The sequence below is a fragment of the Hibiscus syriacus genome, unplaced genomic scaffold (assembly GCF_006381635.1).
Source record: "Hibiscus syriacus cultivar Baekdansim isolate YM2019G1 unplaced genomic scaffold, ASM638163v2 tig00111769_pilon, whole genome shotgun sequence".
In the NCBI taxonomy this organism is placed as follows: domain Eukaryota; kingdom Viridiplantae; phylum Streptophyta; class Magnoliopsida; order Malvales; family Malvaceae; genus Hibiscus; species Hibiscus syriacus.
The window spans coordinates 5203594-5275682 of record NW_024063172.1 but is presented as its reverse complement, the minus strand read 5'-3'; the positions used below and the strand labels follow the sequence as shown (position 1 = coordinate 5275682).

The 72089-nt window shown below is 34.0% G+C and overlaps 3 protein-coding genes, 1 long non-coding RNA gene and 2 pseudogenes across 4 annotated transcripts; 3 read left to right on the top strand and 3 right to left on the bottom strand.

The window, feature by feature from the left end:
• Nucleotides 1-1175: 1175 nt before the first annotated feature.
• On the top strand, nt 1176-3584 carry LOC120169461 (annotated as a pseudogene).
• Nucleotides 3585-16748: 13164 nt separating this feature from the next.
• Nucleotides 16749-41586, bottom strand: LOC120169628. Its single transcript, XR_005520683.1, has 4 exons — nt 41577-41586; nt 38884-39047; nt 32988-32993; nt 16749-16760 (listed from the first exon to the last, which is right to left on the bottom strand). It is a non-coding gene; the product is annotated as an uncharacterized LOC120169628 (long non-coding RNA).
• LOC120169627 lies at nt 22413-26079 on the bottom strand (annotated as a pseudogene).
• LOC120169625 (DEAD-box ATP-dependent RNA helicase 37-like) lies at nt 34082-38825 on the top strand. The gene is made up of 7 exons (XM_039177737.1): nt 34082-34189; nt 34339-35196; nt 35284-35367; nt 36130-36372; nt 36795-36962; nt 37642-37755; nt 38265-38825. Exons 2-7 carry the CDS (start codon nt 34444-34446, stop codon nt 38754-38756), a joined length of 1854 nt encoding a protein of 617 aa, XP_039033668.1. The 5' UTR covers nt 34082-34189; nt 34339-34443; the 3' UTR covers nt 38757-38825.
• A 16743-nt stretch (nt 41587-58329) lies between the features above and the next one.
• Nucleotides 58330-62694, top strand: LOC120169570 (F-box protein At3g58530). The gene is made up of 12 exons (XM_039177687.1): nt 58330-58532; nt 58618-58677; nt 58844-58927; nt 59253-59383; nt 59492-59567; nt 60161-60231; nt 60418-60504; nt 60602-60674; nt 60756-60823; nt 60905-60973; nt 61749-61854; nt 62437-62694. Exons 1-12 carry the CDS (start codon nt 58374-58376, stop codon nt 62500-62502), a joined length of 1050 nt encoding a protein of 349 aa, XP_039033618.1. The 5' UTR covers nt 58330-58373; the 3' UTR covers nt 62503-62694.
• A 1774-nt stretch (nt 62695-64468) lies between these two features.
• On the bottom strand, nt 64469-70583 carry LOC120169569 (carbon catabolite repressor protein 4 homolog 1-like). Its single transcript, XM_039177686.1, has 12 exons — nt 70025-70583; nt 67587-68340; nt 67068-67154; nt 66901-66984; nt 66737-66823; nt 66551-66637; nt 65751-65804; nt 65569-65660; nt 65351-65465; nt 65030-65174; nt 64740-64895; nt 64469-64645 (listed from the first exon to the last, which is right to left on the bottom strand). The coding sequence occupies exons 1-11, from the start codon at nt 70180-70182 to the stop codon at nt 64750-64752; spliced, it is 1809 nt and encodes a 602-aa protein (XP_039033617.1). The 5' UTR covers nt 70183-70583; the 3' UTR covers nt 64469-64645; nt 64740-64749.
• Nucleotides 70584-72089: the final 1506 nt, after the last annotated feature.

Here is a 72089-nt window from a genome sequence, read left to right as displayed (position 1 = left end):
TTCGATCTAAAAAATCAAGTCAAATTTCAGGTCGAATGAGATCCTTTAAACTCAAATTAAGCTAGACTAAATTTAATCATCAAATAGAATTTACGTGAGTCAGAAATTTATTCTAATCCAATCCGATCCATGAACATCACTACACTTAGGGATGGGCATGGATCGGGTTGGATCAGGTTTTTGGTCCACATTAAGGGTGTTCAGATCTAATCCGATTCAAAAAAAATAACCGGAAACCGATCCAAAAAATCGATAACCGAAAAAATCGAAACCGATTTAGTATGTTTGATTTTAAAAAAAAACAGATCGATTCGGTTTCGATTTGAAAAACCGAAATCGAACCGAACCGATATCTATTACAATGAAGTGTAGTCTGTTACACTATTTGAAATGTTCAACATAGTATCTATTACACTATAACTGAATTACTAAGAGAAAATTATTTAAGTGAATCTATATGCAAATTAGGGCATTATAAGAATTAAATTTACTTGCATTAATCATTCCTATGTTCTAAAATATTGCTGCAAGAGCCTAGAAAACAGTTTTCCATGAACAATTGCAATTAATTTTGTTAGTTGACTTACCATTTCTAGTATTTACCTTGTTTGATATGGACAGATTGTTTACAAATTTGTGCTAAACTTGATGTGTGTTTGTTCTTTTTTTTTTATTTCTTTTCTACTGTTTGTTTTGCTGATCTATGTAGATTAGTTGAGAATTGAATTTAAATTTGATGGATTTAGCAATTTTGATGAGTTGCTTGAGATTATGGTTGGGAGATGATATTATTCCTTTTAGGCCCCGTTTAGTTCAGGGTATAATTTATTCCCGGGAGGAATATTTTTTTCCCAGAGAAATATCCCCACATTTGGATCAGTTACATTACCAAGCGCCGAGAAAATATTAAGACCAACAGTGATTTTTTACTCTGCTTTCCCGGGAATATCTATCCCCCATCTTACTTAGGTATTTCATTATTCCCATCCCGTTGTCTAAAATATCCTCTCCCTACTTCGCTATGGCTAAAATCTTCTTATTCTTCGACTTGGTTATGGGTTTGTGTTCTCAAAATTGGAATTCCCAAAATTGAAACCCCTTTGCAAAGCCACTCATTCCTTCCTCACGCTCCACCGCTCTAGCCTCCAGCTGTGCGCTCTTGGTTCGCAGTCCTTTGTTTGATCTTTAATCTTTCCTTTTGAGGAAACAAATTACTAAAATGAGAGGGTTACTAAACAAACTCGTCTCCCGCTCTCTCTCCGTCGCCGGCCAGTGGCAGCAACAGCAGCTTCGTCGTCTCAACATCCACGAATATCAGGTTTATTTACTTATTTTTTCTTCTTTTATGTATTTTATTCCTTGCGTTTATAGTTTTTATTATTTCTGAGAAAATTTAAATAGAAAACTGTGGTTTAGTTATGATCTAAAGTTTACATTTTCATGCTTATGAAATGAATTTTATGTAGTTGATGATTTTTTTATGGAAATTGATCTTCGAGTTGACTGCCATAATAGTTTTTTTGGATCTATGTGTCTTTCTGGAAATATAAATGTCATATAAGATTCTTGGTGACAAACGTGATTTTTGTAATCTGAAAACCAGGGGGTTGAGTTGATGAGCAAATACGGTATTAACGTGCCAAAAGGAGTTTTCGTTTCTTCTCTTGACGAAGTTAAAGAAGCTGCCAAGACAACATTCCCCAATCAAAATGAGGTAACTTATTCAATTTATGCGCAGAAGTTGTTTGTTGTTTAATAGCACACTTGTTGATTTTGTTAAGAGCAGAAGAATTAATGGCGTGTGTTTTTCACTGAGAAATTTAGTTTTGAGAAACTATTTTATGACATTTTTATATAAAATGACTGTATAATACAAGTATTGTGAACTTGGATTATAATGCAGGTGGTTGTTAAAAGTCAAATTCTGGCAAGTGGAAGAGGCTTGGGAACGTTCCTAAACGGTTTTAAGGGTGGAGTTCACATCGTCAAGACTGATTATTAAGGTTAAAATAATCGTTTTAGAAGTTTTGGCATAACCAATAAGGTAGTCTCTCCATCCACAGTGATCATGGTTATGCAACTGACTCATGAGTTATTTCTGATAGGTACCTATTGATGTTTTAAAAGGAATTACGAATGAAGATGCTGCCAAGGTCGTTGATGGTTTGGCTCCAAAGGTTGCTGATAGAAACGATTCTATTGAACAAGTGAAGAAGTTATATAAGCTTTTCTGTGAATCTGATTGCACATTGTTGGAAGTGAGTATGGTTTTCTTTCTTTGTTTGGCTACATTTTACTCTGGCTACCTCGTGTTACCAGTCATCTTATATGGATTTCTGTTTATCTTGTGTTCATCTTTGTCTAAATCGTTTATTGTTGTCAACAGATCAATCCTCTTGCTGAGACTTCTAGCAACCAATTAGTAGCTGCTGATGCGAAGTTAAACTTTGATGATAATGCTGCATTTCGTCAAAAGCATATATTTTATCTTCGTGATCCGTCACAAAAAGATCCTTGAGAAGTATGTAACAGTATTCTCTTTTATCATGTTTATCAAATGGTTATTCTTGGTTGTCTTCCAGAAACAGTATCAACAATTGCATGATTATCTAATGTTTGTACACATGGCCCTGATTCTGCATTTTTTCCTATTACAGGTTGCAACTGCCAAAGCTGATCTGAATTACATTGGCTTAGATGGAGAAATCGGTTGCATGGTAAATGGTGTAGGGTTAGCAATGACTACAATGGATATAATTAAGTTGCATGGGGGAACTCCTAATTTTCTTGATTTAGGTGGAAATGCTTCTGAAGGCCAGGTAGTGATGTTCTTTACTTTTAATTAAATACTTTCACAGTTAATTTATGTAGTATTTGTTAACGTAGTTTCTTGTGGATACTTTAGTTTCATTTGCATTCTCATTAGCTGCTTGGATTGCCATTGTGGATTCAAGAAGAAGCGGGACATAAATTATTAAAGAAAGTTGTTATTTGATGTCAACACATCTGAACCAAGGGATACATATAAAGTGTTATGAAGCTATTTTAAGTAGATCGTTAGCAAGATTGGTATTGACTCGTATGGGTGGAGAGGTTTTTTGCCACGGTTATCCAGGCAGCTCTGGAGGTGTATTTCATGGTGGCTTGGTTTATATTTTACTTTGTGGTAAAGTATAGGGAAGCTAATGCAGAGGGTAGGAGGTACGGGAGGAGAGAGTTGGAGGCTTTGGTTTATGGACATCGATGAAACTCAATTGAGAAAAAATTGGTGAAAGTTGCTTTTGCTGCCAGTTTTTTTTGTTGTGATACTGATGATAGCTCAAGATAGTGGCATTTTCAAAGGCTTTGAGACTTCCTAGTTTTGCAGTGCTAGTGATGAAATACGCCAGATTTTTGTCTAAAAACCTGTCAATGCATATCATGTACTTTTTATCATGAGGGAAAACTATATAATACTTGTGTAATTGTTCCACAACAAAGCTTCTATGTGCATATTCTGTTATCTATCGTCTTTTATTGCCTTGCAGTGCTTGTTCCTTGCTGGTATCAATGAGAATAGTAATGATTTCTCATGCTTCATGTAGTGTTGATGCTGTTATACTTGTACTACTATATTTTTGTTGTGTTGTCTTTTTCCTTTACTCTTTGTGGGTGTGTGATGATATAAATTTCTGTATTTGCACTAGTAAGCTTTTCTTGTTTTTACCTGCGGCAAAATTTGTTTGAGATGTTGACTGCTATGTATTACATTGTTGTCCATTAAATTATCAAATGGGAAAAAATGTAAAGGTTTTTAAGTTTTGAATGTTGGATACCGTTCTTAGTGTGCTTACTGATGTCTTAGAGGTTACCTTGACGAGCTTTAGGAATGAAACCATCATTAGACTGACCAAAGGTTATTTATGAGAGATGCAATAAATGTTAAGTTAGTTGATCAAGAGAAGAAAATATGAGTTTAATCATGAAAGAGCGTAAAAGGGTTTGCATAAATTTCGTATAAATTTACTTTAGCTGTGAGTTTTGCCATTTTATTGGAGTGAAGAAAAGTAGTTGGGGAAATTGAATGGCAACTGTAGGGGCATGCGGTGTTTGTATTTTATGCAGTAATGGGAATATTTATTGGGATGTGATACGTTAGCAAATATTAGATGGTAAAGTGAGATTCACAATAAAAATATTATCCAACGAAATCATCGTCATAGTCGATTTAATATCATAATGAAAGTTAAAAATTCTTAAATTGAACATGATATATTTTTATATAAATTATGTTGAATTAAAATTTTAATATATTTTTTAAATAAATTATGTAAAATTTAATATTAATTAAAATTAAAATAATACATGATATATTTAAATAATAAAATAATATATTATCGATGAATTTTTATATAAATAATTTTTATTTAAATATATTATCGATGAATTTTTATTTAAATAATTAGAATTTCACTTGTTAAAAAATATAGAACAATGTCAATTTGGTAAAATATACATTCTAGTAATCTTTTATTCCTTCAACCAAACACTGTAATCTTACATTACTGCCAAACAAACCAAACACAGTAATGTAACATTCCCAGTAATGTGTTAGGTAATATTACATTCCGGTAATCCTATTCCCACTGGTAATCTTATATTCCGTGAACCAAACACACCCTTATATTCATCAACAGTGTTTATTCGATCGATGTTAGATTAGGATGTGAAATGGTGAAACTATTTGACCCCCATAGGCAGTGTTGTTGCTTTGAATTATTTTGAAAAATTAGAATCCAAAAAACGCACAAATCCAAACCGAATCAAATCGTACTTAATTGGATCGGATCAAATCGGATTTTTTAGAAACATCCAAACCGATCCAAACTGCAAACATTTATATTTTCAGAGCGGATGAAGTTTTAGCCAAAAACCAATCCAAACCGACCGCGAACACCCCTAGTCCACATGACCCGACCCGAGAACAAGGAGTCCTCCACCCGAGACCCGACCCGACCCGATATATAACTTAAAAAACCTGACCCGACCTGAAATAATAAAAAAAATTTAAACAGCGACTTAATGGGAAAAAATATAGAGAGGGGTATTATTGTAATTATTCTTAAATATTTAAGGTAAAATTATATATATTTTTCGGGTCGAGTATTTTTCACCCTGAACTCAAACACCAAATAAAAAAAACCGACCCGACTCGAATCTATTTTTTACCCTATCGAATCGGATCAAAACCTGTCGAGTTCGGGATCCCTATACGTGACACTTAGTTTTTTAAAATATAAACAACTTTCATGGGGATACAAGACACAAGTAATGGTCGAAATCTGATCTTTGCCTTACCCCTTTTTCTACTTTTCTACTTTTAGTTCTAATAATTTTCTTTTGAGGTAAAATACATATTTAGTATCTAATTATCATTTTTGTTACTTTTTAATCGTTCAATTATCTTTTTAAAAATTATATTTAACATTACATTTTGATTTTATCTTGACCAACCCACCGTTACAAAATTAATAAAATTGCTGCCGTTATATTTTTTTATATTTTTTCAATGATGATACATCAGCATTACCGTTAATTTTTTAACGACAAGTGATCAAAATGAAACTAAAACTAAACACTAGTTATGATTTTGAAAAAAAAAAATAGTTAAGTGGCCAAAATGAAACAAAAGTGATAGTTAAGATACTAAATGTGTAGTTTACAAAAACGAAACAATAGTGTGTCCTTTACTTCCACATAAGAGATTCCTCTGTATCTGCTCTCTCTTGTTTTCCGGGTCGTTCTGCGGTGCGGCGCCTAAAAAACGGCTAATATACGGCGTGACCGGTTAAACAAGTGACCGGTTAAAATTTAGACCGGTTATGTTATATTATTTAACCGGAAATATTATAAAGTACAATAACATACTAGGTAGCGCTTATATAATGTAATAGGTAGCGCTTATATTTACCTATTTTATAAGTAAACCAGTATATTATACCGATAGCATTGCAAATTTACCTATTACATTATATTATATTATATTGAAAGTGTCCATACTTTTTATAAAAAGGATCGATACTTTAACAGTGTTTCATGTTTTCCACCTACAATATTGATTTAATAATTTCATTTGCACAAAAAATTATTTGATTGTTTTGATATTTTATAAAATATTATTTAGAATTTTAATTTAATAATAATATATACCGTAACGTAAAAAATAAATCATTAGACGCCTATAATTACTAAATTAATATCTTAAAACTCACTCAAAAGATAACCTTAAATTAATGTTTTCCACAGTGAAAAAAGTATGGACACTTTTATAAAAAGGATAGACACTTTACAATATAACCACTACCTATTGCTTGGCATCATATGAGATTTGGATTTTGATTTCCTTTTGCTTGGCACCAAATGAGCTTTGGATTTTGATGAGCATCGGAAGTATTTCAGACTTATGATTTGGGTGGTACTCAACTTATGATTTTAGTTGCTATTTGTTACATTTCTTGTATACCACCCAGATCATACGCTCGAAACGTTTCTGACGCTTTAAAGTTGACCAAAAATAAAATGGTCGGGATTTCCTCGCGTTTATACGTTGGAAAAAAAACAATGGAAATAGGAATAATCAATGATAACATGCATATTGGCTTGGGCTAATATTTATAGTGGAGCCGAAATATATTGAAATTCAAACTCAAATTGAAATTTAAATTCAAACTCCAATTACATATGAAATGAATTTGAAATGCAGTGTTAAATTGAACATGAAAATTGCATAATTGATTCATACTGTTCAAGTAACATGCTTTATGAACCATCAAGCTAAAAGACAATATTGATTGAGTTCAAAGCTGAGTTGTGAGTTGATGGAGTTGTCACACTTGTCACATGGTTGGAATAAAGTACTCACATGCGAGATAGATACCTATTACATTATATAAACGATACCTATTACATTATATAAGGGCTACCTATTACATCATATGTTTACCTATTATATTGAAAGTGTCCATACTTTTTATAAAAAGGATCGATACTTTTTTTAAAACTTATGTAATTTATGTTTCAATTTTTTTAACAGTGTTTCATGTTTTCCACCTACAATATTGATTTAATAATTTCATTTGCACAAAAAATTATTTGATTGTTTTATATTTTATAAATATTATTTAGAATTTTAAATTTAATAATAATATATACCGTAACGTAAAAAATAAATCATTAGACGCCTATAATTACTAAATTAATATCTTAAAACTCACTCAAAAGATAACCTTAAATTAATGTTTTCCACAGTGAAAAAAGTATGGACACTTTTATAAAAAGGATAGACACTTTACAATATAACCATTACCTATTACATTATATAAACGATACCTATTACATTATATAAGGGCTACCTATTACATCATATGTTACCTATTATATTGAAAGTGTCCATACTTTTTATAAAAAGGATCGATACTTTTTTTAAAACTTATGTAATTTATGTTTCAATTTTTTAACAGTGTTTCATGTTTTCCACCTACAATATTGATTTAATAATTTCATTTGCACAAAAAATTATTGATTGTTTTTATATTTATAAAATATATTTAGAATTTTTAATTTAATAATATATACCGTAACGTAAAAAATAAATCATTAGACGCCTATAATTACTAAATTATATCTTAAAACTCACTCAAAGATAACCTTAAATTAATGTTTTCCACAGTGAAAAAAGTATGGACACTTTTATAAAAAGGATAGACACTTTACAATATAACCATTACCTATTACATTATATAAACGATACCTATTACATTATATAAGGGCTACCTATTACATCATATGTTTACCTATTATATTGAAAGTGTCCATACTTTTTATAAAAAGGATCGATACTTTTTTTAAAACTTATGTAATTTATGTTTCAATTTTTTTAACAGTGTACTGCGAATTTAAAATGATAATATACTTGTAGTTATTGTACATACCTAAATATGTACTGCGAATTTAATGTTGTACCCACCCTTTAACTACAGAAACATGTTCAAAATGAACCTTCGTTACATATCCATCAACTCCTGGAGCACTGAACTTGCACAACAAAATTTTTGCCATGGATAATACTGATGTAGACAATGTTAAGCCAACCGAGGAATGCCATGAAGTACATAATGTTGATGAATCTGACAGATTGGTTGGTCAGCTCTTCTGTTCACGTGATCAAGCTTGGCACTTTTACAAGGGATTCGCACGGGAACATGGGTTTAGTGCACGTAAGGGAACAACACGGCTTGACGTGGAAGGGAATGTGAAGACACAAGAATTTTGTTGTTCCAAAGAAGGGTTTCGAGTATCAAAAGTCAATACTGTTGATCGTCAACGTGCTCATACGCCAGTCACAAGAACAGGATGTAAGGCTAGAGTCGTAGTTACAGCAACAAATACAAACGATCAGTGGGTTATAAGTAAGTCTGATCAGAAACATAATCATGCATTGTGCACATCTGCTATGACACCATTTATGCGTTCTAATCGAGCTGTAAGTAAGGCTGATATCGATGAGGCAACAACATTGAAAGAGGTCGGTGTTGGCACGTCACAAGTAATGAACTATTTAACGCAGCAGGCAGGGGGCTATCATAATGTTGGATTTACACATAAAGACCTCTACAATGCACTTCAAAGAGGTAAAGCAAAGGAAATCGTCGATGGGGATGTGAATGCGCTTATTGCCTACTTTGATTATAAGAAACATGATGATCCCGGGTTTTTTATGACATACTCGGTAGACGAATCGGGGGCATTGTATAATCTTATTTGGTCGGATTCTACATCGAGATCGGATTACACATGCTTCGGTGATGTAATTGCGTTCGACACAACGTACAAAGATAATTTGTATGGTCGACCAATTATGCCTATTGTTGGTGTCAATCATCACCATAACACAATTGTGTTTGCCACTGCCATAATCGCTGACGAAACGTCTCAATCTTTCGAGTGGGTGCTACAGAATTTTTTAGAAGCCATGATGAATAAATCACCTATTTCTGTTGTAACCGATGGGGATAGGGCAATGCAGAGGGCTATCAAATCTGTTATCCCTTATGCTAAGCACAGATTATGTTCTTGGCATCTTTCTCGCAATGCACAAGCTAACATTGGTGACCCAAAGTTTACAGCAGCATTCTCAAAATGCATGGCTTCCTGGTGGACAACCAAGGAATTTGATATTCAATGGCGTTCGATTGTTTCAGAATTCAACGTCCAAAAGCATCCATGGGTGATTGAGAAGGGAAATACACGACACTTATGGGCACAAGCATATCTAACCGGTCATTTCTTTGCCAATATTCGCTCAACACAAAGGTGCGAGTCTATGAATGCTTCACTAGCTATTGCACTGAAACACAAGAAGACATATTTAGATGTTGTTCGTGCAATTGAAGATGGAATTAGTAGAATGCGTATGAACGAGTTGAAAGCGGATTACTTAAGTTCCCATACGAAGCCCTTCCAGATCACAAAACTGGTCGACCTTGAAAGCCATGCCGCTGCGATTTTTACCCGCGAATCTTTCGTGTTCCAAGATGAACTTACACGGGAGACATTGTACCGGATTGAGGCAGAGATTAAGTCCTTATCAGATGAATGTCAACATTATATTTTGTCAAAGTACGCAGAAAAAAATAGGAAATTTGAAATTAGTTTTGATTCTCGTACGAAACTCTAATTTGCTCCTGCAAAAAATTCGAGACCGTTGGACTTCCGTGTCGCCATCACTTCACATTTTGAAGCAATTGGACTACACATTTGCCCGGGACTTTGATTCAAAGTAGGTGGACTAATGATGCGAAGGCTTCTGCACCCAGCTATGTTGATTTGAATGTGTCTCCAGAAGTGATGCAAATGGCAAGGTTCGCTGCTCTACGTTCAACGTCAAGTAGGTTATGCTACATTGCATCAAAGACAGACGAGTCTTTCAAAACCGCAAGAGATGAGATGAAAAAAACTAATAGAAGAATTAGAAAACTCGTTTGGTTTGAATCATTCAGTCAACCAGAGCATTGTAGTAAACAATGTTCGTGACCCTCAACGAAAACAACGCAAGCGAAAAGAAGTGCCGAAGAACAAGGTCGAGAAGCAAATTAGGCGATGTGGGTACTGCAACGGTGAGGGGCATAACAAACTAACATGTCCTCAAGTCAAGCTTAGTTGAGTACAAGCACACAGCCTACATCAACTGATTTTTTCGAAGACGGAATGGAATGACAACGATCTCCATATAATATATCGTAAGTATCAACATCACTCCTATTGTATGTACATATAAATATTTTGAATGAAGGAAGAAAAACCGCGTTACTTCAAATTACCGACACTTTTTTAAATGGTATGGACATAAAGTACCGACACAATATTATAAAGTGTCGATATAGGTTGTAGACCTATTCGCTCATAAAACCGGTATATTTATACCGGTTATATTACAAAATTATCTATACATTATAATTATGGGTTCCGATGTGTAAAATGTCGACACTTTTTAAATCGTATCGACACATTTTTCTTCCAATATGGACATAAAGTACCGACACAATATTAAAAGTGTCGATATAGGTTGTAGACCTATTCGCGCATAAGACCGGTATATTTATACCGGTTATATTACAAAATTATCTATTACATTATAATTATGGGTTCCGATGTGTAAAATGTCGACACTTTTTAAATCGTATCGACACATTTTCTTCCAATATGGACATAAAGTACCGACACAATATTAAAAAGTGTCGATATAGGTTGTAGACCTATTCGCGCATAAGACCGGTATATTTATACCGGTTATATTACAAAATTATCTATTTTATTATAATATGTTGAAAGTGTCCATACTTTTTATAAAAGGATCGAAACTTTTTTTAAAGATATGTAATTTATGTTTCAATATTTTTTAAGTATGTTTCATGTTTTCCACCTACAATATTAATTTAATAATTTCATTTGCACAAAAATTAGTTGATTGTGTTGATATTTTATAAAATAATATTAAGAATTTTTAATTTAACAATAATATATACCGTAACGTAAAAAATTAATCATTAGACGCCTATAATTACTAAATTAATATCTTAAAACTCACTCAAATGTATATGTACACATAGAAGCAAATATGGAATAATTAATGAAAATATACATACAATATAATCACACCAAAATTTAAATACACAAGAATGTTCAAATAATGTACCGACAAACAAAATTAATCCGATGAAAAAGGGTTGTTTCTAATGAAGTCCGGAACATTAGAGGCCTTCAACAAATTTTCCAAATACTCTCGTATGTTTCCGCCTTTTTCTGAGGACATACATAAATAATTTCAATTATCAAACTAATGAGGTGCAATTTTACTAACAATAAATTAAATTCGCATAAGCATGAATAAATTTGTGTCATACCTAGAGCTTTGTCGTTCGAATGGGAAGCAGCGTCAAAGGTATGTGGACATATGTAATTGTATTCTATATAAACATAAGTTGTTAAAATAATCAATGTTGAACACCTGTTCAACTGATCAGAAACATATTGCATAAATGCAACCTACCGGATTATAAATCATTTTTTCCGCTGAATCATCGACCAAAGTGTATTTAGCTCGTTAAAATCTGGACACGCGTTCCAAACATCATTGAGATCTTTACAATAGGTAACAGAATCGTATGTTTTGCATTTTTTTTGATCCTGTTCACAAACAGTCGAACATAAATATGTAGGAATCATAGACAAGGAAAAGTCAGCAAACTGTAATGACATTCATCTTACCCACACGAATAGAAAATGCTCGGAAAATACAGGTAGTTTCTCAAGTACACGGTCGACGTTATGCCTGAGATTGTAATCAAGTTTGAATGTTAACATTCAAATGTATATTAACGATTTTGACTACAGTAATTCAATTGCCTCAAACATGTTCTAACCTCATCTTTGAAGACCAAAGGGCAACAACAAAATTGTCGACACAAAATTGCATAAATTCAATAATCCTCTTCTGAGGACAACATCTACAACATGAAGAAATGAGATTAAAGTTCTACGCTTATATGTTAAAATAATGGATACAAAAGAATAGAATTAAAACCTGCCGGCAGTCTTGGGATGTAGGCAAGGACACCATTGAGATCAAAAATTAAAAGTTTTCTTGAAGGCGGCGTTGCAGACACGATATACTTGTTTGGATCATCATCTTCATCATCATCATCTTCATCATCTTCATCGTCATCATCATCATCATCGTCATCTTCATCGTCAGCTTCATCTTCTGCGACCGATTGGTTGTCCACATCTGTTAAAGAAAATAAAATAAAGTTCAGAACGTGTAAATGTTAAGAAACATAGATAATGAATTACCTAACTCGTTTGATGTCGTTGACGTAATTCGTTACGCAACATGGAGACTTCACGTTGCAATGATGAAATATCGGATCGCATTCCACTCACAAGGGAATCAATATGCTCCCGAAAATTGACCATGTATTCCATCACGGTCTTAATTGTGACATCCTCTGCAACTGTTGCTTCTTCCATCATTGCGTCTCCACTTGGTTGCTCTTCTTCATGGCCAACGGGGTCCATTTCCTCCCTCTCTTGATCTAATCCGACCTCCTTGACACGCTTCCAACCGAGTTTTTCAACAAAATCATATCCCCTTTTTTAATAAATACCATGTCAATCTTGCGGGTTAATCGAACAGGGGCGTCATGCGAAAAATCAACTTCCTTCTTCTTCAACAGATGGGTGATGACACATCCATATGGTATGTAGTTGAAATTGTTGCTCCCTTTGTGACCATATATACAATTGTATTAAATATGAGTTTTGCAATGTTTGGAGCCGTTTTGGATTTATACTTTGCTATCCACCAATAATCGCTGTCTCGAAGCGTTGAATGTTTTTCCCCCACTAGGCCGGATATACCATGTGAGCATTTTGTGAAACACTCTCGACTCTACATCGAGGTGAATTGGGCTATTTCTAGTAACCCGTTTAATTGTAGACCAATCTACACCATTTTCATCTGAATCCCCTGTATTCGCTACACCTAAACCCTCCGCAATAGTTTCTGGAGATATATATATATCCTTCCCCATGACATGTGTATTAATTCCTATTATATTAGTCTTATTAGGCTCGTGCTGTAAGGAAGCATTGTTGTAGAAGACTCTAACTAGGTTGGGATAATATCTTGGTTCTACACCAAGGAATTCAAGCCAACCCCAAGATGTAAATGTGGATTTAAAACTAAATGCATATTTATCATCAAACAAGAACCCAGGTCAATGACACGTTCGGGACGAATCTTCCTTACTTTAAAACTCGTCTGCCATCTTTGTTTCTCCATGTCGGATCTAAAGTTCAGAGTTTCGAAGGACCTGATTTCCTCAGAAGAATCGTTTGTTACAGAGGAGGTGGTTGAGAAGAACTGGGTTGAGAAGAGCTTTGAGAAAGACCTCGCTTCTGACGCTGACGTTTTGGAGCCATTTTGGTTGGATGTACCCCTATTACAATGGAACACAAACACATTCAGGATAAAAACTCCAATATAGAAATCAATCAAACCCATAAAATATCGATAAATTTACCTGAATATCTGATCGTCACTTATGATAACGGTAGAAGGAAGAAAGAGGAGAGGAAGATCTGCCTGCTTGCATTTATGTTTAGGGTTTCTCGATTAAGAGTACTATATAAACGGGGAAAACACTTGATATTTAAATTAGTATCGACACAAACTATATTAGTGTCGACACATTATTTAGACTTATTCTCTCATAAAACCGGTATAATTGTACCGGTTAGATTAAAAATTACATATTACATTATACTTTTGGGTTCGATGATTTGGGATCGACACTTTTTATATATGGATCGACACTTTATGGGTGCACCTTGTTTTTAATTCATTCTGGGAAAAAAATATCGACACAAACTATATTAGTGTCGACACATTATTTAGACTTATTCTCTCATAAAACCGGTATAATTGTACCGGTTAGATTGAAAAATTACATATACATTATACTTTTGGGTTCGATGATTTTGGGATCGACACTTTTTATATATGGATCGACACTTTATTGATGCACCTTGTAAAAATTCATTCTGGAAAAAAATATCGACACAAACTATATTAGTGTCGACACATTATTTAGACTTATTCTCTCATAAAACCGGTATAATTGTACCGGTTAGATTAAAAAATTACATATTACATTATACTTTTGGGTTCGATGATTTTGGGATCGACACTTTTTTATATATGGATCGACACTTTATGGGTGCACCTTGTTTTTAATTCATTCTGGGAAAAAAATATCGACACAAACTATATTAGTGTCGACACATTATTTAGACTTATTCTCTCATAAAACCGGTATAATTGTACCGGTTAGATTGAAAAATTACATATTACATTATACTTTTGGGTTCGATGATTTTGGGATCGACACTTTTTATATATGGATCGACACTTTATTGATGCACCTTGTAAAAATTCATTCTGGAAAAAAATATCGACACAAACTATATTAGTGTCGACACATTATTTAGACTTATTCTCTCATAAAACCGGTATAATTGTACCGGTTAGATTAAAAAATTACATATTACATTATACTTTTGGGTTCGATGATTTTGGGATCGACACTTTTTTATATATGGATCGACACTTTATGGGTGCACCTTGTTTTTAATTCATTCTGGGAAAAAATATCGACACAAACTATATTAGTGTCGACATTATTTAGACTTATTCTCTCATAAAACCGGTATAATTGTACCGGTTAGATTGAAAAATTACATATTACATTATACTTTTGGGTTCGATGATTTTGGGATCGACACTTTTTTATATATGGATCGACACTTTATTGATGCACCTTGTAAAAATTCATTCTGGAAAAAAAATATCGACACAAACTATATTAGTGTCGACACATTATTTAGACTTATTCTCTCAAAACCGGTATAATTGTACCGGTTAGATTAAAAAATTACATATTACATTATACTTTTGGGTTCGATGATTTTGGGATCGACACTTTTTATATATGGATCGACACTTTATTGATGCACCTTGTAAAAATTCATTCTGGAAAAAAAATATCGACAAAACTATATTAGTGTCGACACATTATTTAGACTTATTCTCTCATAAAACCGGTATAATTGTACCGGTTAGATTAAAAATTACATATTACATTATACTTTTGGGTTCGATGATTTTGGGATCGACACTTTTTTATATATGGATCGACACTTTATTGATGCACCTTGTAAAAATTCATTCTGGAAAAAAAATATCGACAAACTATATTAGTATCGACATGACCCTTAATGTGTATAAGAAACATGTACAACAACATACTGCTAACTTTTCTCATCTCATTCATAATTATATTCACATAAAAAATATAAATCGTATACAAATTATAAATCGTATACAAAATTATAAATCTTATACAAAATTAACTCGACATTTACATCATTGCATCCTTTTGTTATTCTTATGTAATATTGCGGCTTTTGTTATCTCCTGTCTTCGTTCATTTTGATTGTGGCTTACGAGATCATTTAATACTCGCGATCGATCCCAGTCTCCAACAACCTATATTCAAATTGTCAGAACGTTAAGTATTGTCAACTACAGCATTCAATCTACGACTTTTAACAATTTTACCACAAACAATTTTTTCTATCCACTTACAAAATCACCAGTTGCCCCTGTAGAACCGATCGATTCCATCCACATCATCACATACATGCCGCAATCATATCTGTTACAAAATTTGAAAACCACACATGTCAATTATGATGAATACTGCATAAATTAAGCTTTCTATTTGTGATAACATCTCATACCCATTCAATTGCTTATTCTTCTTATGCTCCACAAATTTGAAGTTTTTCAAGGGATACTTTCCTAGAGATCCACATGACTCAACCCAAATGCGTTTCTTATTATAAGAATCTAATATTTTAATCTGCATTAAAATAGAAGAAGTTATGCACCAAAAAAATTATGCATTATAATTTACATAATGTCCTTTCATACATACATACATACATACCAATCTCTTAGCATCCTTCACTCTCTGTTTAGCTGCTTCAGTTGTAAACATACTATCATATATTGTTACAACATGATCTACCAATCCAACACCAACAGATACCAGTGTGAATTATGGTAGTTTATTGTGATCATTATCTGCAACAAATTCACACCCAATTTGACAAAATTCAACATTCTATATCCGAAAACATCATTTGCAATTGGTATGGTGTCTTACCTTCTCACAGTCCTGAATTTCACATAGTTATCCAATATGACACCCCAGAAGGTAGAAATTCTCAACACTTTCTTTATTGTTGGCTTCCAACGCCTGTTGCTGTAATTACGCAACAAACATTATTAATTTACCGTCTATAACACTACTTTTCAATATTATTAATTTAACTCACCACTAAGAGGTATGGAAGGTAGCCAATCCTCCGGTGTGACTTTTGAGAATCGTAGCATATGGTCCAGGCGAGCAAATCGATAACCTAACAAATTAATTACACAATCAGAACATATTCAATAAGTTTTTATTTTTTCTACTTTCTACTTACCACACCGCCAACCCATTCTGTAGGCTTCAACGTTGCAACGTCGTATACAGTAGCGAATTGATTTCCCATTGATATTACAGAATATCTGTATGAATCATTAGGATTAATATCTTGTCATGAAATATTTAAATATCACTCACAAAACAATATATTTCACTTACCCCGATTCTAACTCGCTATTCCATAAATAATCAAATTGCAGCTTCGATGTCATCAATTCCAGTTGGAATGTCCGCTTTTTCAACCTACAATTTTGCATACAAATTTTTGTCACAACAACATAATAAAATCAAATTAAGTATTCTTTTATTAAACTTACCTTCTGCTTCTTCTTCTGGGGTGCAGGACATTCCGAATCCAAAACTGCTGCTATGACACTCTCCGGTGTATAAAGCACATTGGCCTCTCCTTCCTCCTCATTTCTTCCATCTCTTCTTCTTCCTCCTCCCTCTTTTCTTCTTCATATTTTTTCAGTTCATCGTACTTTTTTTCTACATAGCTCTTCATATCTTTTATTTCACCTTCAATTGAGCTCCTTCATCCGAGTATTTATCAACCACCCCCTTCACCCCCGTAAGTTCACTCCTCAAATCAACAACCTCCTTCACCACTCCCTCAAATTTTTCTCCGTCACCATCTTAATATCACCCCTTAACACCGAAACTTCTTTCACCACTTCACCCCTCAACACCTCTACTTCTTTCACCACTCCATCTTTTTTCCTTCCACTACCCCTTATGCCTCTCGAGTTTCTCTACGACTTGATCAAGTTTCTCTTCGACTCTTGATTGTCTTTGCATGATTTCAAATTGGATTTTTTTGATATCAGCCAATTCAGACATCAAAATGTCGAAGTTACTCTGTTTTGCTTCACCGTCGTCCCACTCACCTTCATCCCCCAATACAACCATCCCTCCTTTCTTCTCCTCTGCCTCCACTGCCTCCTCTACATCCTTGCCAATACCTTCAAAAAATTAAATTACAATATTAAGACATTGATTATATTCTTAATATTATTAATTACATTTATTACATTTCTTGCTTCTTCCCTCTATCCAACTTCAACTTCACCATCACTCTAACCACCTCTTCCTTCCCCCATGCACGGATGCGTGCCACTCCGGTTCTTTCATAAGCCGGCACTGCCTCACAGCCCGACCAAAAATCGAACAGTGCAACCTGCATTTATAATAAAATTAGAATTTTTATATAAAAACACAAAAAGTGATTCAACTCATTTACCTCTAAGATTGCTACCCTTTGAGGTATCTCTGGCTGCCCTTTTTAAAGGTGATAATTGATTCAATCAATCTCGAATGGATATATTCAGCCCAATTGAATTCACCTTCAAGCCTTCATCGCAAATGAGCTTCATATTTCCTTGTTCGTTGACGTATCACCCGTTGGACAAAGAAATATACCGACAAGGTACAATAGAACTCGGGCCTTCAGCTCATCCCCCAAGTAAGATCCACTTTTGATATCCTCTTCAACTTCAGTATATGTCACCTTATGATTCAAACCATATTTGGAGGCAAGTGCTTTCCAGTTCTTACTCCTACAGACTTCTATACACTTTTGCCTTTGTTTTGTACCCCCAATACGGCTGCAGCAGTCGATACCCCCAGAGGGAATGAATAATCACCATACTTAGCCATACATTGACTGACGTCAAATTGTGCCATCAAGGATCGACACAATTCCCTCCGAATAGGTCGATCCCTTACTCCGATCAACGATCCAAAACCTATTTCTCCCAGCACATTCAACTGACCCTTCTCCTTAAGGTGTTTAATTAATAAATTCACCCTTTTAATGCTGCATCTTGTCGAAACTTCCTACATTTTTTAACAATATATAATGTTATAGTTCTTATATTTTTGTATCAACGTATTTACAAGTTTAATGAATACCTTATTTTCATGTGCTTTCCTCCGTTCTTTGTATTCTTTACTATCATTCCTTGACTGTGTGATGTAAGGTTCCTTTTCAGCATCACTCATTGAATTCCATTTGGACTCACATCTTTTTCACCTAATATTAAACATAAACGTTTCTTAATCAATACATTAACACTAAATACTAATACTACTCAATGTCAATTTCATTTTACATACCGAACCGCTCTGTGTGCCATCTCCCTTCATCCTTTTGCATTCGGCCATACTGTTAACATTTAAAATTTGTAATCAATTTAAAGTTTATCGATACTTTAATCCAATTACCATTTCAACAATAATAACAAAAAGACATTGATACTTACTAGAAGTACATATCCACCCTTTGGTTGCTTTCGAGTCTCGGCCTCAATTTCAAGTCATCTGCTCCACCAACAATTTTCCAACCCATTGACTCCATTTTTCCTTCATATATCAGTTTACGCAAATCAAATTATTTTGTTACATACACTTTTCAATATACAAATATAGATAACTACTCTTGTGGTAAAACGGTTTTCTTCAAAAGAATTTGAATGGCCACACCAAAATGTGTCGGCACATTTATACACCTATATCATTCTACCTATAATATTTAATAAAGTATCGACATTTATCGTTTTCCTTGAATATCTATTTCTACCTGCAATCGGTCCCAAATGCTTCCTTACTCCAAAACCCCAAACAACATAAAAAACCCTATCGCGATTACTGTAATAATAAAAAATTAGGGTTTCGACAACATACTTTTCGATTCGACTGCAGCAACAAACAAACAAACTTCGCTTTAGAAACGCCTTCTGAAATGCAGCAACAATTACTCTTCGATTTCAAAAACTCGTCCGTTCTATCTATTTTCAGAGGATATTTAGCTTATATTTTCATCGGATATGTTATTTATATTTAATCGATACAATACAAAAGTGTCGATACTTTTATGTCAGGTGTCGATACTTTCGAAAGGATAATTACCTATTTCTTTGAAAGTGTCGATAATTTATTACACGTACTTACGAAAGTATCGACACTTTCAATATATCCGGTATCATTTTACCGTTTTATCATTTTGATACCGGTTTTATCATATTTTTACCTGTTATATCGTTGTGGATCGATATTTTTTTTTAAAGTATCGACACATTATAGGCGCTATAACTGCTTCTCTTTTAAATTCACAAAGTGTCGATCCTTATATAACGTATCGACACTTTTAATTTTACCGGTTTTATCATTTTGTTACCGGTTTTATCATATTTTTACCTGGTATATCGTTTTGGATCGATATATTTCTTAAAAGTATCGACACTTTTTAGGATTTAAAACTGCTTTTAAAGTTATGTAATTTATGTTTCAATTTATTAATAGTGTTTTATGTTTTCCACCTACAATATTAATTTAATAATTTAATTTACACAAATTTTATTTGATTGTTTTGATAGTTTATAAAATATTATTTAGAATTTAAATTTAACAATATTAACCAAATATAATAATAAATATGTTTTCAACAGTGAAATAAGTATGGACACTTTTATAAAAATGATATATACTTTTTGAAAGTTATGTAATTTATGTTTCAATTTTTTTAATAGTGTTTCATGTTTTCCACCTACAATTAATTTAATAATTTCATTTACACAAAAAATTATTTGATTGTTTTGATATTTATAAAATATTATTTAGATTTTAAATTTAACAATATTAACTAAAGATAATAATAAATAATATTTTCACAGTGAAATAAGTATGGACACTTTTATAAAAAGGATAGATAATTTACAATATAACAGGTAAAAATATGACAAAACCAGATTCATTATGACAAAACCGGTAAAATTTACTTGATATGTTAAAAGTATGGACACTTTTATAAAAAGGATAGATACTTACCGATAACCAAAGTTTACCGGTTACCAAATTTTTTAATAGTTTTTCATATTTTCTACCTAAAACATTATTAGTTGTCAACATAATAGGTACCGCTAAACCGAATTTATTAAATACATTTTAATGTATCCGGTAATGCTGTATATTAGCCGTATATTAACCCGCCTTTCCTGAGACATTCCCGGGAATAGTCTGTGTGCACACCAACCAAACAAGGGAGTTGGGTTCCCAAAAAAAAATCATTATCAAGCGAAACAATTTTATTTGAAATTGTATTATCGTAATTAATTAACGAAAAAATTATTATTAAATAATAATTTATTATTAATAATAATATTTTTTTATAAAATTTAAAAAAAAATCGTTACCTTTAAATTTTTAAGTTATTTTTATATTTTTATTAAATAAACTAAACAATATAGTATAACATTTCAAAAATAATGTTACAATAATGTAACATTACGTGAACCATTTGCCCCCAATAGTATTTTGGATAAATTATATATTTAGTTATTCACTTATTTTTTACAATTTTATTTTGGTCACTTAATTATTTTATTTTTTAAAATTATACTTAATGTTACATTTTTATTTTATTTTGGACACTCTTCATTAAAAAAAATTAACATTGATTTTGATGTGTCACTATAAGATAATGTCACATCATTAGTGAAATAAAAAAAATCTTACAGCAACAGTTCTGTTTATTTTTTTAACGACATAAATAGATTGATAACTAAATACAATGTTTATCCTAATATTGTTTTCCTCTAAAAGAAAAAATGTTAGAATCCCTTTTACCTGTACATGTGAAACGATAGTTGTGTGAGGAAAAAAAAACTCCCATAAAGCTTCTATTGGGATAGAAAGCAATGGGAAACCCTATCTGAAGATTGTATTGATGCTTGAAACTATGATTGCTATCGTATCTCACACTGGCTTCATGCAGTATGTCACTAAATTAGGGTGGTTCTGCTTCACGACAACTAATTTAGGATGTTTTAAATTTAAAATGTTATCATGTCCAACTTAAAAAGTTATACAAATATATAACATTTTCAATTGTAATCGAAAAATATACATTACAATGATTTGAATTTACAACCGAAAAATTATACAATTTATAACATTTTCGGTTGTAATTGAAAAATATTACATTAAGGCACACTTTTGGGCTTACAATAAAAAAATTATACAAATTTATAACATTTTCAGTTTAAAAAATATATTTTAAACTCTTCCTATTAATTAAATTTAAGTTTTGGGTCTAAGTTTTATTGTTTTTAATAAATTAATTAATGTAAAAAATGTATAGATATTTCAAAAGAATTTTTTTATATAAAAATTCATTAGTTTAACTTTAGTATAATGGTTTGTTATTGTATAAGAAGAAAATGTAGTTTCGTGTATATGGATCTGATCTTAAAATTTAGATTAATTCAAATAGATTGATTTTTCCTTTTATGTATAAAACAACATTAACCCATTAAAATATGGTATAAAACAAGACATGAATAAACACAAACACGACAAGGATACACAAAAATGTCAAACTATGTAACACTTACCAACATTTATATGAACATAAAATAGATTAAACACAATCATGAGAAGAAAAAAATCCAGACACATCATAAATACTAAAATTACCAGGATATGATACATTGCTAACTTTGAAGTTGGAACTGAATATAAGTAGCAAACCTAATATCCAGGACAACAATAGGCAGCTCAACACCCTATTCCAGATAAATACTAAGGTTCCTATAGATAGATAAAGATGAGCAGTATTATAAAGGGAAAACACAGAATCATTATATTCAAGCTCACGTCTCACCATGTTAATAGTGTGATGGTAGATGAGATGATTTCTCATAAAAGATAGGATGAACCACAAGAAAAAAGGGAAATCATAAATAAATATCTACATGACCTGTACGTTCTGGTATTCTCAGTCTTTCATCAGCTATGCAATCACTTTGACAGAATATCCAAGGTAAGATAGATTAAAGGCATCTTCATGGCTAGCATAAGTTTTTAGGTGCTCGCCAATTTTTTTTTAAATGACATGTAATAATAAGTGGCAGGTAGTAGATGCAACAGAAATCTGCAGAGGATCCACAACTACCTGACTTTGTTCGGGGAGGGAAGAGTGGAAGAAAACCGAATATCTTGAATCAATTATGGCATGTGGCTGCTTCAGAGGAAGTAATCCGGCGTTCTACAAGTAACATCAGGTTCTCCTCTCCTTGGAGCTGGCTCAAACTGCAGAAAGATGAACTTATACAAGTTTACAAACATGCCTAATGTCTTTATTTGGGCACGAAAGTGCATGGAGTGGGAAATATTAAAGAGGAAGAAGGGGAAGAAACAGAACAGGAGGATAGAAGAGACAATAACCTGGATGAACGTATGATTCTTGCAATCATCAACTTCCAAGATAGAAGCCATGTTTCCGCAGCGATAACAATAATTAGGTGCACTAAATATAGTAACCACCTTTTGTTCCTGTTCCAAGGAAATAATTGTGAATTCAAGAACCCGAAACACCTTGCATAGGGCATGCAAGCAAAAGTAATTTAACTCTGAGAACCATGTTTACATGTGCCCAGTTAAATCCATCCATAACCAGCTGATAAGCTCTAGCGATCAATTTCAAGCTGTTTGTGTGATTGAATTGTTCAGATATGTCCTGCAGAAAAATGCAACATTTTGACAATAGAAAACAAAAATTAAAGTTACGCAACCACAAAAACGTCAGAGAACAATCAGTTACCTGACCAAAAGTATATCCAGCACCACGTGGCGAAATACCCCAACCACATCTATCATCCGGGTCAGACCACAATAAATCACACATGGGCCCTTCATGAGGAACCTCTTGAACACGATCAAAGTTCCTTATATTATCCAGGGTTTCAATTGAAGGGGACAATCCACCATGCAAACAAAATATTTCTGACTCCACCTAAATGAAAATATCGGCACTACATCAGTGAACGGATACAATGTATGGAGGACAACAATAGTAGTAGACTGCAAAGCACATATGAAATAGAAGCCCACTAAAACGTAAATACCAAATTAAAAAATATTCTAAAGCTAATATGTGTGTCCTTAGTTTCTTTCCTTGAACCTGCTGCAATTACTTTAAATCAAAAAATAAACGCATGGTGTACTAGTTCTACTCAACAAAGCAGTTAATGGAAAATAGTCAAAAAGGTCTGTAAAAATCTTCCAGACGTTAGCATTGCCATACCTGTAAGTAAATCACCAAAAGGGTATTATCAATAATTTGCAAGAGGACAAAGCAACTATTTTGTTTCAACATGACTGCAATTTATCTGAAGAGTATACCTCCAAAGTCCAAATACTCAAATCTAGTATACTATCGATTAAAAATACAACAATATTTTTTTCCTATATGGGGAAAATAGGAACTTAAAAGTATCATTGAAGAGAAGAAAGATAAAAGAATAAGAAGACATTTAGTAAAGCTAGAATATGGATGGCTCATAATACTAAAGCCTTTTAAATGGTGTTGTTTATTGAACTTACTTTCGGAGACATTCATCATAAAACCCATAAACTTCAGTGATCTGCCAAAAAGAAAAGGAACGACCCAAAAATTACCTTGACATTCACAATAATAGTTGATCAAGAGTTCATATCAAACATTGAATTAAGACTGGACATGCAAATTGCAAAATATAATACCATAAAATGCCAAAATTTTATTGGCACCTGTTTGACAAGGGAAGGCCCGGAAGAATTGGCAAATTTCATACCTGGCAGCTTTCATGATTTCCTCTGAGAATGGTAATCCGCTGTAGATACCGAACTTTTAAATTCACCAGCAGCTGAAATAGCAAAAAATTCAGTTTCATCCAATAGGAAAGTACGAATGGCCTAAGTTTGCTATTGATCTCTTGTTTATCTCTACTTACAAGATTATGTTATCAAATGCAAAACTGTCATATGAAGAACATGATGTGATATTCATGTTTAGGAACAAAAAAAGTAACAGTAGGCAACATCATTTGACTGCAGTTGTAGCATGGAGTATATTATAATTGAAGATGAAAGTGATAACCAGCCACAAAAATGCTCCCCGTCCTGTTTCCTCCTGAACCAAATCAAATTTGAAGTGCAGTGCTTCAAGATAGAGACCAAAAGTGGCACATAGGAGATAATGCAGTACCTATAGATCCAAAACTCCTATCCAAAGTTCCAAACGAAAATCTAATGAGCTCACTATCTATTTAACAAGTATTATTTGCCCCAACTTAAATCTTCAAAAGGGAGAAGGCATCTCAATTTCATAGTGTCGAAGTCTTTGAGATCAAACCAAGCCAGCTGTTATCTACAGGTGCTGATTGGAGTATGAGGCCAAATTCATATACACCGTTAGCAATCAGAACTCGTGAAGTTATGTGTTATTTCTGCCTCTACACCATACTTGAACAGAAACTAAAACAAAATTTTCATGAGAAGGGTAGAAAGCGGAATGAAATGTGCATACCGTGACAGTTTCAACAGAATAGTATCCACGATCCACATAATCTCCCATAAACAAGTAGTTTGTATCTGGACACTGTCAATTCGATGAGCAACACGTACAATAAGTTGAAAAACATCCTAGGAGCGCATGTATGACGCTGATAAAGCACTATCAAACGTCTAAAAGAAGAAAAATATCGACTAGAAAATTTTATCAAAATAGATCCCTTATGCATGAAATGCGGAGAGTGGCTGGAAAAGCTCACGTCTTATGCATTCAAAAAAAGTATAAATTAAAAATATCCGCAGTACACATTTGATAAATCAAGATACCTCTAGAGAACTCCAATCTTAAAACATTGAGGTCTAAACTGATTATTTTACACATTCACTTGGTTGAAACAAAACTGAATGCAAAATACAAAAGTCAGTCAAAACAAATACCTTCCCTCAAATTCGAAAGTTCAGCGAGATCATGAACTGTCCATGAATATCACCACAAATGGTCACAGGGCTTCTCACAGGCTGCAACTCGAAAGAAACCAAATCAATGTTTTCCCAGTTCAAGGAGGAACAATCTCAGCATCTCCTAAATTTACAGATAGATAAACAAATATAGACCATAGATGCCTAAAACACAAGCAAGAGTGCAAGACTAAGTAATAAACCTGGACATTGCTTTCTTTCACCAGTATTTCCTTTGCCTTGTCGCATAATGCTCTGACCTAAAAAAGACAACATGAAACAAATGTAGTTACTAAAAGTTAAATTCCGTTAAATTCCTCAGACAAAACAGGGAAGAGAAGGAAGAGCTTACATTGACCCGAATTAGAACAATACAATTAAGATGGAAAGAATTAACACCACCAGCAACAGCAGCTGAAAACTTAAAACACAACATTTTTTGAGTAAATACTTATATCGAAATCACGCGGACCCACAAAATCAAAAAATCATTTTCTTTTCCTGCTTTAAAGAGGGGGGGGGGATGGATGCAAGTATCATTCATTGACACTAAACTAAAATTTAAACCGAAAACAATCAGCACTGATTAATAATTCTCAAATCAGAGCCTAATCGATTATTCACAAATATATAAAAAAACCTATATCATTGAATTAATTCCTCGTAAATTCGGGCACTTCATTGGAAAACAAACAGATCGTGAAAAAATGCCCATCTTTAATTTTTCAGTTGAAAATATGGAGCGAGAAAACCGTTATCCAGATGAGGGATAACCTTAACCCTAGTTTCGATTTAGATGGGGTTTTCTTCTTCTTATTTTCTAATTTCTTCTTCGTTAAACTACCCTAAGGTCACTTAATTATGAAATTAATAACAAATATGTTATTTTTAAATAAAATTATAAATAAATCATTTAATTAAAAATATTAATACTAACATATAATTAATCGTTAATATTAACCGAAAATAGTAATGTAGTCTCGTATAATAATTTTAATCTTCAAAAATATATAATTTTTTAATTTGATCTTATGTCAGGATTAGAGAAGAATAAGAGGAACGGCGAGGAAATATCGAAGGAGATTTGGGAAATGAAGACCGAGGGTTAAGGATTGAAGACAACAATTGGGAATTCAATCATGTGAGAGGCACGAGGTTACTTACATTATCAGAAGGCTGGGCGAGCAGCAAGGAAGTCTGAAGGAGCAGCCCAATATCGAAGGCCCAATACCTGAGAAAGAAAAGAAAGAGAGGAATCATTCAGTTATATAGTTTGGACAGCTGGCAAGAAATTATTGACATTGTAACTAAATAATTCACAAACCATAGTGTAAACAATCCTTATGTAATGAATGATGAATTTTCTTCTCTAGCGTCTATCTCTCTCATCTAAATTCTTCTCCTAAATCCGTTCTTTTCTCTCAAACTATAACAATTGGTAATCAAAGCTAAGATTCTGGCAAAATTTTTTTTTTTTGAGGCATGACAAAGAAGAATCAATCTATGGCAGAAACGGATTTGGATGGGATTCAGAACAAATTGAAGACCTTGCTGCTTTGGTGAAACAATGTTAGAATGAAACTAATCTACCTAAATGGTGGGAGACTCAGGAAACAAGGATTATTGCATTGGAGGCTAGGATGACCACAAACCATAGCTATGTGGAAGATATATTGAGGATACTGACAGGCAGAACTGGAGACCAATAGCAGTTTGTGGGTGAGCAGGTACAATCTCCTGATACTTCTCAAAATAAGGAAAAGAATTCTGTTTTGGTGACTGTGGTGAATGACAAGTCTAAATTACTTAAACCTGATGAACCTAGGATATTAAAGACTAAACCTGATGCTTATTTAGCTTTTAAGAACAGTTCTAGGCCTGAAAATCAAGTGGGTGAAAACGGTGATTCTAGGCCTAATTTGTTTGGACTGGAAGCTGAAAAAAGGGGGCAAGGGGGTTCATTTAATAGTTCAGGAACTATGTGGCACATACCTAAGATAGAACTGCCATTTTTTGATGGGGTTCATCCTAGAGGATGGATTCAAAAATGCTTGAAATATTTTTCTATCTATAGTGTTCTTGTTGAGCAAAGAGTAGAGGTAGTTACTATGTATTTCACAGGCAAAACAGAAATATGGTTTGATGGATATATAATGCAAAAGCGCCATGTAACATGGCATGAATTTGAAGCTGATATCTGTCACAGATTCAGTGATAGATCTTTTTGTGATATTGTGGAAGAATTTACTAAATTGACTCAAAAAGGGTTAGTGGAAGATTATCAGGAAAAATTTGAGGAGTTACAGCCCTATATGTTGTTGCAGAATCCTACTTTAATTGAAGAGTTCTTTGTATCACTTTTTATTAGTGGTCTAAGAGATGATATTAAGCATATGGTCAAGGCTTTAGATCCTAAAAATTTGTTTGAAGCATGTAAACAGGCCAAGCTTTATGAACTTTCTGTGGAATTTGAAAATAAAAGATTAAAGCCTTCATTTAAAAGCCCACCCTACCCAAACCCCATATCTATACATAAGACACCTGCTTTGCCAGTGCCTATAAAGTCCACCTCATCACCAAATCCGAAATAAAATCTTATGGATTATAGAAGACAAAATAACCTTTGTTTCAAATGTGGTGACAAATATTTGCCAGGCCATCAGTGTAAAAACAGGTAGTTAATATGATGACTGAAGAAAGTGAAACTTCTCCTTTGGAAGTTAGTCCCCTTGATACAAAACAACTAAAATAGCCAGAAGAGGAAAACCTAGAAATTTCTATGAATGCCATAACTGGTTGTATTGGCCATAATACTTTGAGAATTCAGGGTACTATTCAGGGAAAACCCTTGAATATATTAATTGATAGTGGCAGCACACATAGTTTTTTGACCCCTAAATGGGTTGATGCTAGTATACAGATCACTACCCCTAATCCTCTGGCTATCACTATGGCTAATGGAAAAAAAATTATTCAGTTCTGCTAGGTGCAACAAGGTAGAATGGCAAATGCAGGGCCATACTTTTTCACACGATTTTAGGCTGCTCAAATTGGGAGGAAGTGACATGGTTCTGGGAGTTGATTGGATGAAGCTATTTAGTCCAATATCAATGGACTTCAACAACATGACCTTAAGCTTTGACACCAAGGAGATCAAATTTGTGTTCAAGGTCAACAACCCTCTAATGAACTATTGCAGATTTCTGGGGCTACACTACTTAAAATGTCTGCATGGGATTCAGATATTTTGGGTCATGTTATCTTATTGAATATGAAAGGCAATTCTACTAGTATTCCTACTGAAATTCAACATTTGTTGGAACAGTACAGATTAGTTTTTGCTGAACCAAAAGGGCTACCTCCTCAGAGATCTCATGACCATGCTATTCCACTCAAATCTAATGCTACTCCTGTGAATCTAAGGCCTTATAGATTTCCTTATAATCAAAAGGCTGAAGTTGAAAAACAGATAGCTATTATGCTGTCCTCTTCTGTTATTCAGCCTAGTAAGAGCCCATTTGCATCTCCCTGCCTTCTTATTAAAAAGAAGGATTGCACTTGGAGATTTTGTGTGGATTACAGAGAATTAAATAGTCTGACCATTAAAAATAAATTTCCTATTCCTATAGTGGAAGATTTGCTGGATGAATTGTATGGGGCAGTATACGTTTTAAAAATTGATTTGAGGTCAGGTTATTGGCAGATCAGAATTAAACCTGAATATATTTACAAGACAGCCTTTAGAACTCATCAAGGCCATTATGAGTTCAAGGTAATGCCTTTTGGTCTTACTAATGCTCCTGCTACATTTCAGGCTCTTATGAATGAATTATTCAATTCTTTCCTAAGAAAATTTGTTTTAGTTTTCTTTGATGATATCTTGGTGTACAACAACAGTATGCAAGAGCACATTAAACACTTACAGCTGGTTTTGGAAGTATTAAAGGTGAATCAATTATTTGCAAAATTGTCCAAGTGTTTCTTTGGGCAAACTCAGGTGGAGTATTTTGGTCATATTATTTCTGCTGCAGGAGTATCTACTGACCCTAGCAAGGTGGAGGCTATGCAGAATTGGCCTAAGCCTAAAACTCTTAAATCTTTAAGAGGATTTCTGGGCCTAACTGGATATTACAGGAGATTTATCAAGAATTATGGTATTATTAGTAGACCCTTGACACAGTAGTTGAAAAAAGATGGATTTCAGTGGACTGTTGCTGCTTATACAGCTTTTGAAGATCTTAAATTAGCCATGTGTTCTGCTCCAGTTTTGGCCTTACCTGATTTTTCTAAAACTTTTTATCTGGAAACAGATGCTAGTTCTGGAGGTATAGGGGTTGTTCTTGCACAAGAAGGGAGACATATTGCTTATTTGAGTCAAGCTCTAAGTCCTAAGAATTCAACATTATCTATATATGACAAAGAATACCTTGATATTCTTTTGGTTGTTTCAAAATGGAGACATTATTTGGAGACCAAACCTTTTATTATTAAGACTGATCATGATCCTCTAAAATTTCTTTTAGAACAGAAGTTGACTACCACTATTCAAAAGAAAGGGTTGACAAAGCTATTAGGATTGGATTATACTATACAGTACAGAAAAGGAAAGTTGAATGTTGTTGCTGATTCCTTATCTAGAAGATGGGAGGATCAGGCTCAATGCTTTGTTTTGGGAGCTACTGTTTTAGTACCTACTTGGGTTCAAGAGGTGGAAGACAGTTATCAGGGTGATACTTTAGCACAGTACTGGATTTCAACTCTTATTATTAATCCTACAGCTAATAGTAAATGAAAGTATTCTAAGGCTATCCTTAGATACAATGGTAGGGTTTATATTAGAGATCATGGCAGTCTTAGATTAAAGGTTATTAAGACCTTGCATGACTCTCCTCAAATAGCACATTCAGGAGCCCAAGCTATATATTATAGGATTAGGTCATATTTTTATTGGCCAAATCTTAAAGCTATGGTTGTTACTTATGTGAGAAGCTGTGAAATATGCCAGCATATTAAGTTTGAACATGTAGCAAAGCCTGGTTTGCTACAGCCCCTTCATGTTCCTAATCAGGTTTGGGAAATAATTACTATGGATTTCATTGAAGGTCTACCTACTTCATTTAAGAAAAATTGTATTTTGGTTATTTTGGATAAGTTTACCAAGTATAGTCATTTTTTGTCTTTAGCTCACCCTTATTCTGCAATAGAGGTGGCTAAGCTATACCTAGATAATGTGTATAAGCTACATGGCCAGCCTAAGATGGCCAATTCTTACAGAGATAAGACCTTCACAAGTGTTTTTTGGAGAGAATTAATGAAACAGCTTGGGACAAAGACACTTTTCAGTACTGCTTACCATCCAGAAATAGATGGTCAAACAGAGAGAGTCAATCAATGTCTAGAGCAATATTTGAGAGGCCTTTGCCTCTATTAACCTAAATAATGGGCTAAGTGGTTACCACATGCAGAATGGTGGTACAATACTACTTATCATACTGCTCTAAAGTTAACACCTTTTCAGGTATTATATAGGTATAAACCACCTATTATGGTTTGGCCTACTGAGTCTACAGTACAAACTATATCAGAATTGATGAACAGTAGAGAAGCTACATGGTAGTTGCTAAAGAATTAGCTACAGATAACAAGCAATAGAATGAAGCAGCAAGAAGATAAAAATAGAACTGAAAGAACCTTTGAGATTGGGGATTTAGTTTACCTGAAATTGTATCCCTACAGACAAACATCAATTGCCCTGCGGAAAAATTTGAAGTTAGCAGCAAAATTTTTTGGACCCTATCGTGTTCTGGAAAAAATAGGAACGATAGCTTATCGACTGGACTTACCAGATTCCTCTAGATTGCACCCGGTTTTCCATGTCAGTTTACTGAAGAAATTCATAGGCGATTCTTCTATTGTTGTTTTCGAACCTCCTACAGTGGATGAAGAAGGAGAGTTACAAATTAAACCATTAAAATTTATGGCCAGAAGAATTATAAACAGAAACAGTAAACCTGTTACTCAACTTTTGGTTCGCTGGCAGAATCTCGCTGCTGAAAACGATACTTGGGAGGACTACTCGACATTGAAGGGACAATTTCCAGCGTTCGATCCTTGGGGACAAGGCTCGTCTCGAGGGGTGGGTATTGTCAGGATTGGAGAAGAAGAAGAGGAACGGCGAGGAAATATCGAATGAGATTTAGGAAATGAAGACCGAGGGTTAGGGATTGAAGACAAGAATTGGGAATTCAATCATGTGAGAGGCACGGGGTTACTTACATTATCAGAAGAGCTGGGCGAGCAGCAGGCCGAGCAACAAGGAAATCTGAAGGAGCAGCCCAATATCGAAGGCCCAATACCTGAGAAAGAAAAGAAAGAGAGGAATCATTCAGTTATATAGTTTGGACAGCTGGCAAGAAATTATTGGCATTATAACTAAATAATTAACAAACCAGAGTGTAAACAATCCTTATGCAATGAATTATGAATTTTCTTCTCCATCGTCTATCTCTCTCGTCTAAATTCTTCTCATAAATCCTTTCTTTTCTCTCAAACTATAACATCTTAATTCGAAGCAATTCAATAAATTCAACAACAACACCTCAAAATCTAGAATAGAAAATTCAATAGTGATAGGCTCGAATACCAAGCTTAGTCGGGAACTCAACCCTATAATGAGCATTATCAACACCATCATAAATTGGTCCACTACCAATCCGAACTAACGATGTCGATCTATGATGCCTGCCCTAAGAGAGCATTATTAACCCTAGGTAGCAATACGACTCTGGTTCTGATTATATTGCTCTCTCCTTGAGGTAGCTGAAACTCTGGTCCTAATCAATGGCGCATGAAAGAGCTTAACGGCATCCTGAGCCATCTAACTCTAAACCTTAGACTCCTCTGCCTCTTTGATCGGGTTATTTTCACCCATGCTAGAGGGAGCAATACGACTTCAGACTGTCCCACACACATTTCAAGTCCATTTCTTACATCTCAAATATATGATTAATAGAAGAAAAATGAGACACCATTATATTTCCAAACTTATACGAGTACGGTTGACATTCTAGACAAATATATTCACGGATACCTTACAGTCACTGATTCGTAGGTCTAATCAACTTAAAATGCCATCACATTGATGTACAAGCTACATTGTCACCGCAAGAATAGTGAATAGCTTACGTTATCAGGTTGTCGATCCTACGATAGGAACAATATCTAATATTTATCTTTGTCAGCTTAATTAACTATAAAAAATAAAAGAGTTGTGAGATAAAATGTCGATGTATTAAATAGAAATAATAAAATACAAAAATAAAAATGATATATTTATGAAAAATTATTCAACAAATGATCATAAGTAGGACATAAGTAGGACGATAAACGATTTCCATAAAAATTTACTAGTAATGTATTCAATCCTAGTAACTTTTGATAGTCTTATTTAAATATTATATAAAAGTATAAAAAGATAAATATATCTTATAAAAATATCAATTATAGTTTATAAAAAAAAATTCAATCGTTTTTAATTGAATAGTACACAACTAACTAGTAATATCAATTTAATTTAATTTTTAAATAAAATTATTTTTTAATTACATAATTATATCTATTTGAACTTTAAAATTCAAAATCCAAATTTCTAATATTAAAACCTTACTTTCTAAACCTTAAATTTTAAATCTTGAATTCTAAACATAATTCTTAAAATCTATAATCCTAATATCTAATATCTAAATATGATATATAACACTAAAATAAATAAACTCATATAATTTAAATTTACACATTATATATATATATATATATATATATATATATATATATATATATATATATATATATATATAATATTTTTAAAAAAGTACTAGAAATATTGTAAATAAATTGAAATTCATACCATTAAGACTAGGGATGGACATAGGTCTGGTTAGGTCATATTTTTAGTCAACTTGACCCGATTCGAAAATTATACACACTCCACCCGACCTGAAAATATACACCATTCACTCGACCGTCTTTTAGAGATAAAACTCGACCTCGACCTAACCCGAAATAATATATTTATAAAAAATATTATTAAATAAAAATAGAGATTTAATTGAAAAATAATATATATATATATATATATATATATGGGTATTATTATAATTATCACTAAATATATAAGGTAAAATTACATTTTATTTTCAGGTCAGGTTGGATCATAAATTTTTCACCCTAAACCCAAACCAAACTCGAACATAACCTCTAAAAATCCTATCTAACCCGGCCCAAACTTTATTTTTTTAAAATCCAACATAATAGGGTCGAGTCGAATCGAAACTCGTCGGGTTCGAGTCATGTGCACATCCGTAACAAAGATAATATTTTTTTTAATATTGAAAAAAATTATCTATTGTTTATCCACCAATTATATAAATAGTATATATTTTTTAGAAAAATATATATGAAAGAATGTTTGAATTAGGTACATTGAAAAATTTAGTGAAAACATTATTTACTATTACTAAGCACAAATTTAGGGAGCGTTTATTTATGACGCAAACCCCAAATTCATCGATTTATAGATTCTCCCCCCTTTTCTCTCTCTCATGTTGATTTTCCCTAGCTGCGCAACCAAACAAACCCAAAAGAAAAACCTTTGATTTTATTTTTGAAAATCTAAAAAAAATAAGTAAATAAATAAAGGCATCCGATTTTTAGCTCCCTGTCGCCATCTTTCAAAAGAATTTCCAAACAAGGTTTCTGCTGCTCATCTCATCGATTCTCGTAGTTTTTTTTGGGTTTTAATTCCTTTTCCATATTCAGCATTGTGTGTTTATTAATTGCAGGGTTTTTTTTAAATTAATGTTTTCTATTCGTTGTCTTTGCTTGCATTTTCATTGATCAGGTGTGATCTACAAGAAAGGAGAGGATAAGCAGCCTTTTTGGAAGATTTTGTTAATTTTTTGTTTTTGTTAGGATATTTATTTGGGTTTATTTGTTTTGCGAAATAATGAGAACTTCGTGGGCAGATTCTGCATCTGAAATTCCAGTTTCAGACAATGGTTCCACACCTCGTCCAACTCGATCCGCTTATGTTCCGCCCCACCTTCGTAACCGTCAAGCTTCAGACGCACCTAACCTGCCAGGTCCCGCTACTGAGAGGCCAGGTTTTTGTGGGACCGCTGGTGGGTCCCGATGGAGCGGCGGCGGTGCACCTAAGCCCGAACTGGGGCATTCAGGTCCGGGTTATGGTTATGCTGGAGGTCTAGTTGGACGTGGTGGGAGCGGAGGTGGTTGGAATAATAGAAGTAGGGGTTGGGATAAGAGAGAAAGGGAAGTAAACCCATTTGATGATGATGTTGATGGTAAAACCGTTGATGTCGAACAAGCATTCGGCGAGCCAGAGAATACCGGAATCAACTTCGATGCTTACGAGGATATTCCTGTGGAAACTAGTGGTGAAAATGTACCACCACCTGTAAATACATTTGCCGAGATAGATTTAGGGGAGGTGATGAATCAAAACATTCGAAGGTGCAAGTATGTGAAACCGACTCCGATTCAACGTCATGCTATCCCTATAGCATTAGCTGGAAGAGATCTAATGGCTTGTGCTCAAACTGGGTCAGGGAAGACAGCTGCTTTTTGCTTTCCAATTATTAGTGGCATTATGCGGGAGCAGTATGTACAGAGACCTCGTGTAGGACGAGCTGTTTACCCTCTTGCTCTTATTTTATCCCCCACAAGGGAACTATCTTGTCAGGTGGGATCCTTTGAAGATGTAATGTAATCTTTTAGAATGGTTTAACGAATTGTTGTATTGATTTTGTTGATTGTGATACACTTTTAGATTCATGATGAGGCCAAGAAGTTCTCCTATCAAACAGGTGTCAAGGTGGTAGTTGCGTATGGAGGAGCACCAATTAATCAACAGGTTATCACCTTGAGTTTGGTTTTGAGTATCATTTTTTCTCTGTTTTCCCTCTCTTCTAATGCAATTGGCCATCTTATACCGCATCACAGAGGGTTCTTCCTATAAATTCTATTTCCCTTTTGACAAGTGTAGTTATTGTTTACTACGTTTCACACTAATCTAATTAACTTTTCAATGTCATATCTACTTGTAGTACAAATTTGATGTTTTATTTATAAATTGAGATTAACCACATTATTTGTTTTGTTTCTAAAACTTATTTTGTTTTAATTTTCCGTTTTCCCCCTCACAAATGGAACTAACAAAAGTGGAAGGGGTTCATTTATTGATAGGAGAGACAGTGATGATGATAGATTGCTGATTTGATTCCCTAGTTCTTGGTTTGTCTCAAATAGGTTGTAGTTTCCTTTTTTTTCTCCCTTTTTTAGGGGTCTAATTGCAATACTGTCCTCATTGAGATGGAGCGGGAAGGGAGTTGTTTGTGTTTCACAAGCTGTTGGATATATTCTCCCTCGAATAGGTGGTAACATTGAATGGTGGTGAAAGGATACTAGCTTGTTTAGATTAAGTATCAAGGATACTTAGTTTTTTTCTATTTCTAATTATGTTGCATGGCTTTCCGCTTTTATGTTCTTATGCGATCTTTTATATATCTTCTCTCTTCTGTAAATATATCTACCGACTTTTAAGCTTATTAGTCTCCTTACAAACGCCTACCTATCCATCAGTAACTGATATTTCAATTCTTTGGTTTATACTTAGTTGCGAGAGCTGGAGAGAGGAGTTGATATTCTTGTGGCAACTCCAGGACGATTGGTTGATTTGCTAGAGAGGGCTAGATTGTCATTGATGATGATTAGGTACCTGGCCCTTGATGAGGCAGATCGCATGCTTGATATGGGGTTTGAACCACAAATCAGAAAGATAGTGGAACAAATGGACATGCCTAATCGGGGTGTGAGACAAACAATGTTGTTTAGTGCCACCTTTCCAAGAGAGATACAGGTTGTTTATAACTGTTAAATAAGGTTTCCATGTTGGTTACAGCTGTATTTCTTGATATATTCCACTCATGTTTTCAAATATAAATGCAGAGTTTTCCAAGTTATGAGTGAGTTTTATGTTCTTCTGGAATATATTGCCGTGCCTGTTTCAGTTCTTTTTTCTATCTCTATATATGTTTAGTAGAAACTGGAAATTGTAATATAATCAGAGTAAAACTGAGTTTACCCTTGCCCTTAGCTCAGAGCACTAAATTATTTGGAGGGGTTGGTTCTTTCAATTTCAAAATGTACGAGTCAAAGAAATGTTTTTTAAACCTTATAGTAAATTTCTAGTGCAATCAAGATAATTCTGAGTTTTTGATAATAAAAAGAAGGCTACCTATATTACATCACGTAGTTCTTTGTGAATTGGTGTCTTTGCAGAGACTTGCCTCTGATTTTCTTTCAAATTACATATTCTTGACTGTTGGGAGGGTTGGTTCAAGTACGGATTTGATCGTTCAAAGGGTTGAATTTGTTCTTGAGTCTGACAAGAGAAGCCATCTCATGGATCTTCTGCATGCACAGAGGGAAAATGGAGCTCATGGCAAGGTAACGTGAGACTATCATGTATGACTTGCTTATTAAGGTTCCTGTATCTTAATGTGTTGAGGCCTGCCCCTAGTTTCTGTGCCTTAGTGCCAGGCAATGAAAGTGGTTTGGTTCTAAGACATTTTCAATCAGGGCACATTTGATTATGCTTGCTATTTTGCAAGACATTTGATTGAAGTTCTCATCATCATCTTTACTAGTAAAAAGGGGATGATATCAGTCTCTTTACTTCTCTAGGTTTTGAGTATTCAACAGAAGTCATGGGATCGTAGGGAAATCATGCATATTGCTCAACAAAAGAAAAAGAAAATTGTGCATGTTTTGCAGGATAAATTGGACCACACTTTAGAGTTCATTATTAAAATTTTATATATACATCTTAAACTTATTCTATATAATATACTCGGATGTACATGAATTTTTGTGCCTTGTTTCACTTAGCAACTTCATTTTTTGAGCCTTGTGCATCATGCAATGTAAGGGTTCTAGTTCCTAGAGTACACCTTGCACCCTTGACAACGCAGCTTTCTCCATATATTTTTCAATTGCAGTTAATTTGGATACAGGTGTTCCAGTAAATATTTATTGTTCAGGGTGTTATTCTGGTATTTAGTCTCATTTAGTCATTAGGTCTAAGATTCTTAATAGTTGTTTGATGGTTGTGTCTTTTACTTTTCAGCAAGCTTTGACGTTAGTTTTCGTGGAGACCAAAAAAGGAGCTGATTCATTGGAACATTGGTTGTGCATTAATGGGTTCCCAGCAACGACCATCCATGGTGATAGGACACAGCAGGTAACTGTTAAGAAATAAATTTGCTAAAGAGAAGTGAAAGAATATGGTCTTTGTGGTTTGTTAGAATTATATACTTTTCCTTCAAGCATGTTGTTTGATATGATGGCCATCATAATTTTTCTTTTGCCTATGTTATATGCTAATCTTATTTATTTTATTCAGTGGTATTATCATTCGCCCTGGGAAGGGGGGCTTCTTTCTGCATGCAAACTTGAAGATTAAGAACTTTGTTGGGAGCCTGAGTTGGAGTTTGCATTATGGCATCATTTGTTAGATATATTAATCCGTGTTGCAACATTAGAGTGCATTCATTCTCTCTTCTAATCATCTTGTTTTCTAAGATTCTTCAAATTGCCCGATTCTAAGTTGGTTCTAAAATTTATGCCAACATCCACCACTTAGTGGTGCAACGGTGTTTTTAGTGAAAGCTTGTTCTGAGATGTGTTGTGTTGTACATTTACCTTAATTTAGAAAGAAGGAACTTTAAATAATGCTATGGGTATTTGCAGGAAAGGGAACTGGCATTGAGGTCTTTCAAGACTGGAAAGACCCCGATTTTAGTAGCAACTGATGTGGCTGCTCGTGGTCTTGATATACCCCATGTAGCTCATGTGGTCAACTTTGATCTGCCAAATGACATTGATGATTATGTCCATAGGATCGGAAGGACTGGCCGTGCTGGAAAATCAGGTCTGGCTACAGCTTTCTTTAATGAGGGTAATTTGTCTATGGCAAGGCCTCTAGCTGAGCTAATGCAGGAAGCAAATCAAGAGGTTCCAGCATGGCTAACCCGTTATGCATCCCGGGCTCCTTATGGAGGTAGCAAAAATCGACGATCTGGGGGAGGGCGTTTCGGTGCTCGTGATTTTCGAAGGGAAAGTTCATTTGGTAAGAATCTGGATTACTACGGTGGGGGAGGGAATAGTGGTAATGCAGCTTATGGAGTTCCTAGCAATTATGGCGGGGGATATGCTCCAGGGGTGACAAGTGCTTGGGATTAGCTCACACATTATACTGGATTATTTTTTATGTTTCGCTCGAGTATATATATATATATATGTTCGTTCCCTCAGATTTCAAGAACATTTTTTTGCAATTTCCATTTTGATCTGGATTCTAACATAGGACATGTTGAGAAGACATTGGTGGTGTTGTTGGGATAGTATCAAAAGAAACTAACCATTCAAGTCTGTCTAAAGGTTCACTGATAGGAGGTTGTGGTTTACGTTTCAGGGCTTGGGTGCATCTTGCACTTTAGCCATGTCCCTTGTGGCTCATTATTAGCTACGACCCTAGGTTGCATTTGTAAGTGCATATATGGGTGGTTATTTATTTTATTTTTACCTTATAAATCAGAGAGCGGATATTATATCAGTCGAATCCTGAAGTTTTTGGTATCGATACAAAGTTTTAATTGCTTATTCCTTTCGAGTGAGTGTGATTGAAGAGATGGATATGTTGCATGGAATCATTCGGATGTCAATGGCCTGTTAAATGAAAATATTAAAATTTTCAAAGTTCTTTTATCTAATTGGCAAGTTTTGGGAAGTGCTTTAAAGAAGGTAAAAACTTCGTTTGGATTTTCATTTTATTTAATAAAAACAAAATACGCTTAAAATAGGGATGGGCATAGATTGGATTTTTGACCAACTCGACTTAACATGAAAATCTTCCACTTGAAATCCGATTTGACCCAACTTTTGGGGTAGTTTTAACCGACCCAAAACTCAACTCGACTTTTGTGATAAAATTGGACTTGATCCGACTCGAAATAATATAAAATTATTAATTTTATTTAATAAAATAAGGACTTAATTGAAAATAAATAATATAAAGGGATATTATTGTAATTGTTCCTAAATATATAAAGTATAATTATATTATTTTTCAGGTCGGATCGGATATCTTTCACCCTAAACCTAAACTCGATCCGATCTGAACTTTCCATCTAAAAAGTCCGACCCAACCTGATCTGAACTTATCCTCTAAATATATAATTATATTATATTATTTTTCGGGCCGAATCGAAACTTGTCAGATTCGAGTCCTGTGTCCATCCTACTAAAAAAAACGTGTTTTGTTAGAGTTTTAAAAATGATTTTCTTTAAAGAATAAAATTTTGTAAAAATTAGAAAATAAAAAAATAAAACAAATGCAAATTTATTTTTTTTCAACATGGAGAGTGTATAATATTTTAAACTATATATTAATTGATAGATAAGGTTGATGTCTATAAAATCATAATTCCAATGCACCTCAAAATCTAAAGCCCTATTTAATGAAACCCTCTAAATGATAAATATTTATAACACTTTTTAGTATTCATAGTTAAAATCATACTAAAGGTAAAAGATCTATAGAAAATATTCTTAGTGAAAAAAAGAAAAACTTAAAGAAAAAGATTATTCGTTTAGTCTTCCTTAATATATCTTTCTTCAAGCTAATTTATACATGTAACATTTATCTTTGTAGTAGTTTGATATGCTACTTCTGAATCAATTAAGATATGGTACTTTTAGGTTAAGTAAGATCTGATGTTTTGATCCGGAATTTTTTTATATTTCTTCTCGAAAATAAAATTATCTTTATTCACATATAATAATCTTACAATTATTAGGGACTCAGCAAATGTGTTTTGTCCATATTCAGTCTCTTTTAAAATTCTTTCAATATATCATTCAAAAGACAATTTCATATTATACTCGATATACAAGTTAAGATAAAATTTGATTCCAAGATTCATCTGAAATAATTTCCTTAAGTGACTCGATTATATCATATACGCTTGGATTATTTTGATCCATACAAATATTTAAATAGACATATTTAAACAAATTTCTCAAGTTTTCACATGCTTTTAGTATTTTAATTCTTTAGGGATAAATCTTAATATATAAGGATCTACATAGTCTTTAGACATATATCCAGTTTTTTAATGTCTGTTAGACCAAAAAAAAAGTAATTGCATCCACCCTAAAGTAATTTTAAAAATCCTAACTCAAGTTGAACATTGTATCTTATGACTTCATTTATTGGTTTTCTTTCATAAAACTACTCATTTATACCTCACTTGCATTACAATTTTAGCGGCTTGTACTTCATGTTAGAAATCAAACTTGATTTCCAAAAGACTTTGAAAAGTCAAGAAAGGTGACTAACAATTAATCAACGTGGAAGCTTCTTGAATTATTTAATAATTAAGCAAGGCAAAGATTGTCCACTTGGATTATTAAATATTAAAGTGTCGGCAGCAACAAACTTGACAGCAGTACATACAAAGATTTTCAAAGGTAGAAATGAAACACCTAGAATTGTGCAGAATTGGACGTGGCAGCACCTATCTAAAACAAAGCTAGCCGACATATGTATGCTTAACCATTAAGCATATTAAAAGTGGCATTAAAAGTAAAATAAGGAGGAATCTTGTCCTCAACAAGTCGGTTATATATATATATATATATATATATATATATATATATATATATATATATATATATATATTATGGACCCGAATCCATTAGTATGGAACATTTTATTTTCTAAGTGAAATCCCCTAGTATATGAAAGAGTGAAAAAGTGCTTTCGTTGTTGTGGAATAAGAAGCCTTCGTATCTTAATACATGTATTTAATTTATTCGGGGCTATTAGAGCGGGATCCACTTTTTGGGGAATATGAGTCGAAGCAATAACAAGAATATTTCTAGTGGAACATCTTTCACAATCCTTGGAGAGATAGTTCACTAATAGACCGAGGGATAAGTAATTCGCCTCATTCACATCCAGATCATGAATGTTTGGAATCCATATTTATGCAAGGAGACATTGCTTTTGCTAGTTTGAATTGAAGGGTGATATAAAATCGGTCTATTTCCGACATCATATCCATAGTTAAAAGCTCCAGCTCCGTATCTGGATGTGAATGAGGCGAATTACTTATCCCTCGGTCTATTAGTGAACTATCTCTCCAAGGATTGTGAAAGATGTTCCACTAGAAATATTATTGTTATTGCTTCGACTCATATTCCCCAAAAAGTGGATCCCGCTCTAATAGCCCCGAATAAATTAAATACATGTATTAAGATACGAAGGCTTCTTATTCCACAACAACGAAAGCACTTTTTCACTCTTTCATATACTAGGGGATTTCACTTGGAAAAGAAAATGTTCCATACTAATGGATTCGGGTCCATATATATATATATATATATATATATATATATATATATATATATATATATATATATATATATATATATATATATATATATATATATATATATATATATATATATATATATATGTATATGTATATATATGTATATATGTGTGTGTGTGTGCGCGCGCTTAGGAATATGATTAAATAGCTTAGAAAAGCTAGAGAAAATTTGAGAGAGCTTAGCAAAGCTTAGAATAGTGAGGTTGCGTTTGTAAACTAGCTGCATCTAGTGTTGTAATATTGTAATATTGAGGTAGTTTCGTTGTAACGTATTTTGCCCCGTATTAATAATATTTCGTGTTATATAAATTACTGAGTGCCCATCTACGCTTCCAACAAGTGGCCTTAGAGATTGGTTCGAGTATAATGTGGTGGAGAAGATGGTCAACATGATTCAACCACAAATCCTGAGTTTGACAAAGACGAATTATGGCAATTGGAGCATTCAAATGAAGGCGTTACTAGGCTCCCAAGATTATTGGGATATCATTGAGGATGGCTACACCGAGCCTGAAAATACAGAAACAACCCTGGCCAATGAAGAAAAGAATATATTGAAGGAATCCCGGAAAAAAATAAAAGAGTTTTGGAAAAATCTCTACAAGGTGCTGAAAAAGCAAAGAATGTACGCTTACAAACTTCCAGAGCTGAGTTTGAGATGTTAAAAATGAAAAATACAGAAACCATTGATGATTATATTAGCCGTGTGAAAGTCGTCGTAAATGAAATGAAAAGAAATGGTGAATCACTCGGCAATGTTAGAGTGATGGAAAAAAATTTGCGGTCATTAACAAGAAAATTTGATTACGTGGTTGTGGCAATCGAAGAATCAAAAGATTTATCCCAAATATTGATCGATGAGCTTGTGGGTTCACTTCAAGCCCATGAGAAAAAAATGAAACAAAATAAAGATTCTGAAAATTTGGAGCAAGCTCTACAAAGCAAGAAGAATGTCAACGAAGGAGAAGCTAGCAGCAGCTACACACGAGGTCGAGGAAATCGTGGTGGTTATAGTGGTAGATACAGAGGAGGACGAGGAACTCGTAGACGTGGTGGTCGATCATATGGCACCGATCAAATAAGTGGAAACAATCCAATATCAGGTGATGGACGAGGATTCCGAGGCCGAGGTAGAGGCAGATATCAACAAGAAAATAAATCTCAGGTACAATGTTATAATTGCAATAAGTATGGTCATTATAGTTATGAGTGTAGATCTGCTCTTAAACAAGAAGAAATAAATAACGTAGCAGTAGCTCAAGAAGAAAAAATTGAAAAATATCATGTATTCCTCACTTATAAAGGAAATGAAGAATTCAAGAAAAAATATTTGGTATCTTGATAATTGTGCCAGTAACCATATGTGTAGTCAAAGGGAATTGTTTGTGAACTTAGATGAAATAGTCCATGGACGAGTAACGTTCGGAGATGACTCGCACGCAGAACTAAAAGGAAAAGGCAAAGTCATGATTACTCAGAGAGATGGAGAAAATAAATACATTTTTGATGTTTATTATGCACCTGCTTTGAAAAGCAATATCATCAATCTTGGTCAACTCCTGGAAAAAAGGATATGAAGTGCAGATGAAGAATCACTCGCTTGCCATCAAAAATAAAGAAGGAGAATTGATAGCTCAAGCTGATATGACTCGGAATCGTCTCTTTACAATTGATATCGAGTCGGGATAAGTCAAGTGCATGAAGACTGCAATCAAAGATGATTCATGGCTATGGTATCTAAGATATGGACATCTTGGATTTTCTGGTTTGAAGTTGTTATAAAAAAACAAGCATGGTGAAAGGACTACCAGAGATCAACCCTCCAAATCAATTATGTGAGGCTTGCATCAAAGGAAAGCAACATAGAAAAAGCTTTGAAGTTGGTAGATCATGGCGTGCCCGAAGACCGCTGGAGATAGAACACACATATATAGCTGGTCCTTTTGATATACCATCACTTGGCGGTAACATGTACTACCTAACTTTTATTGATGATTTTAGTAGAAAATGTTGGATTTATATTTTGAAAGAAAAGTCAGAAGCGCTGGAAAAATTGAAAGAATTTAAAGCAATGGAAGAAAAACAAAGCAGACAATATTTGAAGATACTCATATCAGATAGAAGAGGCGAATATAAATCAAAGTTATTTGAAGAATTCTGTAAAGAGAATGGCATCATCCATCAGCTGACATCCAGATACACGCCACAACAAAATGGAGTTGCAGAAAGAAAGAATCGCATAATCCTGGATATGGCAAGAAACATGATAAAAGGTAAGCAACTACCGAGAAATTTATGGGCTGAAGCAGTTCGATGTGTAGTTTACCTATTGAACATATGTCCAACAAAAAGTGTGAAGTATATGACGCCAAACAAAGCATGGAGTGGACAGAAACCAGGAGTTGGACACCTCAAGATTTTTGGATGCATCGCATATGCCCACGTTCCTGAACAGACAAGAAAGAAGCTTGATGACAGAGGAGAAAAATGTATTTTCATTGGCTATGATGAAAGAAGCAAAGCTTACAGATTATATAATCCTCTTACCAAGAAAGTAATAATTTCAAGAGATGTCGAGTTTGATGAAGCAAAATATTGGAGGTGGAGCAAAGAAGAAAAGAAAGTTGAAGGACTATTTTTTAATGAAGATAAAGATAAAGATAACGATCGTATCAATCAAGATGAACAAGCTAATGATCAAGGTCCTCAACAAAATGTTCCATCATCGTCAAGCAGCAGTAGCGATGCTAACAACATAATAGAAAATTCTGAAGCACCTCCCACAGAAGTTTGAAGATCCACAAGAGAGAGAAGAATACTAGAAAGGTACAACGATTATAAATTAAATAATGTTTCACTATTCAATCTCTTTGCAAAGAGTGATCTCATTACAAATGAAGAATCGATTGGAGAAGACAAGTGGAGAAAAACTTGGAATGGAAAATCAAGTTTGAGGGGGAGTGTTAGAAATCAAACTTGATTTCTTAAGACTTTGAAAAGTCAAGAAAGGTGGCTAACAATTAATCAACGTGGAAGCTTCTTGAATTATTTAATAATTAAGCAAGGCAAAGATTGTCCACTTCGATTATTAAATATTAAAGTGTCGGTAGCAACAAACTTGACGACAGTAATTGTGTAGAATTGGACGTGGCAGCACCTATCTAAAACAAAGCTAGCCGATATATGTATGCTTAACCATTAAGCATATTAAACGCGGCATTAAAAGTAAAATAAGGAGGAAGCTAGTCCTCAACAAGTCAGTTATATAACATATATATATATATGTGTGTGTGTATGCGCGCGGTTAGCCTTTAGTTTATGAATTAGATGGAATATGATTAAATAGCTTAGAAAAGCTAGAGAAAATTTGAGAGAGCTTAGGAAAGCTTAGAATAATGAGGTTGTGTTTGTAAACTAGCCGCAATTAGTGTTGTAATATTGTAATATTGAGGTAGTCTCGTTGTAAATAATATTTTGTGTTATATAAATTACCGAGTGCCCATCTACGCTTCCAACACTTCCCGTCCAAAAACATTACATTTTGGAAGTTAATTTAAGGCTTAAAACAAAAAATAAGTGCCCAAACTATACCCTGAGTTAACTTTAGGTGCCTAAAGATTTTTTTGTTAAAAATATGTGTTTAATATTTTCTCTATTACACTTTTAAGTGCTTAATGTTTTCTCCGTTTCACTTTTAAGTGTCCACGTTATAATGATCGTTAAGTAACATGTTTCGTGATTATATTTTTGGCTTAATACAAAACTAAGTGTCTAAACTATATTCTATGTTAAATTTAGGTGTCTAAAGAATTTTATATTAAAAATAAATGCTTAATGTTTTCTCTGTTATACTTTTAGGTGTCTATATTGTAACGGTCGTTAAAAAAACTATTAAGTGTCACGTGTAACGTTTATGAAATTTTAAAAATTTTGTTTTAAAATAAAAAAGTTAAAATTATAATTTATTTATAAAAAACTAAGCGTCGACAACATCTTTCTCCTACACACTTGGTAGTCCATTGCTAAGGACTCGGTGCTCAACCGTGCCCATATGCTAGTTGAAATCAATCTTACCTTATTTACGATAAACCTTGAAGACACTGCTCAATCTATGTCCTTCAACGTTAGGTACTATATTGCGCTTAAATGGATTGACCATTCTTTTAGGAAAACTATATGATTGTCCTCTTAGATATGAGGTTCTTTAAAATCACAAAAAATCCTAAAATCTTAAACTCTTTAATTTTAAATCTCATTTTCAATCGTCATCGGTCATCTCTAATTACCACATTCATCATCAAACGACCACCTACTTGTCACCGTCCATCCACCGATCTGTCATCATCTTTGCTATCCCCCTTAACCCCAAAATAACTAAACCTAAATTTAATCCCAAACGTAGCACAGTTGGAGAGGCTTTAGCGCTGGTCAGTGGAGGGATTTAATCCCACAATGGAGTGTTCACATTGGGATTTAATCCCACAATGGAGTGTTCACATTGGGATTTAATGCTAAAAATGGCGTACGCGAGACGAGGGAAGGGGGTTAACGCCGCTGAACCGCGGCGCCAGGGGGGAATTATGATATTAGGATTTTTTATTAAAAAATTGTGCTTTTTTTCCTTAACAAAATAACATTTTTATTTTTAAAAAAGGGTAAATTATAAATTTGGTAATTAAATTTTACTTTCTCCTATTTCACTCACTGTACTTTAAATCTTTTTAATTTTCTTACTAAACTTAATACATTGAGTTTTTTTGTCTCTCAACCGTTAAACAGTTAACGGCGTTAAAATTGATTGTTATATAGATGCAAAATGATGTCGTTTTGGTAAAATTTTTATTTTTTTAAAACAACATCATTTTTAACTCCTTTAACTATTTCATGGAGGAGTTACCAAAATAAGAGAGAAAGTTCAATATATTAAGTTTAACGAGAAAATTGAAAAGTTTTAAAGTTTAATAAGTAAAATAGGAGATATGGTAAAGTTTAATGATGAAGTTTGTAATTTACCCCTTAAAAAAAGGATAAATCACACCAATATCACTTAACTTTATTCTCTTCTAATTTACTCACTATATTTTCAATTTTTTTAATTTATTTACAAAATTTTATAGATTAAATTTTCCGCTGTTAAATAATTAATGTTATGACGTGGCTTAATATATTAGTGAAATTGAGCAGCCGCAAAACCCCTTAAAAATATCAATTTTTTCCCTCCCCTCTTTCCACCAATGACACCATATCCGACGACTACAACCTCATCATTCAGCTGCAAACTTCCTACCAAACACCGTCGAAGCTCATTTCTTGTACAACACAAAACCCAGGTGAATGCTTAATTATCTATAAATTCCTTAAAAATTTATGAAAACCCATATTCACACAGTCTTTGAAAGTCCTCCAACTCCAAGCTTTCTTCCCAATCCCACGATAGACCAAACAAAAGAAATCTCCATCTCTACAGTTAGAAACTGAATTCCTCACCCGTTTTTGGACACTTCTTCATCAAATTCGTGCAGGCCATTCAGTAGTAGCGTTGACACCAAAACCATTAATCAACTTTCTTAGTTTAACATTTAAAACAAAGGATGCGAGTGAGGGAATATGAAAGAAGTACTTGCTGAAGCTGCAGTAAGAATTGTCGCGTAGCTGCAGTAGGATTACCTTTACATCCTTGAAACCCATTCCTCATACGAGCAGTTAAATGCATACGGGTTCAAGTGAGAATATGTTGGTTTGTAAGGAGGAGCTTGAACCAAGATGAGCCACCCAAAGCTAACCAAGATCCATCTTTTGTCTGCGAAATTTGCATCGAACCAAGCAAGCAAACTAATTGAGAGGGTTTATTAGAACTCGAGTACTGTTGCAGTATACTTCCTAAACAAATTTCTTCTCTTGAAGGTTTGAGTTTTCCCAGAAGCTTGGCTTGTTGTTTTATAAAGAGAAAATCGTTTCAGTGACAAAAATTGCCTTATAATATACGATTTTAATTAATTTTTTTTAGATTTGTCAAAATGACCAACAAAATCGTAATGCGAAATAAAAATCGCAACGCGATCTTCAGAATCGCAAATCAGTTCCCAGAATCGAAAGCGATTATGAAGAATCGCAAAGCGATTATGAAGAATCACAATGCGATAGTACAAATTCGCATTGCGATTTTCCAGAATCGCAACGCGAATATGAAAATCGCAACGCGAACATATAAATCGCAACGCGATTCTGACTATCGCAACGAGTATCCGTAAAATCGAAACGCGTATCCGTAAATCACAACGAGAATATGTAAAATCGCAACGCGTATCCGTAAATCGCAACGAGAATACGTAAATCGCAACGCGTATCTGTAAATCGCAACGACAATACGTAAAATCGCAACGCGTATCCGTAAATCGCAACGCGATTTTTAAAGCGCCATTAGAATCGCTACGCGTATTTTATTTTCAAATTCCAAACACGAATATTAATTATCGGAACACTGAACCGTCCACAGTATATCCCGTAATCGCAACTCATAACCTAAAACCTAAAATCACAACTCAGTCCCATCTCCATCTCTCACTCTCTACGGCAAAATCCGTCCCCGTCTCCGAAGATTTCCATCTCCATCTCTGGCGAAATCCCTCACAACCATTCACGGTCAGAAATCCCTCACAATCATTCAGAAATAGAAAATCAACCTCCGATGGTTAGTTTTTTTAATTATTTTTATTTTAAAATTGTTGCATTATTTTAGGTTTTTCATATTGAAATTGATGATAAGTTTACTGGTAATTTCAATAATAGATTAACCATTTCACTTAGATTTCTTATTAAATTCATTCGATTGCTGCCAATACTGCTAAACTGTTTAGTCTTTAACCCTGTGAAGTTAGTATTTGTCTTTGTTTTGTCTTTTGGTTGAAGTAATGCAATCCATTAAAGTTTCAATTTGCAGAAGAAGAATAGTTTCTAAACTTAAAATCGCAACATGAAAATGAAAATCGCAACACGAAAATGACTATCGCAACGAGAGAAATGAAAATTGCAACGAGAGAATCGCAACGCGAAATGAAAATCGCAATTAGATAATCGCAACGCGAAACCAAAATCGCATTGCGATTTTCATTTCGCGTTGCGATTCTCTCGTTGCAATTTTAATTTCGCGTTGCAATTCTCTCGTTGCGATAGTCATTTCTGCATTACGATAGTCATTCTCTCGTTGCGATTTTCATTTCAACCAAAAGACAAAACAGTGTTGCAAATTTTAGTTTCAAGAATAAACTACTACTCTTTATGTTTATTGTTTTTGGTATATCTTCACAGTGTAGTTTTTGGTATATCTAACTTGGTATGTTTATTGTTTTTGTAGAAATTTTTTTCGGCTTCATTGACATTAAGGAATAAAGTTAGCCTAGCCACTACAATTGCTTCGAAGCTTTCACCTGCACAAAGAAAATTGTTTGAGGAAACCTGCTTCGGGCCATGGCTGAGAGTACAACATCCGGGTGGAGATGCTAATTTGACCCATTTGTGGCTTCAGACCATGACTAGAGATCTACCCGACAGTATACAACGTGGTGAGGAAGAGATATTGTTTCATTTTCCACCGGCGTATACTTGTTTTGGGCGGAAGGAGTTCTGCTTAATCACTGGTCTACGATTCGGACACGATGATGTAGGCCGGTACACTCGTCATATCACCCGCCCATCATGGTTATCCCGAGTTTTTCCTGATGAGTCAATAGAGAAGCCGAACTTACACGTCGACGACCTGAAGAAATTGTTTAATAAGAAAGATGGTTTTACTCAGAAGAATGACGTCGATGTTGTCCGAGTATGCCTTCTAGTATTTTTGTATGCCGGCTTTTTAGGCAGAGAGGCCAGACAACCTATTCCTGAGGAGCTAATATTATTGGTAGATGACCTAAATGCATGGAATCTGTTTCCGTGGGGTTCTTATATATGGAAAGCTACCTGGACTAAGTTGTCGTCTGCCTTTGATGACCGTAAAAGTTTGCGTGGCGATGGGTCGAAATACACTTTGTCAGGTTTTGTTTGGGCCTTTAAGGTAAGAATTTCTATATAATGTTTTCAAAATTATAATTAATTATTTAACAATTACTAATGTTTGTTATTATATTGTTTGTAGATTTGGATATTCGAGGCTTTCCCCAGCATGCGGACATATGCATTAAAAACTTCAAATGATATTCCTAGGGCTATTTCCTGGAAGAGGAAACGTTTGTTGGATTGGGAAGACTTAATACCATATGCGACAATAAATAATGTAAGTTAACACAAATACTATCATATATAAACAAGTTATTAATAGTAGACGTTTAACTTTGTTTGAGTTTTTATATTTTTAGGAGGCCAACACTCTATTACAGAGATGACACCCACGGAGGCTGAGCTTGCCACTGATTGGTGGCAAGCTAGTCAGCGTTTTTTTGATGGCACGAATGATGAGCACCCTCCACTTCCTCTACTTCGAGAGCCATCACCTCACCCAGAGCCATCACCTGATCAACCCGACTATACACCTCTACAACGAGAGCCATCACCTATCCTGTCACATCATCGAGCCTTTTCTCCACCATCACCTCATGATAGGCGACCGGCAAAGATGCCACGACTTCTATCTCCCTATTCTCCACCTCCACCTCCACGGGATGAGTCAAGGGAGTTACGTGATGAGGTCAATGCCTTGCGTGAGGAGATCGGTACTCTACGCGATAACGATGGTGCATGGCGTGTGGAGGTGTCTACTTTACGTGGTAAGGTTGCTGCTCTACGTGAGATGGTAGTATCGTTGCAGAATGAGGTTCATACTCTACGCAACGAGGTAAGTTTAAGATTTTCCATATTTAACTTGATGATAAATTTACTCGTAATTTCACTTAGATTAACCATTTCACTTAGATTGCTTAGTAAATTTATTCGGTTGCTACCAATACTGCTAAACTGTTTATTCTTTAACACTGTGAAGTTAGTATTTGTCTTTTGTTTTGTCTTTTGGTTGAAGTAAATTTATTCGGTTGCTACCAATTCTGCTAAATTGTGTATTCTTTAACACTGTGAAGTTAGTATTTGTCTTTGTTTTGTCTTTTGGTTGAAAGTAAATTTGTCGGTTGCTGCCAATTCTGCTAAACTGTGTATTCTTTAACACTGTGAAGTTAGTATTTATCTTTGTTTTGTCTTTTGGTTGAAAGTAAATTTGTTCGGTTGCTGCCAATTCTACTAAACTGTGTATTCTTTAATACTCTGAAGTTAGTATTTGTCTTTGTTTTGTCTTTTGGTTGAAGTAATGCAATCCATTCAAGTTGCAATTTGCAGAAGAAGAAATAGTTTACTTTCACAACACGAAACTTAAAATCGCAACGTGAAAAATGACTATAGCAACGCGAAACTATAATCGCGTTGCGATTTTCATTTTGCATTGCGATTCTCTCGTTGCGATAGTCAAATTCGCATTGCGATAGTCATTTTCGCATTGCGATAGTCATTTTCGCGTTGCGATTTTAAGTTTCAGATTCTATTCTTCTTCTGCAAATTGAAACTTGAATGAATTGCATTACTTCAACCAAAAGACAAATACTAACTTCACAGTGTTGAAAATTTAAGTTTCAAGAATAAACTACTACTCTTTATGTTGTTATTGAACCTGCACTAAACCTATATGTTGTCCTTTTAAATGTTTATATAAGTGCTTACTTCTGGAATGTTATCTGATGCATTTTGTGAATAATGATATAATAATGACTTGGGTGAATACCGTGCAAGTTTGAAATATATTTGTCTTTGTTCTCACTGTTTAATATCATGTCTGTTTATTTATTGATTTATGTATTAATTTATTTTTAGCAGCCCGCTAAGGTGGATGCTCTACGTCGGGTTTTTCTTGCAAGACGGAGTTCACGCATCAGACGGTGTGCACGTACCATTACGTCTCCGTTCACCCCAATAGTGTAAAGAATCCGTAAGAAAAAACCCGACTCACCTGTCATCGTCCAAGAGGCCTCCCCTATCGTTCAAGAGGCCCCTATCATCCCTCAAGAGTCCCCTTCCACCGTTCAAGAGGCCACTGTCATCGTTGAAGAGGTCTCTCCCAACATTCTAGAGCCCGATTCACACGGCGTAATATATCGAATTATTGAGAAGCCCCCTCACGTGCCGGACATGATGAATGACTGTTGGCTTTCGTATAATTTACCGGCCAGTACCATTCCGGCAGATGAAGTGGAGAGGAAACAACTACCGGAAACAATTCTGGATAATACCCTTTGGGCTAAGACCGCAGTTGATTTTTATCTACATGAGCGGAGCCAAGGGTGTTACGCTGACATATACAAACTCAACGATGATATGCATTTGTTGATTGAACGGTCTTGGTGGGGTGTATTATTAGGGGTTGAAGACAACGGCTATTTCGATGGGGGGGTAAGTCTTATATTTCTTATATTTCAGTTTGATTAATTTTTTTTAAAATTTATGTAATTCACTAATATATGTCTTTTTTTTGTAAAACAACATATTGATGCATGGGTGACACGTCTTCTAATTATAAGGAAATTGAAGAAAAATATTAAAAAAACGCGATATACAATTATGCCGACGTCTTTTCACGTAGTTCACTTGAAGAATCAACGACAGGAATCATATGTGTTGGCTAATGGACAAGCTAAACTTTATCCTGCATGGTGGGAGGTTGATAAGGTTAGTATATTTGTTTAAATATTTTAAAGGTGTTCATAAATAAGTGCGCAATTTGAATTATTACATTTCGATGCAGGTGTTTATCCCTGTTTTGGACCGTACTCATTGGCTTCTCGTCGAGTTTCAGCTCCCATCCCTAAAGACAATAGTATATGGCAGCATGATAAATTACATATCATTGTCTGATTTGAGAGATATGATTAAGGGATGGAGCTCTCATTTGGCTAAATTCTTGGATGCAATTGATTATTGGACTAAGTCTGGAAACAAGAAGCCAAAGAAGTTCAATGTTACAATTATCAGAGACGAGACCGCGCCACAACAAACGAAGGAAGCCAGAGGGGATTGTGGTCCTCTCGTATGCATGTGCTTGGAGCGTTTGACGACAGGAAGTAAACATTTTCTACCTCCCACCGATAGAGATAGAGGTGCAGTAGGCTTGTGGTTTCGGCATTTTATGGCTAGAGCGATATATACGAGATGCTACCTACCTGCATCCGTGTTATGAAAGTGTCCATAAACAATTTGTAAGTCAAATGCAAGTGTTGTTAAACATATTTACTCTTTTTTGGTTTGAAAATGTTTGGTTAAGTAGCTAGAATTCAATAATTTGTTGTTTGTAGGTTTTAGATGTGTAGAAAGTGTTGTTGATTCAATGTTTGGTTTCTGCAGGTTAATCCTGAAGTGAGATGCGTGAAATGGATGTATAGGTGCAAAAGTTGATTTCATTATTATTTTTTGATTGTTTAATTGATTTGTAAAAGATGATTTGTAAATGTTGATTTGTTTAATTGATGTGTACATAATATTTGTGCTTGTTTAATTGATTGAAATGTAATAGTTGATTTGTTGATTTCAATCTGCATTATGTTGAATGCAAAACAGACTATCGCAACGCGGAAATGACTATCGCAACGAGAGAATTCGCAATGCGAAATGAAAATCGCAACGAGTGAATCGCAATGCGAAAATGAAAATCGCAACGAGTGAATCGCAATGCGAAAATGAAAATCGCAACTCGAAACTAATTTCACGTTGCGATTTTCATTTTCGCATTGCAATTTTCATTTTGCATTGCGATTCTCTCGTTGCGATAGTCATTTTCGATTTGCGATAGTCAATTCCGCATTGCGATAGTCATTTCAGTGTTGCGATAGTCATATTCGCGTTGCGATTTTCGCGTTGCGATTTTCACGTTGCGATAGTCAAATGAATGTCTAATAAGTGATAACAACTGAACTTATCATAGCAATGTTCAAACTCAAGTTACTAATACATGCCTAACTGAAAATGTTAAAAGTTCACACATAATATACACATAATACAACGTTTGCATTTAAAAATCACCTAAGTTAACAGTCCCAAAAGGTGAAGCCGGTTGTGATTGGGATTTTGATGAGGATCCATATTTTGGTAGAGGAAAAGATGATTGTGATGGCACTGGTGATCCACATGTCAACCTTGTATGACCACTTTCCTTGCACCAACTACATGTCGATCTCTTATTCTCTTCACCCTTAGACGGTATACGATCGTGACTTTTTGGTCGGCCAGGTAGCCTTCTGTCCATGGCTGGTGGCAAAACTGTTTGTAAGTCATCTGGTATGTCCCACTCAGAAGGATGTGGAATAGGGTAGACAATCTCGCCATAAGTCTGTCGATATACTTCTGTAGTGTAGCAATCCATAGCGTATGCGCTTGAATCATCTTGGTTTAGATGAAGAGAAACTTCTATAACATGGCCACACGGATAACCAGATGTTTGCCATTTCATACAACTACACGTCTTTGCATTTAAATCGACAAGCCCATTTAAGTTATTATCCAGTACTTCAAACAAAGTGTTTGAACATGGTTCAACTCTCCATGACGTTGACTTCACAACACGTTTCGTTATCTTTTTTTCTGTCCATGGTGTAACACGATGTTCCAATGTTCCTGTAAATTTAAATAAATAATACTTAGTAAAATATATGATAAGTTACGAATTTAAAGAAATAATACCTACATGGTTTCTTTTCTTGTAGTACCACTGTTGAATAGAGGCTCGAAAAAACTCCATTAACATAGTAATGGATAATTTCCGGGAATGACGACTTAGAGCGTTGATTGATTCTGCACTATTAGACGTCATGAAACCATATCTTGCTCCAAGTTGATATACTCTTGACCATCTTTCAAACCCGACATTTTCTAGTGTTTGAGCACACTGAGGCAAAACACGTCTTAAACAGTTTATATGCTTATTAAAATCCACTTCCCGATAAGCTTTTACAGCCTTCCAGTATGTCCATTTGTGATTTTTTATACCAGCAGACCTTGATTTTAGATTTCTATACAAATGAACACCACAAAGTCCATGAAAAGCATCTGGGAAACACCTTCTAACAGCGTTGTCAATTGAGTTTGCCCTATCGGATATGATTGTCAGATTGCTAATAGGACCTATACAATCCCTAAGATGCCCCATAAACCATATCCATGAATCAGAGGTTTCAGATTTGCCAACCCCGTAAGCTATTGGCAGTATCCCATTGTTAGCATACATGGCTACTGCTAATAAGTTTACTCCAAGGTATCAACCTTTTAAATGTGCTCCGTCAACTATAATAACTGGGCGCATGCAATTAATAAACGAACGAATCTACAAAATCATATACACAAGAAATATAATCATTTAAATGTGAAATGCATGTAACTAACAAAAATGAGTCAACAAAATTATATTGATTTACTAACCGCAGCACCAATGGCGATAAACACCAACTCAAAGCGTCCATCTCTATCTATTTTGATATGAGTTACCGACCCAGGATTTTTCAGCTTTAAATTGTGACAATAAGCCGGCAGTTGGGCAAACGATGCTTCTGGCGACCCCCTCAATAATTCCAAGGCATAACATTTGACTCTCCAAGCTTGAGAATATGAGATACTAATCTTGAACTGAGCATTCATGTCAGTCATAATTTCATGTCCCCGATATACCCTACCATTCAAAAACATTAACTCAGCCAGAAAACCACCCAACACCTTTTTGTTTGCCTGTCTATGGTGAGGAAAAACTTGGGTTCTTGAACATGTATGTTTATCAATAAAAGTCCTAACTTGAAACATTTCGCAATCTTTTATCCTCTTTGCAATCATACGCCACATACAGTTTTTGTCAATCATACACCTTGTTTCTAAACGATCTTTGCTTGATTTGTTAACTTTTAGTTGATAGCCATCTTCCACACATTTCGTATACAAAGCTATCTTCAAGTCTTCCTTTGTATCAAAACAATCATCTTTCTTGATACGAATAATTTTTGTGTAACAATCAACTGCTATCTTTACCAACTCTTCTTCCGGTATCTGAAGTAATTCTGACATATTCCAGTTATACTCCCGTGGCATTTTCTTCAGGGACTTTTCTTTGGGGATTTCTTCTTCTTCTTTTTCTTCTTCAGTGTTATATGAATTACAGAATGGATGTTCAACATGTTCATTTACAGTCGTAGCTTCCTCCTCATTATCATCAACAACATGTTCCTCGGCAACGGCTGTTTCATCATCAAAATTCGGGTATTGACCAATATCAAAATCATTACACGCAGGGTCTGTTTATTCTTCTGAAAAATCATCAAAATCCGAGTATTGACCAAGATCAAAGTCCGGGTATTGACCAAGATCAAATTTCGAATACTGACTAGTACTCACAAATTTTTCTGTTGGCTCATCATCGTCTAACTGGTCAATACGAAAACCGGAATTTGGTTTTGAAAGTTGATTGGGATTTGGATTAGGGAAAGGTTGTGGGTTTTGAGATTGTGTTTGGTATTGGAAATGTGGTGAAACAATATTTGCTTGGTGATGAAATTGTGGTGGAACCATTAAATTTTGAGCACCATAAACTGGGGTTGAAAACTTAGTTGATTATTACCCGCTACTGACCCAACTTCACTACTTCTAGGTTCAACAACATACAATGTAACATCATCACTTGAAACACTAATGTAAGCAATGAATCGTTCAACATCTTCATTGTCGGTTAACAAATAAACTTTACCATTTCTCTGATAAGATAGCCTAAATCCACTTAGGGGCTCTAAATTCAATTTATTTGCAACACGTAACATTAGAGTTTCATAAGTTAACTTTTTTAATGACAGTTTTAGTTGAAGATTCATGGGTAAAGGCATATATTGTAAAACACCATGAACATTCTCCCATGACCCTCCGAAACACAAATCTATCCAAACATAATCAACATTAGATGATTTCATTATTGTAAATTAATTTACTAAACAAACGAGCTGCGAAACTAAAACCTGTTGCCGAATGGGGAAGGATGTCGTTGGATATAGGAACGGATGTCGCTGGAGAGAGTGATAGATGGAGATGGAATTTGTTGCGATTTAGGGATTTAGGTTATGAGTTGCTGCTGTTGCGTAGTTATATACCCAAAACATTTGTGTTGCAAAATTAAAACCTGTTGCGAATTCAGAAATCGAGTTGCGAATTTGAAAACTGATTTACGATACCGGAGATCGCGTTGCGAATTATCGATCGCGTTGCGATTTTACGTATTGTCGTTGCGATTTTACGTATTGTCGTTGCGATTTACGGATATGTATTGCGATTTACGTATTCTCGTTGCGATTTACAGATACGCGTTGCGATTTACGTATTCTCGTTACGATTTACAGATACACGTTGCGATTTATGTATTCTCATTGCGATTTACGGATACGCGTTGCGATTTTACGTATTGCCGTTGCGATTTACGGATACGCGTTGCGATTTTACGGATACTCGTTGCGAAAGTCAGAATCGCGTTGTGATTTATATGTTCGCGTTGCGATTTTCATATTCGCGTTGCGATTCTGGAAAATCGCAATGCGAATTTGTACTATCGTATTGCGATTCTTCATAATCGCGTTGCGATTCTAGGAACTGATTTGCGATTCTGGAGATCGCGTTGCGATTTTTATTTCGCATTGCGATTTTGTTGGTCATTTTGGTAAATTCAAAAAAAATTGGTTAAAATCATATATTATAAGGTATTTTTGGTCACTGAGGCGATTTTCTTTTTTAAAATGGTTTTAGTTTCTTGTTGGTTTGTATGGCAACTGAGACAAAGAAGAAACAGTTTCAATAGATTTAAAATTACTATGTGAGGGTGAGACGGTGGTGTGGGAGAGGGAGAGGGTGGGGTTGTAATTTAGGATTAAGATTTAGTGTAACATTTAAGATTTTTTTCATTTTAAATTATTAATAAAAATTATATATCATCTTTATATATTAATAAAAAAGCCATGTATATGTTGTTAAAGAGAAAACGGATAAAAAATTAATATATAAAATTTAGCGATTAAATTAAAAGAAATTAACAGTATATTAAATGAAATAAGAGAAAATAAAATTTAATGATGATTAGTGTAATTTACCCTAAAAAGATTTAATAAATATAAATATTACGCATATTATTAAACAGATATTTTACGATATTACAAGCATTTTAAAATGTAATATAAAAATATTAGATATTTATTTTTAAGAGAGATACTTAAAATTAATTTAAAATATAATTTCAACGCTTATTGTACGTTAAGCCAAATTATTTTATCAAATTGTAATAATCTTTTAAGCAATCAAACGGCCCTTGGGCGTTGGATAAGTAGGGAAGCGAACACAAGTTTTGGGGTTAATTTTGCATAAGATGGAAGGGGAAGAGCAGAGATCAATATGGAACAAAGAAACAGTGCCGAAAGTGATGAAAATAGTGATCACAAGGCTTTCTCAAACAGACATCATCTCTCTCCTTCTTGTCAGCCCTTGGCTTCACCGCACTGTCATTTCCCACCCTTCTCTTTGGCTTGTACTTTTCTCCATTCTACTTTCCCTCTTTTGTTTCAACTTCTCATTGCTTTTTCTGATCTGGGTACTTCTTGTTTTTCCGCTAGTCTATTGATTTACGCGAGATGAATAATGCTGGAGATCGACTCATAGCTGCTCTTTCACTGGTTTGTCTTTCTCTATTATTTTTTTACCTTTTTAATTTGTGAAGTTGTAAGTTTGGGTTTTTAATCCATCGAGTCTTGGTGAAATTTAGGTTTTGTTCGCAAATAGATTTTTAGAAATAAAGTATCCAAATGAAATGTTAAAGGTTTTTTCTTTCTTTCTTTGTAGCCTAGATACCAGCATGTGAAGCAAATAAGCCTTGAATTTGCACAAGATATAGATGATGGTCATCTAGAAGTCATTAAGAGCAAGGTGAATTGTTGTGCAGTTCGTTCTTTTAGTTTTATATGATTCTTTTATGTTGATGAACTTAGAAAGATACGGGGTAGATGTTTTAGTTTGCATTTAGATGGAATTCGTGCCATTGTGACCTTAGAACTAAACCTGATTACAAAGTATATGTTTTATGTTCTGAATATGTTGATAGATGTAAAAGGCTGTGAGATATTATTGGCTATGTTGTCGTATCTCCAATGAGTTCATTTCACTTATAGTTATCTTGCTTACGAAGTGTGGTTAATCGATACATGGTTTATTATCTCCTGAGTTTTTCTTTATAACATTTTAAGTATTTCAGTGTTCGGAATCTCTTCAAGACCTTGAGTCTTTAAATCTGAATGGCTGCCAAAAGATATCTGACGAAGGAATTGAATATATAACCAGTTGTTGTCCAAAATTGAAGGTTTTCTCTATCTATTGGAATGTAAGGTATTTTTCCATTTCCCTTATTTATTATGGGTTTATTTTTATGTTTTTATAAGCAATCTTTCATTAATTAATATTTCTAATGCATCTTTTCATGGGAGTAAACTTCAGGGTTACTGACATAGGTGTGAAGCATCTGGTGAAGAACTGCAAGTATATTGTTGATTTGAACTTTAGTGGCTGTAAGGTATTTGATGACTTACTGGATACAGATTCCACCTTTTGTTTTACTGTAATATAAACATCAAAACTATTTAGTAATTAGCGATTGAGGGAGACACAGATTAGACTCAACATGCTACACCTTTGTTTTGTATGTCCTGCAAGGCCTATCGCTTGAGGGTTGCTTAGTATAAAATTTGTGAAACCTTGTGTTTCTAAAATGGATTTTGGGACAAATTCAGAGTGGCAGTGAGGGTAATTCAAGGGAAAAAGATGCAGTTAGGGAAAGCTTAGGGTTAGATGATTTATAATATATAAAATCAAGAGAATTAGAGGAAAAGTATAATAGACTGGAGGCTGCACAAGAGATACAATGATCTATGATTTGAATCACATTAGAGTGGATACTGAAAAGAGATTGCTACATCCATTTAAATGTTTATGCAGATAAATAGTAGCCTTTTGGCATACAACTCTACTGTGAAACTGTAATAATTTGGTTTTCATCATTTTTCATAGTTTATGATTTCTACATTGTAGTCATGATTCCGTACTGCAAGTCAATTTACGGTATCCTTTTTTTTCTTTGAATTGAGTACTTTGACGTGACAAATGCAGCAATTATCAGACAAAAGTTTGCAATTAGTAGCTGACAATTACCAAGAGTTAGAATCATTGAATCTGACTAGGTAAGTAAATCTGCTTTGCAGGTTTTACTGGGTGTTATTCATTATTATTTACAGACGTCTGGTGTGATATCTGCTTTTACATATCATATATACTTTCCTGCTACCTTTTTGGCTATCTTTTAGGAATTGTTTGTTTACAAATGTGGTGACTAGATGATGCTTATGTCTTGTGATTATTGGTTGCAGATGTGTCAAGATGACAGATAGCGGTTTGCAGCAAGTATTGACCAAGTGCTTCTTTCTCCAAAGTTTAAATCTTTATGCACTCTCCAGGTATGCTGCTATGTCCTCACAGTCTAATCTTTGGTCTTTTCATTATGGACTTATAACCCTGAACTTGTGTCACTAGATACTTCATTGCTTTGTGCAGCTTCACAGATGAAGCTTACAAGAAGATATCTGTTTTATCCCATTTAAGATTCCTAGATCTGTGTGGTGCCCAGGTAGAAAACTGAGGTTTCTGAAAAGGTTTTCTCAGGATGCAGTTTGTGAAAATTGATACTGATGAAAATATTGATTGCCAGAATCTCTCAGATTACGGACTTACCTGTATAGCTCAATGCAAGAAACTTTCATCTCTCAATTTAACATGGTTAGTGAATTATCTCATATACATATCTGTATGGTAATCGGATACACTGTAAAAGTCGGCGTCTTTTTTTTTTTTAAATAGGTGCATACGAGTTACTGATGTGGGTGTCATAGCTATTGCTGAAGGTTGCACATCTCTTGAATTTCTCAGGTAAATGTTTATTTTGGAAGGAACGTGCCTGCAAATCTTGTCACCATTATCATCCAAACTTCTGTATAGCAATATTTTTCTTTCTTCAACAGGCTTTTGTTTTTATTGTCATAGATAGTAATTTAAAAAAGTAAGGCACTAGACACCCTTGTTTTCAACACTTGCTGAAGCTGTTGAAATATGGTACAGCATCGAGATAAACTTAGATCTAGCAGGCCTATTTCCGTAGGGATATGGCACCATGGTTGCCTTTGTGCTCTCCAACCCTCGTGGTAATTCTTGCCAAACTAGGCATTATGAGTCTCAGACTCGATTGCAGGACCTATAATTGATACCGAAGAATTGGAATGTGTATCATAAACAATCACAAATGAGAATATCTTGCCATTATGCTGTCAATCCATGACTCGGATGCATTGAATGAAATTCTTGAACTATTGTTATGTTATTAATGTATGGATAGTTCCAAAACACATTCAATATGCATTAAATTTATGGGCAACAAATAATTTCATATTGAAAAAAATGATAAAACAATCAATTGCATGCTATAATAAGCTGATGAGCAAGAAAATGTTATTTCTCCGTACTGCTTTTTATTATTTTTTGTCATTCAGCTGAATAAATTATGAGGAAGCCTGCAGACCTGAGAATGATTAAATTTATAAGCATATGAGCACCTGATGCTGATATCTTGATGATGCAATTTGCAAATGTCACACTCTGGCCTATAAGTCATTCACATCTAAAAGTTTTTATTATCGATGTCTTGCAGTTTGTTTGGGATAATCGGGGTAACTGACAAGTGCCTTGAGGCCCTTTCCAAGTCGTGTGCAAATACAATCACGACTCTTGATGTTAATGGATGTATCGGTATCAAGGTAAACGTCTCCTGTCTATAAACTATTGTGCTTGTCCTCTGCTTATTTATAGGAACACTATGACCGTTACTTTCTGATCCATTGTTGTAATCCTATCAAAGATAGATTCCCTTGCTTCTAGATGTTGATATACTCTTTGGTGGATGAGTATGCCCATGTTGCTCTACTTCGGAAATGGGTTCAGGGATGTGATCACCAAATACTCTGGAAAACTAGTAATATCTGAAATTATCTGTGCTAGACTTATACCAGTATCTGATACTCCAATCGAATCCAAATAACATAAGAATATATATCATTGGGTAAAGGACAATATGGAGTTCCTCAAATGTGAAGGGCACCAATAGAATATGATCTACTGGAAACTACTTTATTAGGGAGTGCTGTCTTTGTATGCAGTGTATCCTTTCTTGAACATGTTCAAACCCAAAAGTGGACTGCTATTTTTACATCACGATTCATGACACCATTGAGAAGTTTCATAACTCAAAATTCAAACTTTTCCTTCCTATGTGAATTACAAGGTTTGCTAATAATTCCCGTCAACATCTTTTGCTAAATCTATGATGATTTATTTTGCAGAGACGGAGCCGTGACGATTTACTTAAATTGTTCCCTTATCTAAGATGCTTCAAAGTGCATAGCTAATTTTTGTGCCCTTATCTCAGATGCTTCACAGTTCATAGCTAATCTGATGGTATGTTAAGTTTGAAACAGTTACATAATACATCTAAGTGATAAATGTTTGAAAGTTTTTATTGTTTTTTTGTTATTGAAGAGATAGAATTCATTGTCTTGTTGTAGACTTGTAAATTGTGATGATGATAGTTGAATTGCTTTTATATGATTCAAAGTTGAGATGTTCAATTTTTTTCTCAACTTATCCATGATTTTTTGTGGATTGTCTGCCCTGCCTGTGAATCCCAATGGTTGGCAAATTTTTTGGTTGCACTTCCTGTTTCTAGGGGTTCGTCCTGATTAATCCAGACTAACTTGGATTTCACACCTAGTTTTGGTGGGTGAGTCTCTCAACTGTGATTTTTTTGCATACACAAGTACTCGAACTCGAGACATACTTAAACGATATCATGTTGCTTATCACTTGAATCAATCTCGTTGATTTGGTTGGCATTTTTTGGAAAATGCTTTTGCATATGATTAGTTAAAGGTAGGCTTAATATAAAATAAAATGCATAAATTATACCTTTTTTTTATTTATGTATCTAAACTTTTTCGTCAATCGAGTTGTCTAATGTTACAAACTATCAGTTTAAGTGTCTCGGGTGTAATGATTATTAAAAAAATCTGTTAAATGACATTGTTACATTCATATAATTTAAAAAATATTATTATATTTAAAAAACCCTTAATTTCTCCTTTACTACTCCAGCCGTCCCTTCTCCGTGAAAACTCCTCGTCGACGACTATACCCTGATCTTTAACGGCAGCTACTGCATCCTTCTTCCTTCAATTAATGGATGTATGCAATTCCTCACCCACGCCGCCACGAATGGCAATTCATGACACTGCTTGGAATTCTTTCCATGCTTCACAAGCCATTTTGAATTACATTGGCCATTACATCATCGTCTGTTCTCAATTGGATTTGAATTTGTTGGGTTGTCTTTATCGTTGCTGGCAACAAAATTTCAACGGAGGAAAAAGGGGCTGAATTGGAAGGGACTAGGGATTTGAGTATTGAGATATTAGGGATTTAGGGAATTGAGGCGATGACAAGGGTCATGGCCAGGTCAGTAGATGGACGGTGATTGGTCGGTGACTGTTCGGCGGCAGCGTCAATGGAAGCAGAGGAGGCAGCGACGATTGGTGACATTAATTAGGGATTTAAAATTAAGTTTTTCAATATTTTGGGTTTTTTTTAAGATTTCCAATTTTTTGGCTTTTTCTAAAATTTTATATTTTATTTTATTTTAAATGAAATTTTCAAAAGTATATAAATGTGACATGTGTCACTAAATGATAACGTTTGTAATGCTAGACAGAAATACCCTCCTAAAATTTTTAAATTAATGTATAATTTAAATATCTTTTATATTTTCAATTAATAATCTATTTCCTCCTGAATTCTTTTAAAATGTTGCTTCCCCTATTGATATTTCAAATAGCTTTTTAAAGATATAGTGTAAACCTAAAAATTAAAATTTACTTAATGTACTTTTTAAGTGAAAATTATATTTTTAATACATTCATTATCCTATGCTAAATTTATTTTATAATTTATAAAATTTTAATTAAGATAATTATTATTTAGTAAATTATCTCTAACTTAAATTTTTTTTATTTCATGTCAATCATAATTTTTTAAAATAAAAAGATCATATATATCATCTATTAATTTGATGTTTATATATCATAATATTAAATAATTTAATATCATCTATTAATTTGATTTAATATATTTTAATATATCATATATATCATTTACATAACTTATTTGTTTCTCTCTTCACAAACACCTTTTAACATCTGCAATCCTTTTTTTACTCTCCAATTTCTCAATCTTTTCCAATTGAAAAAGTTAAAGATAAATGCAAAATGTAAGGGAAGCGTACAATTGCATGCTGGACATTTCTATTGAGGAAAAAAAATAGAATTGAAAAGGGAAAAGGCATAATAATGATTTTAACTATGAAACAAAGCTGTGTTGATATTACAAAGCAGCAGATCACAGTAAAAACATATATGGAGCATGATCTACCTTTGTTACAATTCTACCTTTCATCTCTATCCATCGGCTTCCTCTACCGTTTTCTTCACCATATTCCAACGCCTAAATAACAGTCACAATCTTTTAGGTCAGGACAGCCAGGATAGCCAGCTTTAGTTGTAATTGTATCGTGTTTAAAATCAAAGGAACGAAATACCTTAAGAGTGTCAGCGTCTAGGCCTAGGCACACACCGAAATTCGGCTAACAGAGCTATATGATCAGAGGACCACTCTGGAGAAGGAAGTGCTGTGTCTTTCCTCAAGCTATCCTCATCCAAGAGTTCCAATAACGACTCGACTGTTAATGAGTCCGCTGTGAACCACAAATCAAATGGGTCTTAAGCAACTGCAATACCTTAAACTTCACATCTAGCATTTAATTACACGAAAATCTCAAGACATTCATGAAAAAATAGATATTTGTTGTTTCAGAAAAGATAAACCCACCTGTGTAGAATATGTAGTCTAGGGTGCCAATAAAATCTCTCGTGCAATTCGTGAATAAAGGTTCATTGGTTGCAGGGTCCATTCTTCTCCTCTGTTGCTCTAGACCCAGACCAACACCTCTTAAAAAGGATGAGTAAGCACTAACCTGTACGAAAGAACTTTCAGGAGTTAATGCCATAGTCTATGGTTCACCACTTCTTTCAACTGAAGGTTGTTTCTTTTGTTCTCTCAAAACCAATATCGAAACATCATTAACAGTGATGATGGTAAGGCTAAAAACATAACCTCTGGAAGTAGTTTATTACTAGACAATAGTTTTACCAGTGGTAACTGATGAGTCAACTTGCTGTGAGGTCGCAAAATCGCAAGAGGATCTACCAATAAATCTGTATGCATTGGATCTACCTTTCCCATAGCAAGAAGTGAATGGGGTGCACTGCAGAACATTTGACGGTGCATTAAATACTGTTAAAGTTTGATGCCAATAAAGTGGATTGGGAGCACTAAATAATCTAACATGTAAACGATAACAGGTTTACCTTCCTGGAACTGAATTAAAATCCCCACAAACCAACATTGGAATGTCTGCACTGGCTGCTATTTTCTCTAATCCCTTCAGGAGAGTATGCACCTAATTCAACATTAAAAAGGAACAAAAATGAGTTCAAATTTTGAATTATAGAAACATGAGTAATTGTACATGTTAGAGAAAAATTAGAACCTGCCAGATTTTGACATCCTTTAGCTCTTGTGGAACATTAACATGTGTGTTTGCCTGTATTCCAAAACCAGGAACAGTAGGAAACAGTTACACGATGCACCTAGAAATTATGAAAGAGTTGCAAAGAATATCATCATTTAATCGAGTTACTTGCATAAATTCTAAAGAATAGCCCAAAATCAACTCAACACTTCCATATTGGAAGGGGGGGGGGTGTTCAAACAATCAAAACACAAAGTAATAATCAAACCAATCTTATCCAAAAAGGGAGTTGGCTGGTCATAACGAACATGGGGAAGTATCACAAACTCTGATACTTCAAAATTGCTATAATCTGATTGTCATTCACAAGCAAACTACCCTATTGACCTCGTTTTGTTGCAAAGCCAAAAAAAAAATATGACGGAGAGACAAGAACTCTCTGACACAAAGGGTTCTTACCATGTCATCTCTTCATAGATTGTCGTAGACAAATTGGCATGGCCTATAGAGATGTTTAGGCTCTAAACAAGTCTACACTAACCAATCCACCTACCAGGCCAATTGGCAGAGACTAGACCACTTCCAGTTTTATGAAACAAGCCATATGCTACTCACTCAACCCCAGGTAGACCATTTTGCAATTCTTTTCAGGTTGTATAGAACAAAAGCCGGGTAACATAGCCCATCACCAGTAAAAACATGATTCATATTTTTATCCTAAATATGCACCAAGGAAAAATTATGCAAATTACAGCAGATGATAATAGAGCAGGCTGGAGATATACATCATAGAAGAATAAAAAAATAACAATCCTTACCACACAAAGAAGCTGCCGCTTCCCAGGATTTTCAGCTCCCTGATTATTAAACTTTGCTTCCAAAACCACAATTAGTGCAACATTATCCTGCAGACAAAATAGAGCTTCTACGGTATCATTAGCATTAGAGAAATATTACCATAAGAGAATGGATAAAAATTGAAATTAGTTGTAAATATTCATTGCCTTAACCAAACGATTTAAAGCAGCTTTCTTCTGAGTAGTTTGAACAGCAACCTCAGTCAATGACTGAGCAGCCTTATTAAATTCAACCTGAAAAATACATGATTTACTTTAGCCCCACAAAAACATGTATACACACATATAACACGATAGAAATTCTCCCAAACCTCATATTTTTTAACATGTGAAAATCTCTCTCTCCTGAAAAATGTTGCACAGCCATCAATTGTATGGATATTTCCACTGTAAACCTGCATTATAAACAACATCAATTATACATAAAAGAGTAATATTATAAACCAGTGAAAAGAGAATCATGTAGTTCTTAAGCAACCTCATTTGTCTTTCTCTTGTATAAAGCTTGATATCCATGTTTGTCCAGTTCAGGGGCAAAAATTTCCTCAAAATGGTCATTTTGCACCTGCAAAGATGAGAACAATTGATATTAAGGTGCATCACCTAGAGGCCCAAAGGCAGTAATATGAGATGAATATACCGACAATTTAGGAATTTGAAAACATTGCTTCATGTTTCACTAAGATCTCTACTTAATTCTTTAAAACCTCAACCTATATTCTTAGAGAAAGTTAAGGCTAAAATAATTTTCTTTTAGAATTACTAACTACATGTATATATATATATAATCTAAAAAGGATTCAACTGAGCATAAACCAAACTCTAAAGTTAAAGACTGACGAAAGTGCATTTCAGAAATTGTCGAGCCAAAATATAATGGTAAACGTTGAACATAACAGAAATTATTTGCCATGCAATAAACTTCAAAGCTGCATTTTGGATCCAAATGAAACTTCTGAGAAGAGTAGCTATTCATCAAACATTAACCGAGTACTACCTCCTGAAGACAAACAATGTCTGCACGATAACCAACAATTTCCCGCAACAAATTCTGCCTACGGTATGGCCAAGAAAGAGCCCATGAAGGGCAATAACTGTATAACTCACTGCTAGCATATGAGTCAGACAACATGTTGTAGGAGAGAACAGTAAAATTTCCAGAGGATGAAATACGACCATCTGAATGTAGATTTCCCAACATATCAGCTCCGCTTACTGAGATCATGCGCCGAGGACTAGGGGAAGGTGCTGGAATAACAAGAGATGTCGAAAGAGTACTGGGATGTCCGACAGATAGTTTCGTTTCAGCATCTACAACAACACACTCAAACTTGAGAACATGGCCAATATCGTCAGCTGTTGGTGTATATGTCTTAGAGCGTCCCACCTCAAACCAGGTTTCATCACCACTCCTCTGTGTAACCGCAGCAGGATACAGAGGTGTTAATCCATTTGTCAAGCCAGTGCTTGACGCCGAACCAGTTAAGCTAGCATTGAGAACACCAGAACCTGAGCTATTGAAACGGCCAAATATCTCTTCCTCCTCATTTCCATTTTCATTTAAAGCACTTGCAGCACGGTCATGCAGAACACGGTGATGCTGCCATGCATCTGAGAAGCACTTTGGAGAGCAATGGTAACTTTTAGCAACAGGTATTTTAGCCTTAACACAACCTAGGCACTGCAATGTGGCTTGCTCAGAGGGATGTACACTACACACAGCAACTTTTTTATCACTTTGTATCCGATACCTGCAAAACACACACAAGGAGCAAAATGTATTAGACAGGTAGCATATACAGAAAATTTTGAAACAATCAACTTAAGATACACATACCCACCTAGCCCCACAGGAAGACAGCACAATCTATTGAACGCTCGCAACAAGTGCACAAGAAACAGTCAAAATAACACATTTTCCAAAATAAGAATCCACCAATCACAATAACAATACATAATATCATCATCCAAAGTTCGGTAAAACTACAATGCCCCCAAAGCATGTCTGCATGTGCCAATCAATAACAAAGATTGTATTCGATAGGGGCTGGAGTTTGTCTTACAACAAAAAGACTTGCATACCATCCAAGAACTGAACAATTAATAAATTTAATTTATTATATTGCTACAATCAACTATGTCAAAGCCAAAGTAAACTGTTGACATAAAAAAATATGATTGAATAATCAACAAACTCAACTTTATATACTACTGATCATCTTTATCATATTAATACATGTAATTGATGTCAAAACCGAAGTATAAATTTCATCTAAATACCATACAAGGACTGAATAATCAATAACCTCAACTTCACATTTTACTTATCTTTATTATATTACTACAGCATGTAACCAATGTCAAAACCAAATTATGAAGTTCTAGGATCTTTTGTGATGAAACATATGGCAACCATTATAACATTCAAGTTTTGATCCCAAGTTATTTCAACAAGCAAAAGCTTGAAAATGGGCAGTAGTGCGTGTAAAGTGCCTGATAAGTACCTTTTAAACAGTTAACACTGGGGGATCATTGTGCATCTAATCTTTTAGCTGAATGGTTTTTTCTTCTTATGAACAAAATATTAAGTTGAAACATTCTTACAAGCTTTCACAGACATAGTAGTGCCAGGTGGCCACAAGAATGAAAACAACCGTAGCAATTATTGTTATTGGTGGAAGATTTTAGCTCATTGAGCCTAGTCATCATGACATCCTTTATCTATGATGCATAAGTCCATTTAAGCAAAGGAAGCATATAAAGACAGAGTTTACTTTAGCAGTTAAAAATCAGCAAAAACCAAATCCAAACCAAACAAAATAGCATGGAATTTGACGCATTAACCAGAATCAAGACACTACTTCATAGGCCTTCAAAAATTAGAAAAACCATATCACTAAACGTGCAGGATAAATCCAACACACAAAGTAATAAAAAATCACACTATCTCCAAATGCACTGGTGTAAAAACTTAACTTGTAAACCTCAATTCCACACATCCCTTATAGAATTAGTGACCACTCAACAGTTTCACATACAACGTATCTACTAAAAACAGTCAAATATGTCATAACCCCCCCCCCCCACCCAAAAAAAAAAAACTCAAACCCCATTGGCCAAAATGAGAACTACCCAAAAGAACAAAACACCCAAAACTATAAAAAATAAAACATAAAAGTAGGATTTTTTTGGTCAATGCAAACACTTACATCCTACAAAAAAATAGTTCACACATTTACTGAAAAAGAAATCAAATAATAACACACCCAAGAAACTAGCTCAAAATCCAATTGGCTTAAATCGTTAGTTAGCCATAAACAAGTATATACATTTACTTGAAAAACTAAATCAAATTAGCTTACCTATCCGCATACCCCCGCCACCAATCAAGAAAATACCTAAAATATACACTTTGACGGATTTAAAAACACTTACCACTTGTACCTCAAGAAGTGACCATCAAGAGGGGCCGACTCTGGCACATCATCGTTGGTAATGGTCTTGTCGGGTCGGCGTAAGAGCACGTAAGGCGTGAGCTCGCAGCCAACAATTGGTATATCAGAAGGGAGGTGTACCCTTAGCACGCTCAGCATGCTTCAACTTCTCGGACTTCCTTTGCCGGTCACAGTTGACAACGTTCACCGCTTCGTAAACCTATCAAATCCAATCCTACACTAACAACAGCAGCAGAACAAGAAATGACCTCGAAATGATGCACAATCTTATCAAGGCGGATTCCAGGCGGATCCGCCATTTACATGACCCCAAACCCGCCAGCCTTGACAATCGTCCTCTCTTTTTTTCCGATTAAACAAACCCAATAAGACTTCTTGAATCAATCCCAAATATAATAAGCAAGGACCCACAACAGATCTTGAGAAGAAATTTAGGTTTTTGAAAAAAGAAACGATCAAAGGAACGAAACGAAGAAAAGTCGGGATTTTTTTTAGGGAGAAGGAAGAGATCGAATGATTATTAGGGTTTTACAGAGGACGTGAAAAAGGAAAGCCTTTATTTATAATATCATTATATATTTATACAGAGAAATATAATGTTTTGAAGGATAAAAAATAATTTTAAACTTTGGTAAAGAAATTCCAAAATAAAAGTAATATTATATAGAAAAATAGATTCACAAATTTTACTTTTCTAAAAACATACTCACATTTACGTGTATTTTTATACATAATTTTTTTAAATGGTTAATTTAATTTTTTTTATTAATTCACATTATCCTTTAATTTTTAAAAATAAAAATTATTTAATATTTAATGATTTTATACAATTTTTATTTTATTAAATTTTTTATAACGTATTCATTAGTTAAGTAGGCGAAGTAATAAAAATCGAATAATCAAATATTTATGATTCTTCAAATCAAATCAAAATAAATCAAATTTAATTTTTATTTTTTTATAATATATAATTAATGTTTTATACTGAAAATAATGAAACTAACTCAAAAAGTATTATATATGAATTATTAATTTTTTTATTTACTTATTTTTAAAGAAATATTTAAGAAAATACTTTAAAATTTCACCAAATAATATTTAAAAGTCATACAATAAATATATTTTATTAAAATAAAATACACAATCTCAAAAATCGAATTTAATATGAAAAAAAATGATAATGAAGATTAATCAAATCAAATTATAGCACAAACCAAGTGATTTTGGTAGTAAATGAATTGTTGTTATTCCTTAAGGTCTAATATTCGAGCACCAGAAATATTAGGAGTGTAAGCGTTTAGTGTCATATGAATGAGAGTTATTTTTGAACATATATTATCTTATACTTATCATAAATTAATAAAAAATTAAATTAAATTATAAGATGATTTAAAAGAATTAGCAAGCATTTGTGCTTATATATCTTTTTGAGTGATTCTTATGAGATTTGTTTTGTTATTAATGATTTTGGAAGATTAAATTCAATATTTTAGCATGTGTGTATCTCTAAATTTGTCAAGATGCTAATAAATGTTGCTCTTGAGATATGTACATGAGCGGTAAAATTAGTCATTTTAGATTAGTAATTCAAATTGATTTTGAAGTTTAAAATATTAACTAACCTATACTAAATTTTCGGTTGGAATTCGAACATTTTTAAGTTAATATGTCTTTTTAAAATATGACTGACTGTCATTTATCTTTCCAACACATCTTGACATGTCTCAATCAGATATCGAAAACTCAGAGTATGTTTATTTAAGCTAAGATAGTGCAGTCAAAAAATTTCATAATATGAGATTTATTTGATAATTATAAATTTATAAATATTTTATTGATTATTTATAATTAAATTAATTATAAGATTTTTAATCAATATTTTAGATAATTTAAGACTGTATTTATGATTTATTTTATTTTAAGAGATATAGATAAATTGTGATATATATATATTTTGTTTATCTAGTTAGTTTTTGTTGGATTAAGTCAAATTATTTTTTTATAATCTTCCTTTGTGTAAGGATTTTATTTCAAATTTATCTTGA

What these genes read in the sequence shown, in the direction of transcription:
- LOC120169625 (XM_039177737.1), top strand. Translation starts at nt 34,444, where the DNA reads ATGAGAACTTCGTGGGCAGATTCTGCATCTGAAATTCCAGTTTCAGAC. An exon ending in AAAATGGAGCTCATGGCAAG is followed by an intron (nt 36,963 to 37,641) that starts GTAACGTGAGAC and finishes TTTACTTTTCAG; the next exon opens with CAAGCTTTGACGTTAGTTTT. An exon ending in ATGGTGATAGGACACAGCAG is followed by an intron (nt 37,756 to 38,264) that starts GTAACTGTTAAG and finishes GGGTATTTGCAG; the next exon opens with GAAAGGGAACTGGCATTGAG.
- LOC120169570 (XM_039177687.1), top strand. Translation starts at nt 58,374, where the DNA reads ATGGAAGGGGAAGAGCAGAGATCAATATGGAACAAAGAAACAGTGCCG. An exon ending in TAGAAGTCATTAAGAGCAAG is followed by an intron (nt 58,928 to 59,252) that starts GTGAATTGTTGT and finishes TAAGTATTTCAG; the next exon opens with TGTTCGGAATCTCTTCAAGA. An exon ending in TAGATCTGTGTGGTGCCCAG is followed by an intron (nt 60,675 to 60,755) that starts GTAGAAAACTGA and finishes ATTGATTGCCAG; the next exon opens with AATCTCTCAGATTACGGACT.
- LOC120169569 (XM_039177686.1), bottom strand. Translation starts at nt 70,182, where the DNA reads ATGCTGAGCGTGCTAAGGGTACACCTCCCTTCTGATATACCAATTGTT. An exon ending in ACATTGTTTGTCTTCAGGAG is followed by an intron (nt 67,155 to 67,586) that starts GTAGTACTCGGT and finishes TCATCTTTGCAG; the next exon opens with GTGCAAAATGACCATTTTGA. An exon ending in ACAAGAGAAAGACAAATGAG is followed by an intron (nt 66,985 to 67,067) that starts GTTGCTTAAGAA and finishes TTTATAATGCAG; the next exon opens with GTTTACAGTGGAAATATCCA.